This window comes from Pistacia vera, unplaced genomic scaffold (genome assembly GCF_008641045.1).
Source record: "Pistacia vera cultivar Batoury unplaced genomic scaffold, PisVer_v2 Contig117, whole genome shotgun sequence".
NCBI lineage: Eukaryota > Viridiplantae > Streptophyta > Magnoliopsida > Sapindales > Anacardiaceae > Pistacia > Pistacia vera.
In genome coordinates, this window is record NW_022195215.1 from 945866 (window position 1) to 1017954 (window position 72089).

The window sequence follows — 72089 nt, forward strand, 5'->3', positions numbered from 1 at the left end:
TATGCTTAATAAGAAACAGCAAGTGAAGATGAATCAGAGAGTTTACAGTCTTGTATACAGATGCAACTTATCATTATTTTTGCTACAACATTATATCAAATGCACTGCGTTTAAGATCTCATTTACCATATGGTCTGCAACAGCTTACTCAAACACTACTTTTCTGCAATCTAATAATCTTTTTTCTCAAGGAACTAAAGCTTTCAAGGATCAGATAGATTATAGTCTAGAAAACTCTTCAGAACTCTTTCTTTATACAGCCAAAATCAAATGAACTGTTAGGACAATTTTTCTGTGGGATACAATTTCCAGTATAGCATTAATTATCAGTCACTTTCTTTTTATACGCAAATCATCAACGGCAGCAGACTGTGTATTGTGTAAGTGGCGGCAGATGAGCCATGGCTCTTACATCTGTATCCCTATCTCCACCACCATTAATCTCAAACGCAAAACATATCATACCATATACAAATACCAGAAATACAATACCCAAAAAAAGGTTAACTACCCAGTAAAGGAAACACCAAATAGAAAAAGTTCAGTCAGAAAATAACAGAAATATCAACACCAATACTCCTCAACAAGAGAACCATGTTTCAACAAATCCACAATCCATTACCATAACAAATCCATCAATCCACCAAAGAGAAGAGAACAAGTGTTAAGTGTGTACCTTGAAGTCCCAAACTTGAGTTGAACTTGGAAAGAGAACAAGAGATAAGAAAAGCTGAAACGTGAAGATTTGAGGAAGAAGAGCTGGCAGAGCTGAAGCAAGGAAGAACAAAGAAGAAAGACTGAAGACCAAGATCTGATCTGCTTTAATTTTTAGTAAAAAACACCCACAAAACGACGTCGTTTTGGGGGTGACCTTTTTTGTTTTTTTTTTTCAATAATTCGCGAATAATTCGGGAGGGCTTAAAATACGTGTATAATTCGGCAGATTTTGTAAAATACGTATACGGGCGTTTTATACGCGAATTATACGGCTGTCCGTACAATTCGCGTATAAAACGCGTTTTAACTAACTAGGCTTAAGACAATCAACCTTCATGTGACCCTCTTTCTTGCAGAAATAACACTTGTCCTTCATATCTGCTTTCTTCTGAGGCTGATCAGAATCCTGTTTCTTAAAACTCTAATCATTTTTCGGGTCATGAGATTTAAACTTCTTATTCTTCCATTTTCCCTTACTGTGGGTCTTAGACTATGTGTAATAGCTACTTTCTACTAAAATACTCATAAAACTATACATAAATAAAAATACATGTATATTAACAAAAGTAATTGGGCCCAAATTTTTCTTTTATTAAATATATACATTCTTTACATAATACAAAATATCATGTACAAAAAACATCAAAATATGGTGGACAGTGTAACTATTCTCTTCGCTTGCCGACGTCCATACGACCGCGTCCTCACCTATTTCCTGCAAAAGCATAGAAAAACAACGGGGTGAGCACAAACCATGCTCAGTAAGTAAACCCTCTACTCCTCTATCCCCGTAACTCTCCCTCTCTTCAATTCTTTCTTTACAATTGCTCTATTCTCATTTACTCTTTTTTTTTACAACTCTCTCTATTTTCTCTTTCTGTTTCTCTTTCTTATAACTCTTTTCTACTAACTCTCTCTTGTATGTCACGGCCCCATCTTACCGGAGGCACGGCCGGGACTCGCTCCCGCTCTCTATGACTTCTACTCATTCTCAGCCGATCGGACTCGGTTATACATGGATTCAGAACCCTTGGCCATGTGAGTGTATATTCTCTCTCTCTCGGGTACTCTCGGTATAGCCCTCATCCGCATGCACTCTCACGGGCCATACCACTTTTCTCTCTTATATTCATGCCGCTCTCTCATTGCGGCGTACATGCGGAAATATTCTACCCATTACTCACGGGTTCCCCATCGCACAACCTACTCTATTCTATTCTTTAGCACTTTTCTCTCTTTGTTCTCTAGTGCTTAATCTCTCTTTCTTTTTACTCTTAGAGTAGTTGCTTCTCAAAATTCTCTACTCTTTCTCAAGCTACTTCTCCAATGCACAATTAATGCATATGAATGACTCATGCTCATTAATGCACTAATGAAATGCAATTATGCCATGTAGCAATAGTTAAGGTTCTCTACTCTTACTCATGCCTCTCATAAGCATTTCATCAAACAACTCATGTGCATATAAAAACTCCACTTTAACTATAACTCTTCTCCTCTCTTTCATCATCCAAAATGGGAGAAAACTCCCTCATATACTCTACGGTCATTTGACCAATGGTCAACAGCCAACAATCATGGGGGAAGGGGGAATTTTTTTTTTCTTTCACTTCCCCCCCCCCCAAACCTAAACTATAAATAACACCATTTTCCTCCATTTTCTTCACAACTCTCAATCTCTCATTCTCTCTACTCCAATTCTCAAACTCTCTTCAATTTATATTTATATTTATTCATTTATTATTCATATTATTATTTATATTATTCAATTTCTTCCATTTTTCAATTTCATATATTATTTATATTATTCAATTTCTTCCATTTTAGTTATTTATTATTTTATCATAAATTCATAATGGATTCCCAAATTATGCAATTAGAGGATCATCCTCAAATGAGTTTTATGTGCCATCCATCGAAGAAATGGAAGGGTTCGATCCATTTTCACCATTTCCAGAGGCAGCAATTCCACAACCAAAACAGCCAAGACTGCGTGCAGCCAAACACAAGCGAGTTGCGACACCACGGGCATGGTAAGAACGTCAAAGAGGGTCGTGTTTGGGGTATGACAATACTTTACCAAATCAAAACAGGCAAAGCCAAAGGAAGGGGGAGAAACGTGCAGGGCATGTAATTTTTGTGTAGCCATGATCGACATTGAGCATGGGACTTCGATGATGCAGGGACACCAAGAGAAGAAGCACCCCCAATATATGTAGCCCGGACCGTCTAGTTCAACTTCAACCGCACCCGGTAGGAAAATTCAATCTCAACTTAATTTTAATCCACGATCTTCAACTCTCTCAGCCTGACAATATAATGCACTCAAAGCACGAGAGGCAATAGCAAGATACATAGTTGCTAAGGACTCTCCTATTTTTTTATTTGAAAATCCTTATTTTGTTGAAATGATTAAAGATGTTTTTTGTCTAGCATATAACCCTATTAGTAAAGGTACAAGTAGAAGAGACTTACTAAAACTTTATAATAAAATAAGAGATAAACTTAAAATAGAATTTGAAAATTTTAGGAATATATCTATTGCACTTACTTTAGACATATGAGCTACTAGATTAAAAACAGATTTTTTGAGTGTCAGAATACATTACCTAGGTCATAGTTGGCATTTACAACAAAAATTCATAGGTTTTAAACCATTATATGCTAAACATAGTGTTGGGACAATTTATTTTACAATTATTGAAGTTTTGCAAGATTATTTATTAACTAAGAGAGTTGTGGCGCTAACGCTTGATAATGTAGTTGTCAATACCGCGACAATTTCTCTATTTGAAAAGAGATTGGATCCGCATGGTGACGACAAATTTTTTCACCAGAGATGTGCTTGTCACATCATCAATTTGATTGTTAAAGCAGGTTTAGAAGCTATACATTCAAGGATTGAAAGGGTGCGCACGACTATCGAATTCATCGCCAGTAGCAATACAAGATGGATTGAGTACGTAAAATATTATCGCCAAAAAGAGCCGCTTATTCGACCAAAGAAGTTATGTATGGACATGCCTATCCATTGGAACTCCATGTATATGATGTTACAAAGAGCTATGCCAACCACAAAACAAATTACAGAGTTCGTCAACCAGAAGAACTATCCAAACAAAGTCATTAATGATGATGATTGGACGATTTGCAATGTTTTTCTTTCATTTCTTAAAGTTTTTTATGATTCCACTAATACATTAAGTGGTATTTATTATCCTATTACTAATGTAGCGTTAGATATTTTACTTCAAATTTCTAAAACTTTTGCTAAACATAGATATGATGCAAATTTAAGTGACATTGTTTTAAAAATAGAAACAAAATACCGGAAATATTAGTTAGATATTCTATTCTTATATGGATTAGCTCTTATTGTAGATCCTAGGTTTAAATTACACGTATTTAAATATACGGTTACTAAGATGGGCCATCATTTATATTACGACTATAGTTCTTATTTGATATACTTTAACAGAAAATTGGAAAGTCTTTTTTCTTTATATTAGACTAGGTACAATGAAATGCCCAATGCTAGTAGAGACGACAAGGACCTTGATGAAGACATTTATCAACAAGGATCAAGCATGTGGACATATATGGAACATGGTGGAAGTAGCAGCTCCAACTCGTTCAGACATGGACCAAATGAGTTGCATCGTTACCTACAAATGGACATATCCTACAAGACGAAGAAGGAGAAACGTGAGATGGATCTACTTCAATAGCTCAAGTTATGATTAAAATATTGAAGCATGCTCATTTTGAAGAATTTCCAGGTTTTAAGTCTCATCTTTAGAGTATCATAACTTCCTCATTTCAATTTTGATTCTTGCACTGTTTGTTCCTACTCGTCACAAATTTGATCAACATCATCCTTCTTCATTCAAACATTATTTATAACCTGAAAATACTCAAAGTACACTCGTGATCCCATAAGAGGTATTTATGAAATAATTAACTCAAAATTTGCACTTTAAATTAACTTTCACACAAATACTCTAAATAAATCACTAACTAAACACGTATTTTCAAGCTCTTATTATTTTCCCGATCTGCTCGAAAAACATTTAGTTAACGAGGCGTTGGTTGGTTGCTCTAGCGTTTTTCAGATTGAAGGACATGACTTTATAGCAATACAGCCGCCGATCTGTGATGAACGAGGTGTGCTTCCTATTAGGCATGAACATCATAACCTGATTGTATCCCAAATATGCATCCATGAAGCTCAGCAGCTCGTGTCCGAAGGTGACATAAACGAGCTAGTTGATTATGGGCAAAGGGAAATTGTCCTTGAGGCAAACCTTGTTGAAATTCGTGAAATCAACACAAGTTCACCATTTACCATTGGTTTTTTTCACCAAAACATGATTGGCGACCCAACTTGGGTAATTGGCCTCCCGTATGAACCCAATTGAGAAGAGCTTGTCCACTTCACTTTTAAGAGCCGCATAGCACTTTGGGTCCATAGCTCTTCTATTTTGGCAAACTAGTTTGATCTCATTATCGATGTTAAGTGCATGACATATGATTTCAGGGTTGATCCCAATCATATCAGCATGTGTCCATGCAAAAACATCAATGTTCTGTCTGTGGAAGCTCGTTAAATTGGCTGTGAGCTGGGGGTTGAGATTACTCCTGATTCTCAGCACATGAGTTGGCTCATGCTCGTTGATAGGTACCTTAGACAAAGTTTCAACTAGCCCACTATGGGTATACTTTCTTGAACACAAGGATCAATGTTATCTTCCACTAGGCTAGGCTGTGGCTCAATCTTGCTGATCATCATTGTCTGCTCGGGCTTGCCCTCGGGCTTCCCTTTCCCTTTATATGCAATTTGGACTACTTGATTATAGTAGTCGCGAGATTCACGTTGTGATCCCCTAACTTCCCCACACCTTATCGGAGTAGGGAACTTCATTTTTTAGTGGTAGATGAAAGTGATAGCTTTGAAGTTCCGCAATAGAGGTAGTCCAAGAATACCATTGAATGTTGAAGGACAATCCACTGCTAAAAATTATGTCATTTTGGTCACTTCGTGGGGATCGCCCAAAGTGACTGGAAGAGTTATCATTCCTCGGGGAGTTAGATGGTCCCCGATAAAATCGTAAAGAGGAATAGCTACAAGCTTCAGGTCTGTCTCTTCCAGCTTCATCTGTTTAAAGGCTCGCTGAAATAGGATGTTCATGACGCTCTCATTGTCCACCAACATCTGGTGGACTTCGCACCTTCTTATCTCAGCTGCAACAACTAATATATCCTCATGAGGGTGGTGCACTCGTTTCACATCTTTCTCAGAGAAGGTTATCTCCTCTTCTCTGTTTTGCTTGTGAGGTCGCGGTTCTAGATTGAGCACATTGTAAGGCTCATACCAAGCTTATTGGGCATACCTATCTTATGCATACCGAGAGGTCTCTACAATATGAGGTCCCCTAATGATGGTCTTACCAAGTTGTGACCTCTACGCCTTTCCCCGTCGTTTTGGTATTTCTCCCTCAAGGGAGTTGGACCGTTAACATACTCCTTGAAATGACCTTTCTGGATAAGGTCTTCAATTGTTTGCTTGAGAGCTCGACATCCAGCGGTATGGTGCCCAATGTCCCTATGGTAGCGACAATATTTCTTGGCATTCCTTTTAGACAAGGGTGCCTTCATGGGTTCTGGTTCTCTGAGCAGATTAGCTTATACTAAATTAGCCAAAATGGCCAATTCAGTGGAGCAAAATTGTCACAGTCGCAACGGGGCAGTGGAGCATAAGTTTTCTTGGGCTCAAATCGTTGTTTCTTTCCCTTTCTCTGATTGTCATTAGCCTATTTACGATCATTTTTTCTACCACTCTCCCCTCAAAATTCATCCCTTCAACTGGGTGCGCTGGTCGAAGGCTTGGGGTTGTGGCGATTTAAAGCTGCCATAAAGTTTTTAATCCACAAATATTTCTCTATCAGGTTGTAGAAGCGAGTAAGGGAAGTGTTGTCTTCCGATTGTAGCTTGTTCCATAGGTCGGTTTGCGAGCGAACTTTGGCAATGATCAGAGTTTGAACTAAATCTTTAGGTTTATTAGCCACCTTATTCAATTCCCTATGGAACTTGTCAATGTAAGACTAGAGAGACTCATTCTTCTCCCATCGTATGTTGCTTAGATAGCTGAGCTGCATTGAGAACTTCTAATTTGCTTGGAAGTTTCTCGGGAATAATGAGCTCATTTGCTGCCATGAGTTGATAGATCCTGGTGGAAGTGATCTAAACCAACGTTTAGCATGGGCAGTCAAAGTCACTACCAAACAGTGACATTTCGCCAAGTTTGAAACTTGGTGAAGCTCCATGGGTTGTTAAACTCATAGAGATGATCTTAAGGATCCGAATTCTCGTCAAATGCTTTCACGTCGGGCATTCTGAATCTTGGGGGGAGAAGTGCAGTCAGAATTGTTGGAGAAAAGGGAGACGCCTCAGCGATCACTCCCTGCTCATTTTATTGAGCTCAAAGCTGATTCAAAGCTCGCTGTAACTCCTCAATCTGAGGAAGCGGAGCCTTTGGGGGTCACTCTCTGTAATATGGGTAAGTTCCCGATGATTGCGATTGATGAAAGACAGCAAGTTGGTGCTTTCTCTGCTCTGGCCGAAGCCTTCAGCATGCCTTGACACTTGCGGGCCTAAGCCCTATGAATGCGCTAAGTGGCTGGTTGGAATTTTTCCTATCTATACAATGGTTAGAACCGACGCGCTGATGGTGGGTACTTCCCTAGCGGTGATGGTCGAAACCATCATGCTAGCAATAGTGGGAACCTCCTTACTTGGGACCTTCATGGGCGTGCCCTTGCGACGTGTCGTGGGCCTGCTCTTGGTGCAAAGTACTGCCAAGTCGCTGAGCCAGAGGTTTCTTAACTTGCTTGCGACTAGTATTCGCATGCCTTTTTTGGCCTTTTTGCCCTTGATTGGCTACTTGTTTACCCTTATTCTTTTGTGTTGTAGTGTGTGTGGTACGAGGCTGCACTCGTTTCCATGCTTTAGAGCGACCTACAAGCATTTTTGGGGGTGGTACCACCTTGTCTGAATTTGCTGGCACTACCTGATCCAAACGATCCAACCTTTGGTTAATCGTTTGGAGGTTGTTATCAAATTTTTCCAGGTAATGGATCAAAGCAAGATCCACTTGGAAGGTTGAGGGGATGCTCCCCACAACATCTTGGGGAGTTGGAACTACTTCGAAAGGAGTAGTTTCCTAATTACAGAAATCTCCTCGTTGTTGGTGCTTGTGCGCTTGGTTTCAAAACCACGAGCCATGAGAGTTTGTGGTTGATCTTTGAAGATGAAATTGACGAGTCAGCTGAGATTACCAGATAGAGAGTTGATGTGAATCTGGGCCTTCCTTCTAGCGCCAAATTGTTGATGCGTGATTTTGACACCAACGACTTCGCACGTTCAAAATGCTAAGAGATTACACGTGAGATGATTATCAGAGTTGATTGTGGTACTGTTTTCATAGTAGCATGCAAGGACATAAAATAATAAATGAGACAATAGGGTTTTTATAGTGGTTCAGATGCTTAAAGCGAATCGTACATCTATTGTATTTTTTATATGAGTGTGTTCCTGGTCGTTAGCCAAGATTACAATAGGTTACGAACTACGATCTGGTGTTACAAGTGCTTGGTGTTCTAAGTGTTCTTAGAGAATATCAAGCTAGTTTCTTTCTCATAGTGTGCAATATCTCACTAGGCAAGTATTCACTGAGTATCTTATAGAGAGAATCTAGAGAATTGCTAGCTTAAAAAGGGTGTTCGTCTAAATTTTTTATCCTTATTCTAATTATAACATACTATTACACAAAGACTATTTCTCACATATATAAATACACATTAAAATTCTTCACTGAGACAGTGTGTGCAATCCTCTCGCAAGCTTGATGTCTCCCGACCACTACAATCTAATACCTGCAAAATAAAGAAAGCAACGGGGTGAGCTATAAATGCTCAGTAAGTAAACCAAATCTAACTATGTTCTTACTCTGCTATCCCCGTTTTCGCTGTACTGCTTCTAAATTTCTGCTTGCTTTCTCTTTTTATTCTCAAGCGTACTACTTAGCAGTTTTCTATTTTTCTCAAATCTTTCTAAATCCTTCTAGTGTTGTGCTATTCTTTATCATTTTATTTCTCTTCTCTACTAGATTATAACTTTCTGTTTCTTTCTCTACTCAACAAATCGCTAAGTTTCCTTGCTATTTGTTATGTTTCTAATTTCTATTCTTTTCTAGCATGTATCTAATTTCTGTTCTTTTTTTGTATATCTCTATTTTCTTTTCTATTCTCGTAGGCTTCTATTTTCTTTTCTTCTCTATTCTCATAGGTTTCTATTTTCTTTTCTTCTCTATTCTCACGGGCTTCTATTTTCTTTTCTTGGCTAGTCTCATGGGCTTCTATTTTCTTTTATTCTCTATTCTCACGAGCTTCTATTTTATTTTCTTGGCTAGTCAGACACGTAATAATAAAATAAACTCTTTAATCTATGCATAAATGCATAAGATGCAATGCACATAAAATGTCTGAGGCATATGCAAATGATCATGTTTGTATTCTTTTTGAAAATTCTTTTCTAATTCTTTTCCTTTCTTTCTGAAATTTTTTCTGTTTTCTATTTCTTATTCTATTTCTCTTTCTTTCTGAAATTCTTTCTGTTTTCTATTTCTTATTCTATTTTTCTTTCTTTCTGAAATTCTTTCTGTTTTCTATTTCTTATTCTATTTCTCTTTCTTTCTGAAATTCTTTCTGTTTTCTATTTCTTATTCTATTTTTCTTTCTTTCTGAAATTCTTTCTGTATTCTATTTTTTATTCTCTTTTTCTTTCTTTCTGAAATTCTTTCTGTATTCTGTTCTGGTTTGCTGATCGGACTAGGCTGAGGCATGGATTTGGAACCCTGGCCGTGTGAGCGTATTCTGAAATTTTTTCTGGGTACAGTCCTCATCCACATGCACTTCTAGCGGATTGTACAATTCTATTTTCTATTTTGAGGCCGCTCACTGATGGCAGCGTGCATGTGGGAATTCTGCATCTCTGTCGCCACTAGCTAACGCAGCGAATGCTCACAGGTTCCCCATCGCAACAGTCCTTTGAAAACATGCTCTGTAAATCTGCAAAATAACTAGCTAGACATTTTCCAATAATTTTAAAATTTCTGAAATATATGCTATGCTATGTCATGCATTTATATGTTGTCTATGCATGATCCCAAAATACGTGTTTGACTCTGGCATGTATTATTCTAAGGCTTTTATTTCTATACTTTTCTAGAAAGCCCAAAGTTCTATTCTACTAACACGCTTAAATTAAACATTTTCTATTTTATTCTTTATTTCTGAATTCTATGCATCGTATGTACGTACGTGATTCTATAATTTCTACATAATTATGTAATTCTTCAATTCTATCATGCTATGTAAAATGTACACGTACACAATTACATTATCTCTCACAAATTCTACTCTCTAATATTTTCTAATGTAACAAACATGTCTTGTACAACTTTCTAAATACAAATCTTAATGCCATAAATTTTTATTCTCTTAACATGACCATCAACATTGTTATACATGCCCTTCTTTCTTCTTTTCTTTTGGCTACATTCTATAAATTAATCTATATTGCCATATTAATCATTGTAAATTCAATCTAACATATGGCACAACAAATATACTTTGGATAAATTCTAATTTCTTTCTAACATTCCTAACTAAACTTTTGGCCAATACAACATATTCTCAAGATCTTCTAGCACAATTCTATAGCTTGTAATATATAATAAGGCATGAAAACTATACTCATACCAATCAATTTCTAAAATGGTCATGTATTTAATACATAAACTAAACTTCTATTTCTTTGATATTTATACTTGGGAAAGCTTTTCTATTCTTTATCCAATAAAATCACTTATTACATATTGTTTATAACTAATCTCAAAACAAGAAACAACAATATACTCATTTGGCCAAGCCATTCTTTGAATGATCTTTCTAATTTCAAGCATACAAGCTTGACAATTTATTGTGGCATATTGTAATATTATAATATAATCACCCATCTTTTACTATCATCAATACTACACTATTGCAACAATTTAATATGCAATTATTGCCATCACTTTTCTAAAGTCATAAGTTTCAAAACTCATAATTCAATGACTAAATACAATATGTCATGCAAACTAATGCTAAAAGTTCAAGCAACTTAAACCATGCACTAAAGGTCATTCATTTCATTGAACTAACATGACCAAGACATATTCTAAATTTTGGCATAACAAAATGCACTCTTGAATACTAAAACTTACACTTGGTTAAGCCTAACATAACATTTCAACTCCAATTTTTTCCTTTCTCAAACAATTTCTTCAATAAGATTTAACAAACTCATGCATGCATTTCTCTTTGAATTTTCATCAAACAATTCACATGCACATGCAAATACTTGGTTGGCCACACTTCCACATCTCTCCAAATCCACCAAAATTGGAGCAAAAACTCACCAAACTTAACTTTAAATCTGGCCAGATTCAGCAGTTTCAAATTCCAACATCAACTCATTAAAATTTCATCCAAAGTTCAACCAAAACATCACATCTACATAACTACTCATCTTGGCTGAACTTCTACACATTATTCTCCATCAAACAAGCATCTAAACAACCAATACTTCTTATCATACATCATACACAAACACTCAAGAATCAACTTACACATATACTACTCAAATTAAAGCTTAGATTGGGTTTACTTACCTTTTTCTTGCAAGAATCCTTTTCTTTGCTTCCTTTGCTCACTTTCTCCATTGATTCATGCTAAAACACATAAATTCATGAGAACTCATACTTATAAAACACAAATCACAAACTTTTGCTAAAATTCTTACCTTAGAAAGCCACAAAATGAACATATATTCACTTAGGCACGAATTCTCATGTAATTCTCTTGGAAGACTTTAAAGAAATGGAGGAGAAATGGGGGAAGAAGGTGGCGTGCCCAAGGGATGAGAATGGCTAGGGTTTTGTCAATTGAAACCTTATAACTAATATATATATACATACATTCCCATTTTGCCCTTGCATTCTTATGATAATTCCAATTATGCCATACGTGCATTTACCAATATACCCTCACTTTCAATGGATTTAACACATATTCTTGATCATTTTCACTCCCCACTTTTTCTAGTTGTGAGTGAAAAGACCATTTTACTCTTATTCTTTAATTTCTTTCTATTGCTTTACAAATACGTATTTATCTCGGCATCACATCACGTGTATTTTCCATAATCTTTCTATCACTCTATTCTCATGGCTAGCACACTTAATACATTATATTTATCATACTCACTTTTCACTTGAACACATGATTCTGTGTGAAATGACCATTTTGCCCCTATTGAAGCTTTTATGGAATTCCTCTATAAAACTAGTTAAATATATTCACTATGACTATAAAATAATTCCTACCATATTTTTGAATGTGGGTATTATATAGTGTGTCTTTTCTATTTACTTTGTTGAATTCAAGAGTGTCTAACTCGATTTTGTGAGGGGGAGCTGCCTATTTATACCCACTGTGCTCAAGGTAACAATTACATTTTTGCAAGTGGATTGGTGTCGTGCAAATCTTTCATACCTTTCCATTCGTTGAGAACTCAAAGAATATCCTTAAATTAAATAGGGCTTGGACAGGTGTGTGAACCAAATTCATTCATAGGCAAAACTTGAGTTAACTAGGTTGTTGACAGCTATATTCTTTCTGTCTTTGGAGACATGACAAATTCTGGATGGTGAGAAGCCTTTTTGAATTCTGGTTAGTGCTTGCTGACATCAGCATAGGTCAGCCCTTATTTTAGGCATAATAGATATATTTTTCTGACATTGGTATTTGGAAATGAAAAATGAAAATGCATTTGACATATTTGTCTGAAAACAATATTTTAAAATTTTATGTTTATGATTTGAAAACTTGATTGATAATAGAGGTGGGAATTTGGGACCGAGCCCAAAAAACCTACCCCAAAAAAATCAGACCCAGTACCAGACCCAGACTGGCCTAAAAGAGGAGGGATTGGTCCTTGGGTTGGTACCGCTTCTCAGTCCCGGGCCCGGGCCCAAACCCTTCACCCTTATTTCAAAAAGACCCTTGGAAAATATAAAAAACCCTCTGGTTTTTATGAAATAGTCAATAAATATAGGGACTAAAATGATATTTTACAAAAAAAATTATAAAATCAACAATTAAGCAACCAACGGTCATGGGGAGGGGGTAAGGTTTTTTTTTTTTTCACTTTCCCCCCCAAACCTCAAGTATAAATTAACCCCCAAACCTCCATTTTCTTCATTACTCTCAATCTCTCATTCTCTCTACTCCAATTCTCAAACTCTCTTCAATTTATATTTATATTTATTCATATTATTATTTATATTATTCAATTTCATATATTATTCATATTTTATTTATATTATTCAATTTCTTCCATTTTAGTTATTTATTATTTTATCATAAATTCATAATGGATTTCCAAAATTATGCATTCGGAGGATCATCCGCAAATGAGTTTTACGTTTCATCCACCAAAGAAATGAAAATTTTCACACTTTCCAGAGGCAACAATTCCACAACCAGAAACGGTCGGGATTGCGTGTAGCCAAACACAAGCGAGCTGCAACACCACAGGCACGGCAAGACTGTCAAAGAAGGTTGTGTCCTGGGTATGACAATACTTTACCAAATCAAAACGAGCAAAGCCAAATGGGGAGGGGGGAGAAACGTGCGGGGTATGTAATTTTTGTGCAACCATTATCAACACTGAGCACGAGACTTTGATGATGCGGTGGCACTTGGAGAAGAAGCACCCTCAATATATGCAGCCCGAACCGTCCGATTCAATTTCAACCGCACTAGATAGGCAAATTCAAACTCAACTTAATTTTTATCCACAATCCTCAACTCTCTCAGCCTGGCAATGCAATGCACTCAAAGCACGAGAGGCAATACCAAGATACATGGTTGCTACAGACTCTGCTTTTTCTTTATCTGAAAATCCTTATTTTGTTGAAATGATTAAAGATGTTTTTTGTCCAGCATATAACCCTATTAGTAAAGGTATAAGTAGAAGGGACATACTAAAACTTTATAATAAAATAAGAGATCAACTTAAAATAGAATTTGAAAATTTTAGGAATATATATATTGCACTTACTTCAAACATATGGGCTGTTACATCAAAAACAGATGTTTTGAGTAGGGGTGTTCAAAAGAACCGGTAGGAACCGGAACCGACGGGTACCCTGGGTTTGGTTCCGGTTCCTACCCAGAACCAGTCGTCAATGGATAGGTTTCGGTTCCAAATCTTTGGAACCGTTACTGTACGGTTCCGATTCCGGTTCTTATAGTTAGGAACTGGAACCGGAACCAGGAACTAAGACTAATATAAAATAAAATTAAAGATTAGGGGGGTTAATAAAAACTTTTATAGAAAAAGTAATGTGAATACATTTATATTTATATTTCATAACATTTAAAGTAAGTTGGTTTCACTTTTGAGAATCTACCTTTACAAAGTAATGAAGTTTGTAATTTTGAATTTATAATTTGTAATTTTATTTTTGTTAAAAAGTGCCAAGTGGGGGGGTATTTGTAAATTTTTAAGGGTTTTTTTTGCCATTTTAAAAACTTTTGGGGGTTCGTATAATTTTACAGGGTACCCAGAACCGGAACCGGAACCATTGTTACAGGTTCTGGTTCTGGGTACCTAGGAACCGAAACCATCGGTTCCGGTTCTGGTTCCAAATTTCAAGGAACCGTCGGTTTCGGTTCTGGTTCCGGTTCCTTTAAAAAGTGCAGGGTACCCGGAACCGAACACCCCTAGTTTTTAGTGTCACAATACATTACCTAGATCATAGTTGACATTTACAACAAAATTGATAGGTTTTAAACCATTATTTGCTAAACACAGTGCTGAGACAATTTATTTTACAATTATTACAGTTTTGCAAGATTATTTATTAACTGAGAGAATTATGGCGTCAATGCTTGATAATGCAGCTATCAACACCGCGACAGTTTCTTTATTTGAATATCTATTTTACCTTTCTCTCTGTCAATTTTAATGGTCAAAAGTGAAGTTGGGGGTGTTTAGGTAGTTCTTGAAGTTTGTGGCTTTGTTTTAAAAATCGAACCGATCGGTCGGACCGGGACTCGGCAGCTTCTCCGGTCTGGTTCAAGTCTTAGGGTGTTTTTTGTAATATTTCAAAATTATAAGGGTTAATTTGTAATTGTATAGGGGTGTTTTGGAGATATGTCAAAAGTTTAGGGATTAATTGGTAATTTTTAGGGTATTTTTGAAATAAATAAAAATTTTAGGGACTAATTTGAATTTTTTAGGGGAATTTTTGTAATATATTAAATTTGAGAGATTAATAGAAATTTTTAAAAAATAAAATTATTGTCGACGTCATCGGTCCAACTGTCCAACCGGCCTGTCTAACCAGTTGGACCGGTTGACCCGTGACTCAGGCAGCAAAACGGGTTGTCCTCCGGTCCGGGTTTTAAAACAATGGTTTGTGGGGGTTAGGAAGATCTTTTAATTTCAGGGGGTGTAGTTAATAATAACCCTATAATATTTGTCTAATTACCGTAACAAAATCCTGCTTTACTTTGCAATGCAAATGATATTGTAACCTCTATTAAATTTGCTATTTATCAATGTCCATTTGGGCCATTTTTTTTTGAATTGTCTGATTCAAAGGATATTTCAATTGCATCCCGTTTAATTTAGGATTAATGGTTAATTATTAATTAAAGTCCAAATCATATCCAATCCAATAAAGCTTAAAAAGGGGGATAATTTAGGGTCCGTTTGTTACACTCTTGGAATACTATTATTAGTATTCCCAATAAAGTTAAATAGTAAAATTGACTTATTCTCACAATGTTATTCTATATTATTCAATTTCTTTTAAACCCCCTAAATTTATAAATTTAACTAAATACCCCCAAATATTTTTTTTAGAAATTGCAAAAACACCTCAACAACCCATATTTACCAGATTTCGGTCACCACTGCCGAAGATCTGGTCGTACACAGCCAGATCTTTGGCCGTAGTCAGTCGTCAACGACAGCTAAGATATGGTCGTCGTTGACCATCAACGACGGCCGTATCTTTAGCCGTCGTTGACGACCAAATGCGACCAGATCCAGCCATAGATCTAGCCTTTTCTGACCAGATCTACCGTGGATCTGGACGGAAAAGGCCATATCGGCGCACGACTGACAAGATCCAGTCGGTCATGTGTTGATACGATGACTCCAGCCATCCTCCGGCGGTGGTGGTCGGCTGTCCGTATTTAATAGGTGGGTTGGAGGTGTTTTTGTTAACTTTTAATATTTTATTATATGGGTGTTTAGTAAATAAACAAACATAAGGGGTATTTTTGTTAATTTTTAAATTCTATATCGTAATACCCGCCCAATTTAACTTTTTTAAAATATTATTCTAAAAAGTATCAGAATAATGAATCAAACGTGACCCTTAGTATTTGCCCTTTTTCCAATGAAAACCTCATCTTTACACATAGTTAATGTGGGTGACTCAGAAAGCAGTTAAAACTTAAAAGTGTTACATTTTGGCAAATAGTGATGCACCTTGACTTCTTTTGGTTATTACCAAACAAACATTACATGTAATGCAACCAGGCAAAACTTTTGGTTTTCTATGGGCCATAACTTGAAGCTGTTTTTGTTTCACTCTCACAACCCAAAATCTTTTTGTTGGTTAATGGTGGATACAGGAACATCTCGAAAAGTTATTCGTAATACAGAATCTTAAAAGTTTGAAACTTAAACCAAAAATTTTAGAAATAGTGATAATAAGATGAAAGAAAGTTCTCGATTTTCTTCAAGCGATTGAATTCCATTTCAACAAGTTAATATGATTGGACTCTACAATGGCTGTGCGGCCTGGCCTTGTAAAGAGACATGTATAGAAACACGTGTATGGCTGTGCTTGTAGCATGCTAATGACCAGTCATATTGCCTTACCAATACTCTCAACCAACGGTTGATGCGTATGTTCTTCTCTGTTACACTACACATGGATTCATAATATGAATGTTTTTAGGGCATTAGATTTTGTTTCTGGATATGAATATAATCTCCTTTTTCATTTAATTTGCAGTCACAATGCTTTAGCTTTACCAATTCCATTGCATGTAGCCATGTACCACGTACCAAAACATGTATAAATCTCATGGGATCGGAAGCTCCAAAAGTACACATATTTCATTGATCATTACAAATACAAGATACATACAATATTATATATACTGGAGCATACTTACATTCATTTAAATGGAAAATTACACATCATCTGTAATCAAAGAATCATGACTAGAAATATCCTCCACAGTTCCAGAAGGCCAAAATTTAGTCTTTCCACCTTCTGGAAATGCAGGTGATGACAGTTAAATGTATGGCTCTGCTCTTACCTTTACTCATGAGAATCTCATCCGAGACGAAATCCAAGGATGACAGCAAAATGTATGAAGCGCAAGACAAAATTGTGAATACACACAATGAGATGCGGAAATACTGTATTAAATAGTAGCCGGTTAGAGTATTCGGCCAAGCCACTCTTAAGAGCTTTAGCAGAAACTAGTACTGGCTTGCAGGATTGCCTATGATTCTTGAAGAATTAAATTCAATTCTGAAGCACATTTTGCCAGCAAACCACCCCTCCTGTAGCAAAACCGGCAGAAAACAATTTTCAGATCATTGATGAAAGACAAAAAGTTTTAAACAATTCTTGCTATTTCAAAACACATAGAACACTTAATACACAAACTGCATCATTGAATACTTAATACTACAGGAGAATTCCCCAACTCATGCAGGACTTACAATTCATTAGCATACAAGTTCATTTCCGGTAAATTATTAGATTTGAATGATTTACTTAATTCTAGAAGTCATTTAGAGTTTTAATAGCTTGAGCTTCGAGCATCAACATAGTGTAATTAGGTGAAGTCAACAGACTCATAGTGATCGAACCAGTTCAGTAAGGAGCACCTTCTCTTTTATTGGTACCCTTTTCAGCCTACAACTCAAAGACAGCAAACTTACCTTACAAGATCTGGAAGAATTTTCTGGACCTTCTGAAGATGTACAAAACATTGCTTGCAGCATTCTCGCCTGAATGCAAATATTCAAAGAAGAGAATTACACAGACAATAATTCACATTAACTCAAGGTATCAAGAAATTGTAAGGTAAATAACAGAAGTAATATTAACTAAGATACCTTTGCTCTAAGTGAAGATCAACACCTACAGCGGGAGGTGCTGAAACGGTTGAGTGTATCATTGGACCAAATACTGCTACAAGCTTCAGAAGCATCTCCAATGAGATGCTTGCATGCCTGTAATTTCCAACAAAAAGGAATGGCTTTAAGGATAATTAGCCAATTTGAATTTAGTGCACCATTGGAAAAAGAACATATCCCTTCAATTCCGTAACACGTGGTCAAATAAGTGATATTTATAAGTAAAATGTTTACCCAACTAATCCAGAAAACATAAGTGAGAACAAGAACAAGATGGTCAAAATTCTATGGTATATTAGAACCCCTAGCATTACAAGTGCACAAGCTTACAAATGTACCTTTCCATCTTGCTGTCCAGTAAACCCACAAGCACAGGAAGCAAGCACAAAAATAAATCTAAGTTGAGAGTCTCCATTTTCTCCATCAGGATACTGATAGTATCAGCTTGCACCTGTTCAAGGATCAATTAAATCTTAGGAAGACCAAATAGGTGCATAATAAACCACTAGAAAACCAATTCTAACCATCAGAAACAGAATAAGCAAACTACTTGAATACTTCCACCGAATACTTACAGAATGATCTGGCAGCTTCATCATGGCACCAATAGCACCTTTAACGTCATTTCTTTCCCAAAAATGTCGAACCACCTGCAAGTAAAATTACAACTAGTATCATACCATTTCTAGCTAAGTAGAGGAACAATAATTGTCCACCTTCACTAAATAATAAACATGAGTGACCAGCAAAAATCACCTGTAATTTGGTCAAGCGAGACCGAAGAGTACTTATGAATACATCATGAGTTTGCATCAAATTTTCAATAACTTCCCCATCATTTGCAGAGGTTGTATCCCTTCCTGGAATTTGCGGTTCTCGACTCTGTTGAATATCAAACATGAAGTGAAATTGTATACACGTCAGGTATCTAAATGTCTCAAAAGACATTCGCCAAACCTTTTAAGAAACATTTTCAAGAGATTATAATGTTATCTGATTGGAAACTCTTTTTAAGCTTTCATTACAAAACTTCAAAAACACAAAAGTTTCATGAAGGCGATTATTTTTCAGAAATGGAAAACAATTTCTACAGCTGAAATAATTTTCTATAACTATGCTGGTTACAGAAACAGAAGGCATTCAGATAGTCTAAATTATCCTGTGCCTGAATTGAATAGATTGTTGGGGATTGCCCCAAGCGGCTTATCAAAAAAACCATGATGATTTGAAGATTCATACAGAAACAAGTCCTGACAGTGAAAATTTCATCAGTTTATACATAGTGTCCATATTGACTTGATGAGATGCAGACCTTAATTAAGTTGTAACTTTTAACTAGAAGCTTTAATGCCTAAGAATCTTGCGTTCAAGTTTTTACTAATGAACAAAATTATGCTAAAACTTAAATTTTAACCCAAGTAAAGAAAGAAATATTTACAGATGTGAAGAGAATAATTTTTTTTTTTTTTTTTTTTTAATTTTCAAGGAGGCCAGAAACCTACCAGAATGGTGGGTCTTTCGTCAGCTTCAACCATCCTGTGAGAGCTTAGAATAGTTGCTTGCTCTCCATTGTTCTTGTATCTCACATGAGGAGCAGCATTAGTTGCCTTCTCGTCATTGTTCTTAAATCTCATGTAAGGAGTTGTATTAGTTGGTTTTTAGTTATTTATTATTTATCATAAATTCATAATGGATTCCCAAATTATGCAATCAAAGGATCATCCCCAAATGAGTTTTATGTGTCATCCATCGAAGAAATGGAAGGGTTCGATCCATTTTCACCATTTCCAGAGGCCGCAATTCCACAACCAGAAGGTCGGGACTGCGTGCAACCAAACAAGCGAGCTGCGACACCACAGGCATGGGTAAGACCATCAAAGAGGGTCATGTTGGGGTATGGCAATACTTCACCAAATCAAAACCAGCAAAGCCAAAGGAAGGGGGAGAAACGTGCAGGGTATGTAATTTTTGTGTAGCCATGATCGACATTGAGCATGGGACTTCGACGATGCAGGGACACCAAGAGAAGAAGCACCCCCAATATATACAGCCCGGACCATCTAGTTCAACTTCAACCGCACCCAGTAGGCAAATTCAATCTCAATTAATTTTAATCACGATCTTCAATTTCTCAGCCTGAAATACAATGCACTCAAAGCACAAGAGGCAATAGCAAGATACATAGTTGCTAAGGACTCTCCTATTTTTTATTTGAAAATCCTATTTTGTTGAATGATTAAAGATGTTTTTTGTCAAGCATATAGCCCTGTTAGTAAAGGTACAAGTAGAAGAGACTTACTAACTTATAATAAAATAAGAGATAAACTTAAAATAGAATTTGAAAATTTTAGGAATATATCTATTGCACTTACTTTAGACATATGAGCTACTAGATTAAAAACAGATTTTTTGAGTGTCAATACATACCTAGGTCATAGTTGGCATTTACAACAAAAATTCATAGGTTTTAAACCATTATATGCTAAACATAGCATTGGGACAATTATTACAATTATTGAAGTTTTGCAAGATTATTTATTAACTAAGAGAGTTTTGGCGCTAACGCTTGATAATGCAGTTGCCAACACCGCGACAATTTCTCTATTTGAAAAGAGATTGGATCGCATGGTGACGACAAATTTTTTTCACCAGAGATGTGTTGTCACATCATCCATTTGATTTTTTAAGCAGGTTTAGAGCTATACATTCAAGGATTGAAAGGGTGCGCAAGGCTATCGAATTCATGCCAGTAGCAATACAAGATGGATGAGTACGTTAAATAGTACGCCAAAAGGAGCCGCTGATTCGACCAAAGAAGTTATATATGGACATGCCTATCCATTGGAACTCCATGTATATGATGTTGCAAAGAGCTAGCCAACCACAAAAAAACAATTACAGAGTTCAACCAGAAGAACATCCAAACAAAGTCATTAACGATGATGATTGGACATTTGCAATGTTTTCTTTCATTCTTAAAGTTTTTTATGATTCTATTAATACATTAGGTGGTATTTATTATCTTATTACTAATATAGCGTTAGATATTTTACTTCAAATTTCTAAAACTTTTGCTAAACATAGATATGATGCAAATAAGTGACATTGTTTTAAAAATAGAACAAAATACCGGAAATATTAGTTAGATATTCCATTATTGGATTAGCTCTTATTGTAGATCCTAGGTTTAAATTACACATATTAAATATATGGTACTAAGATGGGCCATCATTTATATTAGACTATAGTTCTTATTTGATATACTTTAACAGAAAATTAGAAAGTCTTTTTTCTTTATATTAGACTAGGTAAATGAAATGCCCAGTGCTAGCAGAGACGACAAGGACCTTGATGAAGCATTTATCAACAAGGATCGAGCATGTGGACATATATGGAACATGGTGGAAGTAGCAGCTCCAACTCGTTCAGACATGGACCAAATGAGTTGTATCGTTACCTACAAATGGACATATCCTACAAGACGAAGAAGGAGAAACGTGAGATGGATCTGCTTCAATAGCTCAAGTTATGATCAAAACATTGAAGCATGCTCATTTTGAAGAATTTCCAGGTTTTAAGTCTCATTTTCAAGTATCATAGCTTCCTCATTTCAATTCTGATTCTTGCCTTATTTGTTCTAATCGTCACAAATTTCATCAACATCCTCCTTCTTCATTCAAACATTATTTATAACTTGAAAATACTCCAAATACACTCGTGATCCCATAAGAGGTATTTATGAATAATTAACTCAAAATTTGCAATTTAAATTAACTTTCACACAAATACTCTAAATAAATCACTAACTAAACACGAATTTTCAAGCTCTTATTATTTTCCCAATCTGCTTGAAAAACACTCAGTTAACGAGGCGTGTTGGTTGCTCTAGCGTTTTTCAGATCGAAGGACATGACTTTGTAGCATACAATTGCCGATCTGTGATGAACGAGGTGTGCTTCCTGTTGGGCATGAACATCATAATCTGATTGTATCCCGAATATGCATCCATGAAGCTCAGCAGCTCGTGTCCGAAAGTGGCATCAACGAGCTTGTTGATTATGGGCAAAGGAACTGTCCTTGAGGCAAACCTTGTTGAAATTCGGGAAATCAACACAAGTTCACCATTTACCATTGGTTTTTTTTCACCAAAACATGATTGGCGACCTAATTGGGTAATAGGCCTCCCGTATGAACCCAATTGAGAGGAGCTTGTCCACCTCACTTTTAAGAGTCGCATAGCACTTTGGGTCCATGCTCTTCTATTTGGGAAAACTAGTTTATCTCATTATCGAGTTAAGTGCATGACATATGATTTCAGGGTTGATCTCAATTATATCAGCATGTGTCCATGCAAAAACATCAATGGATGTCTGTGGAAGCTCGTTTAATTGGCTGTGAGCTAAGGGTTGAGATTACTCCTGATTTTAGGCATGAGTTGGCTCATGCTCCGATAGGTACCTTAGACAAAGTTTCAACTAGCCCACTATGGGTATACTTTCCTGAACACAAGGATCAATGTTATCTTCTACTAGGTCAGGCTGTGGCTCAATCTTGTGATCATCATGTCTGCTCAGGCTTGCCCTCGGGCTTCCTTTCCCCTTACATGCAATTTGGACTACTTGATTGTAGTAGTCGCGAGATTACTTTGTGATCCCCTAACTTCCCCACACCTTATCGGAGTGGGAACTTCATCTTTTGGTGGTATATGAAAGTGATAGCTTGAAGTTCCGCAATAGAGGTCGGTCCAAGAATGCCATTGAATGTTGAAGGACAATCCACTGCTAAAAATTCTGTCATTTTGGTCACTTTGGGGGATCGCCCAAAGTGACTGGAAGAGTTATCATTCCTCGGGGAGTAGATGGGCTCCGATAAAATGTAAAGAGGAGTAGCTACAGGCTTCAGGTCTATCTCTTCCAGCTTCATCTGTTTAAGGCTCGTTGAAATAGGATGTGTAAAACTACTGAAAACTAGGACAATGCATGCATAATAACAATATAAAATTGGGCCCCAAAAATTTCTTTTCATTAGAAATCATATGTTTTTATAACAAAGATTACTGTTTACAAAAATGCATTTTAAAGACAAAACAGGGGAAAACAGTGTAGCTATTCCTCTTCGCTTGCCGACGCCCCTGACTGCGTCATCACCTAGAACCTGCATCCACAAAGGAAAATAACGGGTGAGCACAAAATAATGCTCAGTAAGTAAAACTCTGTCTGTCTGTCCCGTAAGAACAACTTTAATTCTTTCCTTACCCTATTTCTGATTCTATCTCTGTTCTACTAAACACATGGCCTCATCTTACCGGAGGTACGGCCGGATGGCGTTCACACAGCACCATCTCGCTCTCAATGGCTATCGGGTGGATTCACAAAGTACCAACCCGTTCTTAGTGACTACGAGTGAGGATCACAAAGCACCAACTCGATTCTTCCTAACTATCGGGTGGAGATCACCTAGCACCTACCCGTTCCTCATAAATTGGGTAACGTCACCAAGCATTTACCCGTCTCTAGTCACTATGGGTGATGATCACAAAGTATCACACCCTCCGCTTCTACAACGTTGGATGATGATCACAAAGCATCAACCCACTATCCAATAACTAATCGGAAGTGATCACAAAGCATCTACCCCATCTCTATTACTCATTGGGTGACGGTCACAAAGCATCGACCCATCTCTAGGGGCTATTCGGATGATGATCACAAGCATCAATCCGATTCCCATAACGGTGGGTGATGATCACAAGCATCCCACTAAACTAAACTCTTCTAATTCATTTATTGTAGCATTTTCAATGCTCTCTACCCTTAGAGTAATTGCATCCACCAAGCTCTCTATAGGGTAATTGCATACACAAGTTTCCTACCCTTTCTTAGGTCACTTTACAATGCACCATTAGTGCCTATGGATGGTTCTCTCCACTAATGCAATTTGAAATGCCACATGCAATGTTGCAAGAATTAAGGTTTACTACTTACACTCAAACCTCTATTAGGCATTTCATCAAACAACTCATGTGCACTATAAAACTCTATTATAGCAATGATTCTAAAACCTTTTCTCACCATCCAAAATGGGGAAAAACCCTTCACAAAGTCATAAAAACCTGTCAAAGAAAGCACTTCCAAATAGGGTTCCATAACACCCCTTCAATTCCATCTCAACTACCTTGCCAACCCAACAATTCATTTCTCATATTTGCAAGGTGTAAACATTACAAAGCATGAAATCCTATTTAAGCCTTCACACATGGGATTACTGTACATCACATACATACAATTTCTATCAAAACCCTAATCAGAGATTAATAATCTCAACTTGGGTTGGGTTTTACTTACCTTGTTATGGAGGACTTCACAAATTCTTCCTTTCACTTGTTTAGCTTGACTTCCCTCTAATCTTAACCAAAGAATGAAAAACCCTAAACTTCAATATGGGTTAAAACTCCAAATCACACAACTTAAGTAGAGATTCTTACCTAGGAAGCCTTAGGTTGCTTTTCTACCTCAAATCACTTCAAAAACCCCTTGGAATCCTTGATCAAAAGAGAAGAGAAGTTGAGAGGAAGAAGAATGAAGAGTTGCGTTTGAGAAGAAGAAATGAGGGGTTTGTTAATTCTAATTCCTTTAGTGAAATTTTAACCAAAGCATTCCCATTTTGCCCTTATCTTCTTTGGGAATTCCATTATATCCTTTGATTCATTTCAAACTCACCCCCATATCAACACATTCTCCATGAAAATCCTTACAATTAACTCCCCACTTTTCCTGCTAATTAGGGGTAGAATGGTCAATTGCCTTAGGGAAGAAAATATCTAAAACTCAATCAACATTTTATTCGGGCTGTCGCTGTGGCGAAGAAACTTCTGTCACTGCGGCGAAACCGTCCAGAGAGTTTCCGGTGGTTTCAACACATCTCCGCCGCGGCGAAGATTCTTCTTCGCCTCGGCGAAACTCGGTATACTACACTTCTTCTAATTTTAACCATTTCAAGGCAATTAATCCACACAACACTCATACTAATAACTATCAAACAATATCACCAAAAACAAATCAAATGAGGGCGAGAAGAGGAAACAATAACTACGTACCTCAAGTGGGGCGTTACAGGATGTTCACGACGCTCCCATTGTCTACCCACATCTTTTGTGGACTTTGCACTTCTTATCTCAGCAACAACTAATGCATTCTCATGAGAGTGGTGAACTCGTTTCACATCTCTTAGAGAAGGTTATCTCCTCATTCTACGTTGCTTGTGAGGTCGCTTCTAGATTGAGCACATTGTAAGGCTCATACCGAGCTTATTGGGCATACCTATCTTGTGCATGCCGAGAGGTCCCTACAATATGAGGTCCCCTAATGATGGTCCTACCAAGGTCGACTTCTATGCCTTTCCCGTCGTTTTGGTATTTCTCCCTCAAGGGAGTTGGTCCACTAACATACTCCTTGAAATGATCTTTCTGGATAAGGTCTTCAATTGTCTGTTGAGAGCTCGACATCTAGCAGTATGGTGCCCAATGTCCCTATGATAGCGACACATATTTTCTTGGCACTCCTTTTAGACAGGGGTGCCTTCATGGGCTCTGGTTCTCTGAGCAAATTAGCTCTACTGAATTAGCCAAAATGGCCAATTCAGTGGAGCAAAATTGTCACAGTCGCGACGGGGTAGTGGAGCATAAGGTTTCTTGGGCTCAAACCGTTGTTTCTTTCCTTTTCTTTGATATCATAGCCCATACGATCATTTTTTCTACTACTCTCCCCTCAGAATTCATCCCTCGACTGGGAGCGCTGGTCGAAGGCTTGGGTCGTGTCGATTTAAAGCTGTCACAGAGTTTTTAATCCACATATATTCTCTATTAGGTTATAGAAGCGAGTAAGGGAAATGTTGTCTTCCAATTGTAGCTTGTTCCCTATGTCGGTTTGCGAGCGAACTCTGGCAATGATCAGAGTTTGAACTAAATCTTTAGGTGTATTAGCCAACTTATTCAATTCCCTATGGAACTTGTCAATGTAAGACTAGAGAGACTCATTCTTCTCACCGTATGTTGCTTAAATAGTTGACCTGCATTGAGAACTTCTAATTTGCTTGGAAGTTTCTCGGGAAAATGAGCTCATTTGTGCCATGAGTTGATAGATCCTGGTGGAAGTGATCTAAACCAACGTTTGCAGGGCAGTCAAAGTCATACCAAGCAGTGAAATTTCGCCAAGTTTGAAACTTGGTGAAGCTCCGTGGGTTGTTAAACTCATAGAGATGATCTTAAGGATCCAAATTCTCATCAAATGCTTTCATGTTGGGCATTCTGAATCTTGGGGGGAGAGGTGCAGTCAGAATTGTTGGAGAAAAGGGAGGCTCAGCGATCACTCCCTGTCATTTTGTTGAGCTCAAAGCTGATTCAAAGCTCGCTGTAACTCCTCAATTTGAGGAAGCGAAGCCTTTGGGGGATCAACTCTGCAATATGGGAAGTTCCCGATGATTGTGATTGATCAAAGACAGCAAGTTAGTGCTTCTCTCGCTCTGGCCGGAGCCTTCAGCATGCCGGACACTTACGGGCCTAAGCCCTATGAAGGCGCTAAGTGGCTGTTTAGAGTTTTCCCTATCTTTACAATGGTCAGAACCGACGCGTTGATGGTGGGTACTTCCCTCGCGGTGATGGTCGAAACCATCATGCTAGCGACAGTGGGAACCTCCTTGCCTGGCACTTTCATGGGCGTGCCCCTGCGACGTGTCGTGGGTCTGCTCTTGGGCGAAGCACTGCCAAGTCGCTGAGCCAGAGGTTTCTTTCCTTGCGACTAGTATTCGCATGCCTTTTTAGCCTTTTTGCCCTTGATTGGCTACTCCTTACTTATCTTTTGCATTGTAGTGTGTGTGGTACGAGGCTGCACTCGTTTCCACGCTTTAGAGTGACCTACAAGCATTTTTGGGGGTGGTACCACCTTGTCTGAATTTGCTGCACTACCTGGTCCAAACGATCCAACCTTTGGTCATCGTTTGGAGGCTGTTATCAAATTTTTCCAGGTAATAGATCAGCAAGATCCACTTGGAAGGTTGAGGGGATACTCCCACAACATCTTGGGGGTTGGAACTACTTCGAGAGAAGTAGTTTCCTGATTACGAAAATCTCCTGTGTTTGGTGTGTGCGCTTGGTTTCAAAACCACGAGCCATGAGAGTTTGTGGTTGATCTTTGAAGATGAAATTGACGAGTCAGTTGAGTTACACAGATAGAGAGTTGATGTGAATGGGCCCTTCTTTTATGCCAAATTGTTGATGCGTGATTTTGACACCAACGACTTTGTACGTGCAAAATGCTAAGAGATTACACGTGAGATGATTATAGAGTTGATTGTGTACTAATTAGTAGCATGCAAGGACTAAAATAATAAATGAGACAATAGGGTTTTTATATGGTTCAGATGCTTAAAGCGAATCTTACATCTATTGTATTTTAATGAGTGTGTTCCTGGTCGTTAGCCAAGATTACAATAGGGTCGAACTACGATCTGGTGTTACAAGGTTTTGTGTTCTAAGTGTTCTTGAGAGTATCAAGGTAGTTTCTTTCTCATAGTGTGCAATATCTCACTAGGCAAGTATTCACTGAGTATCTATAGAGAGAATCTAGAGAATCGCTAGCTTTAAAAGGTGTTATCTAAATTTTTTATCCTTATTCCAATTAAACATACTATTACACAAAGACTATTCTCACATAAATAATACACAAAATTCTTCACTGAGAAGTGTGTGCAATCCTCTCGCAAGCTTGACGTCCTAACCACTACCATCTAATACCTGCAAAATAAAGAAAGCAACAGGGTGAGCTATAAATGCCAGTAAGTAAACCAAATCTAACTATGTTCTGACTCGCTATCCCGTTTTCGCGTACTGCTTCTAAATTTCTGCTTGCTTTTCTTTTTTATTCTCAGGCGTACTACTTAGCTGTTTTCTATTTTTCTCAATATTTTAAATCCTTCTAGTGTTGTCCTATTTTTTATCATTTTATTTCTCTTACTCATCAAAATCGCTAAGTTTCCTTGCTATTATCATGTTTCTAATTTCTGTTCTTTTTTGTAATCTCTAATTTCTTTTCATTCTGTAGGCTTCTATTTTCTTTTCTTCTTTATTCTCATAGGTTTCTATTTTCTTTTTTCTCTATTCTCACGGGTTCATTTTCTTTTCTTGGCCAATCTCATGGGCTTCTATTTTCTTTTTTCCTATTCTCACGGGCTTCTATTTCTTTTCTTGGCTAGTCAGACACGTAATAATAAATAAACTCTTAATCTATGCATAAATGCATAAGATGCAATGCACATAAAATGTCTGATGCATATGAAAATGATCATGCTTGTATTTTTCTGAAAATTCTTTCTAATTCTTTTCCTTTCTTTCTGTGTTTCTATTTCTTATTCTATTTCTCTTTCTTTCTGAAATTCTTTATTTTCTATTTTTCTGTCTTTCTGAATTCTTTCTGAATTCTATTTTTATTCTATTTTTCTTCTTTCTGAAATTCTTTCTATATTCTGTTCTAATTTGCTGATCAGACTAGCTAGGCATGGATTTGGAACCCTGGCTGTGTGAGCGTATTCAAAAATTCTTTTTGGGTACAGTCCTCATCACACGTGCACTTCTAGCGGATTGTACAATTATGTTTTTATTTTGAGGCCGCTCATTGATGGCAGTGTGCATGTGGGAAAAATTCTGCATCTCTGTCGCCACTAGCTAATGCAGCGAATGCTCACAGGTTCCCCATCGCAACAGCCCTTTGAAAACAGCTCTGTAAATTTGCAAAATAAATAGCTAGACATTTTCCAATCATTTTAAAATTTCTGAAATATATGCTATGCTATGTCATGCATTTATATGTTGTATGCATGATCCCAAAAACGTGTGACTCTGGCATGTATTCTATAATTCTAAGGCTTTATTTTTATACTTTTCTAGAAAGCCCAAAGTTCTATTCTACTAACACGCTTAAATAAACTTTTCTATTTTATTCTTTATTTCTGAATTCTATGCATTGTGTGTACGTACGTGATTCTATAATTTTACATAATTATGTAATTCTTCAATTCTATAATATGTAAAATGTACACGTACACAATTACATTATCTCTCACAAATTCTACTCTCTATATTTCTAATGTCAAAACATGCCTTGTACAACTTTCTAAATACAAATCTTAATGCCATAAATTTTCATTCTCTTAACATGACCATCAACATTGGTATACATGCCTTCTTTCTTCTTCTTTTGGCTCATTCGATAATTAATCTATTGCTATATTAATCATTGTAAATTCAATCTAACATATGGCACAACAATATACTTCGGATAAATTCTAATTTCTTTCTAACATTCCTAACTAAACTTTGGCCAGACAACATATTATCGAGATCTTCTAGCACCATTCTATAGCTGTAATATAATAAAGGCATGAAAACTATACTCATACCAATCAATTTCTAAAATGGTCATGTATTTAATACATAAACTAAAATTCTATTTCTTTGATGTTTCTTTGATATTTATACTTGGGAAAGCTTTTCTATTCTTTATACCATAAAATCACTTATACATATTGTTTATAACTAATCTCAAAACAAGAAAACACAATATACATTTGGCCAAGCCATTCTTTGAATGATCTTTCTAATTTCAAGCATACAAGCTTGACAATTTATTGTGGCATATTGTAATATTATAATATAATCACCATCTTTACTATCATCAATACTACACTATTGCAACAATTTAATATGTTATTGCAATCACTTTTCTAAAGTCATAAGTTTCAAAACTCATAATTCAATGACTAAATACAATATGTCATGCAAACTAATGCTAAAGTTCAAGCAACTTAAACCATGCACTAAAGGTCATTCATTTCATTGAACTAACATGACCAAGACATATTCAAATTTTGGCATAACAAAATGCACTCTTGAATACTAAAACTTACACTTGGTTAAGCCTAACATAACATTTCAACTCCAATTTTTCCTTTCTCAAACAATTTCTTCAATAAGATTTAACAAACTCATGCATGCATTTCTTTGAATTTCATCAAACAATTCAAATGCACATGCAAATACTTGGTTGGCCACACTTCCACATCTCTCCAAATCCACCAAAATTGGAGCAAAAACTCACCAAACTTAACTTTAAATCTGGCCAGATTCAGCAGTTTCAAATTCCAAAATCAACTCATTAAAATTTCATCCAAAGTTCAACAAAACATCAATCTACATAACTACTCATCTTGGCTGAACTTCTACACATTATTCTCCATCAAACAAGCATCTAAACAACCAATACTTCTATCATACATCATACACAAACACTCAAGAATCAACTACACATATACTACTCAAATTAAAGCTTAGATTGAGTTTACTTACCTTTTTCTTGCAAAAATCCTTTTCTTTGCTCACTTTCTCCATTGATTCATGCTAAAACACATAAATTCATGAGAAATCATACTTATAAAACACAAAATCAAACTTTTGCTAAAATTCTTACCTTAGAAAGCCACAAAATGAACATATATTCATTAGGCACGAATTCTCATGTAATTCTCTTGGAAGACTTAAAGAAATGGAGGAGAAATGGGGGAAAGAGTGGCGTGCCCAAGGGATGAGAATGGCTAGGGTTTTGTCAATTGAAACTTATAACTAATAATATATACATACATTCCCATTTTGCCCTTGCATCTTATGATAATTCCAATTATGCCATACGTGCATTTCCAATATACCCTCACTTTCAATGGATTTAACACATATCTTGATCATTTTCACTCCCCACTTTTCTAGTTGTGAGTGAAAAAGACCATTTTCTTATTCTTAATTTCTTTCTATTGCTTTACAAATACGTATTTATCTCGGCATCACATCACGTGTATTTCCATAATCTTTCTATCACTCTATTCTCGGCTAGCACACTTAATACATTATATTTATCATACTCACTTTTCACTTGAACACATGATTCGGGTGAAAACCATTTTGCCCCTATTGAAGCTTTTAGGAATTCTCTATAAAAACTAGTTAAATATATTCACTATGACTATAAAATAATTCCTACCATATTTTGAATGTGGGTATTATATAGTGTGTCTTTTCTATTACTTTGTTGAATTCAAGAGTGTCTAACTCGATTTTGTGAGGGGGAGCTGCCTATATACCACTGTGGCTCAAGGTAACAATTACATTTTTGCAAGTGGATGGTGTCGTGCAAATCTTTCATACCTTTCCATTCGTTGAGAACTCAAAGAAATACCTTAAATTAAATAGGGGTGGACAGGTGTGGAACCAAATTCATTCATAGGCAAAACTTGAGTAACTAGGTTGTTGACAGCTATATTCTTTCTGTCTTTGGAGACATGACAAATTTGGATGGTGAGAAGCCTTTTTGAATTCTGGTTAGTGCTGCTGACATCAGCATAGGTCAGCCCTATTTTAGGCTAATAGATATATTTTTCTGACATTGGTATTTGGAAATGAAAAATGAAAATGCATTTGACATTTTGTCTGAAACAAATATTTAAAATTTTATGTTATGATTTGAAAACTTGATTGATAATAGAGGTGGGAATTTGGGACCGAGCCCAAAAAACCTACCCCAAAAAAATCAAGACCAGTACCAGACCCAGACTGGCCTAAAAGAGGAGGGATTGGTCCTTGGGTTGGTACCGCTTCTCAGTCCGGGCCCGGGCCCAAACCCTTCACCCTTATTTCAAAAAGACCCTTGGAAATATAAAAACCCTCTGGTTTTATGAAATAGTCAATAAATATAGGGACTAAAATGATATTTTACAAAAAAAATTATAAAATCAACAATAAGCAACCACGGTCATGGGGAGGGGGTAAGGTTTTTTTTTTTTTCACTTTCCCCCCCAAACCCAAGTATAAATAAACCCCAAACTCATTTTCTTCATAACTTCAATCTCTCATTCTCTCACTCCATTCTCAAAATCTCTTCAATTTATATTTATATTTATTTCTATTATTATTTATATTATCAATTCTTCCAGTTATTTTATATTTTATCCATAAATTCATAATGGATTTCCAAAATTATGCATTCGGAGGATCGTCCGCAAATGAGTTTTATGTTTCATCCACCAAAGAAATGAAAAATTTCACCCTTTCCAGAGGCAACAATTCCACAACAGAAAAGTAGAGACTGCGTGAGCCACACAAGCGAGCTGCAACACCACAGGCACGGCAGCCTGTCAAAGAGGTCATGTCAGGGTATGACAATGCTTCACCAAATCAAAACGAGCAAAGCCAATGGGGAGGGGGGAGAAACGTGCGGGGTTGTAATTTTTGTGCAACCATTATCAACACTGAGCGCGAGACTTTGATGATGCAGCGACACTTGGAGAAGAAGCACCCTCAAATATGCAGCCCGGACCGTCCGGTCAACTTCAACCGCACTACATAGGCAAATTCAAACTCAACTTAATTTTTATCCACAATCCTCAAATCTCTCAGCCTGGCAATGCAATGCACTCAAAGTAAGAGAGGCAATACCAAGATACATGGTTGCTACAGACTCTTCTCTTTCTTTATCTGAAAATCCTTATTTTGTTGAAATGATTAAAGTGTTTTTGTCCAGATATAACCCTGTTAGTAAAGGTATAAGTAGAAGGACATACTAAAATTTATAATAAAATAAGAGATCAACTTAAAATAGAAATTGAAAATTTTAGGAATATATCTATTGCACTTACTTCAAACATATGGGCTGCTACATCAAAAACAGATGTTTTGAGTGTCGCAATACATTATCTAGATCATAGTTGACATTTACAACAAAATTGATAGGTTTTAAACCATTATTTGCTAAACACGTGTTGAGACAAATTATTTTACAATTTACAGTTTTGCAAGTTATTTATTAACTGAGAGAGTTTGACGTCAACGCTTGATAATGCAGCTATCAACACCGCGACAATTTCTTATTTGAATAATTTACCTTTCTCTTGTCAATTTTAACAGTCAAAAGTGAAGTAGGGGGTGGTTAGGTAGTGCTTGAAGTTCGTGGCTTGTTTTAAAAATCGGACCGACCGATCGGACCGAGAGCGATCGGACCGAGAGCCCACAGCTTCTCGGTTTGGTACAGGTCTTAGGGGGTTTTTTATAATTTTTAAAATTTAAGGGTTAATTTGTAATTTTATAGGGGTGGTGTTTTGGAGATATGTCAAAAGGTTAGGGAGTAATTGGTAATTTTTGGGGTATTTTTGAAATAAATAAAAATTTAGGGACATTTAAATTTTTAGGGGATTTTTGTAATATATTAAAATTGAGAGATTAATAGTAATTTAAAAAAAAATTATCGCCGACATCATGGTCAACCGGCTTGTCCACACAGTTGGACCGGTTGACCCGTGACTGGACAGCAAAACGGGTTGCCCTCGGTTCGGGTTTAAAACAATGTATTGTGGGGGTTAGGAAGATCTTTTAATTCACGGGGTGTAGTTAATAATAACCCTATAATATTTGTCTAATTACCGTAACAAAATTCTGCTTTACTTTGCAATGCAAATGATATTGTAACCTCTATAAATTTGCTATGTATCAATGCATTTGGCCATTTTCTTTTGAATTGTGATTCAAAGGTATTTCAATTGCATCCCGTTAATTTAGGATTAATGGTTAATATTAATTAAAGTCCAAATCATATCCAATCCAATAAAGCTTAAAAAAGGGATAATTTAGGATCCGTTTGTTACAACTCTTGGGAATTACTTATTGTATTCCCAATAAGTTAAACAATAAAATGACTTATTTCACAATGTTATTCTATATTTTCGATTCTTTTCAAACCCCCTAAATTGTAAATTTAACTAAATACCCCCAAATATTTTTTTTATAAATTGCAAAAACACCCAGCAAACTCATATTACTAGATTCCGACCACCACTGTTGAAGATCTGGGCCGTAGACAGCCCGATCTTGGCCGTAGCCAGTCGTCAACGATGGCCAAGATATGGTCTCGTTGACCATCAACAACGGCTGTATTTTGGCCATCGTTGAGACCAAATGCAGCCAGATTGGCCATCAATGGCCAGATCTAGCCGTAGATCTGGTATTTTCCGGCCAGATCCCACCGTGGATCTAGTAAGAAAAGGTCATATGACTCACGATCGACAAGATCAGCCGGTCATGCATTGATACGGAGACTCCAGCCATCCTCCAACGGTGGTAGTCGATGTCCGTATTTAATAGGTGGGTTGGGGGGTTTTGTTAACTTTTAATATTTATTATAGGGGTGTTTAGTAATAAACAAACATATGAGGTATTTTTGTTAATTTCTAAATTTACATCGTAATACTCGTCCATTTAACTTTTTCAAAAATATTTATTAAAAAGTATCAGAATAAGAATCGAACGTGAACCTTAGTATTTGCCCTTTTCCCAAATGATAAAAGCTCATCTTACACATAGTTAATGTGGGGTGACTCAAAAGCAGTTAAAACTTAAAATTGTTACATTTTGGCAAATAGTAATGCACCTTTGTTCTTTTGGTTATTACCAAAAAACATTACATGTAATACAACCAGGCAAAACTTTTGGTTTTCTATGGGCCATAACTTGAAGCTGTTTTTGTTTCACTTCACAACCCAAAATCTTTTGTTGGTTAATGGAGGATACAGGAACATCTCGAAAAGTTATTCGTAATACAGAATCTTAAAGTTTGAAACTTAAACCAAAATTTTAGAAATAGTGATAATAAGATGAAAGAAAGTTCTCGATTTTCCTCAAGCGATTGAATTCCGTTTCAACAAGTTAATATGATTGGATTCTACAATGGCTATGCGGCCTGGCCTTGTAAAGAGACATGTATAGAAACACGAGGATGGCTGTGCTGTGAGCATGCTAAAGACCAGTCATATTGCCTTACCAATACTCTCAACCAACGGTTGATGCGTAGTTCTCTCTGTTACACTACACATGGCTTCATAATATGAATGTTTTAGGGCATTAGATTTTGTTTCTGGATATGAATATAATCTCCTTTTTCATTAATTGCAGTCACACTGCTTTAGCTTACCCAATTCCATTGCATGTAGCCATGTACCACGTACCAAAAGTCCAAACATGTATAAATCTCATGGGACAGGAAGCTCCAAAAGTACACGTATTTCATTGATCATTACAAATAACAAGATACATACAATATTATATATACTGGAGCATACTTACATTCATTTAATGGAAAATTACACATCATCTGTAATCAAAGAATCATGACTAGAAATATCCTCCACAGTTCCAGAAGGCCAAAATTTAGCTTTCCACCTTCGGAAATGCAGGGGATGACAGTTAATGTATGTGCCTGCTCGACTTTGATTGCAATATGTATTGATATATGTCCTTAGAATGGTAGAACCATGACGAGGGTATCAAGTGTTTCAAATCTTGATAGTGAGAACCCTATGAGCACATATGGTGGCCATTCTAGAAACGTCCGTAGCCCCAATATTATTCTGAAGTAAGGGCACAGATAATACGGTAAGGCTATCATAGTGTTGAACGACCTTGTCGAAAGGCAGTGACTGATCTCACTTGTCAAGGTTGTTTGGTGACATTCTAACAACCCACCAGAATTATTCGAATGATACTAAAACATATATTGCCTAAATTAAGATTTCATGAGATACACACTTTATTATCTCTAACAATCTTAATTTAATATTGTTGCATTTTATGCCAGTGAACAATTATTTGTTTCCTAAAATTTATACACTCCATGCGCCATCGCAAGCGCCTGTAAGACACTTCACGAGCCGCCACGCTCCTTGTACGTGCTTCCATGCGCCTTCACACACCTGCACATGCTTCCACGCGCCTTGTACATGCACTCACACACCTTGGGTCCACTAATATCTGTGTGGATGATCTCAAGAAGACCTTGGCTCTGAGTTGAACCTTTCTTCTTAGACTTGGTCAACTTACCTTTGATACAGTCAACATAAGTTCCAAGATCTTCACCCACTTGCACACGCTTCCACGCACCTCGTACGTGCACTCACGCCCTTGTATGCACCTCCGTGTGCCAACACGATTCCACACGCACGATCAACGACCCGGTTGATTGGGTTGGGTCGATCTGGTTTGACTAGATCGGGTCAACCCGATTTGATTGGGTCAGGTTGACTTGGTTTTATTGGGACAAGTCGACCTAGTTTGACTAAGTCACGTGTCTCTATGACCTGATATATAGAGTAATATCAGTTTGCCCCTGAAAGGTTTATTAAATTTCATTTAGCCCTAAAAGTTTTATAAAATTGCATTTCACCCCTGTAATCTGGAAAAAAACATATCACAGTATTGACACTCTAGAGGCCAAAATTCACCCCTTTATCACCTTTAATGGCCGGAAAAACCCATTATGGGTTCAAATTATAGAAACCCCGAATTGGGATTATCTTAAAATTAAAAGAAAACCTAATTTGTACATGAACCCTAATTACACAAAATTGAATAATAACTTGATTTCAATTTTAAAAATTCAGATCCTATAATCTAAAGTGTTTGGCTCTGATACCCAATGTTATAATAATTAAAACATGAGTTCTAATCCATTCAAATCTCAATGTAAATAGAATTAAATTAAAAACAATATCCCAAACAGATCAATACTTAAATTATAGAATACTGAATTAATAGTAAAGGGTTATAGATAAACCTGTTTGTGCCATGATTCTTGATCCTTGGATTTCATAGAAGAAGAGTGACAATTTTTTTCCCAAAAGGCAGAAAGCGTAAGTCTTCTTTTCCAATAACGCAAATTGATGATAACTTCCAAAATGGGTTTCAGTTATCTTATAGCATTTGGAAAGAGAACTTAGCCAATTTAATAATAGTTTATTGGGCCCTCCCATTAAAGGCCCAATAAACCCAAGGGCCCACACTTTGTTGTCAGTCTAAATTAATCAAATGAAATGTAATGGGCTAAACTTTAATATGATCGCATTAAACCTATTAGTATATCAATGAACTATTAATTTACCCGGTTTTAATCAAAACTAACATATAATTAATGTTAGCCCATAATTAGGAAATTTTTCTAACAAACGATGGTTCATATGGGGTTTTAGTTGTACTTTTTTTCTTTCTTTCTTTTTTTTTTTTTTGGATAATTCCAGAAATTTTATAAAAGAAAGAATCAAGAAACATCTGAGGAGAAAAAAGCTCCTACAAACAAAGCGAGCAACTTGGAACTTCCCAAGAGCTCAACAAAAGCAAAAGAAACCCAGCAATGTAGAGGTGGGAATTTGGGTCCAGGCACAATGGGACTGCCCCAAAAACAGGACCCAAGATCGGTGCTATAGGGCTTGGGCCAAAAGCCGGACCTGGGCCCAATAGGATGGACAAGTCCTTGGGTTGGTCCCTTCTCTAGGGCTCAGGCCCAAACCCTCCCCCCTTAATTTTTTATATACCCCGAGAAAATATAAAAAAAAACCCCAGTTAAATATAAAATTAACAATAAATATAGGGAGTAAACTAAAATTATGAAAAAAAATGTAAAATTCGACTGCTGGCTCAACGGTCATTTGACCAATGGTCAACAGCCAACAATCATGGGGAGGGGGGAAGTTTTTTTTTCTTTCACTTCCCCCCCAAACCTAAACTATAAATAACACCATTTTCCTCCATTTTCTTCACAACTCTCAATCTCTCATTCTCTCTACTCCAATTCCCAAACTCTCTTCAATTTATATTTATATTTATATTTATTCATTTATTATTCATATTATTATTTATATAATTCAATTTCTTCCATTTTTCAATTTCATATATTATTCATAATATTATTTATATTATTCAATTTCTTCCATTTTAGTTATTTATTATTTTATCATAAATTCATAATGGATTCCCAAATTATGCAATCAAAGGATCATCCCCAAATGAGTTTTATGTGTCATCCATCGAAGAAATGGAAGGGTTCGATCCATTTTCACCATTTCCAGAGGCAGCAATTCCACAACCAGAATGGTCGGGACTGCGTGCAACCAAACACAAGCGAGCTGCGACACCACAGGCATGGTAAGACCATCAAAGAGGGTCATGTCTGGGGTATGGCAATACTTCACCAAATCAAAACCAGCAAAGCCAAAGGAAGGGGGAGAAACGTGCAGGGTATGTAATTTTTGTGTAGCCATGATCGACATTGAGCATGGGACTTCGACGATGCAGGGACACCAAGAGAAGAAGCACCCCCAATATATACAGCCCGGACCATCTAGTTCAACTTCAACCGCACCCAGTAGGCAAATTCAATCTCAACTTAATTTTAATCCACGATCTTCAATTCTCTCAGCCTGACAATACAATGCACTCAAAGCACAAGAGGCAATAGCAAGATACATAGTTGCTAAGGACTCTCCTATTTTTTATTTGAAAATCCTTATTTTGTTGAAATGATTAAAGATGTTTTTTGTCAAGCATATAGCCCTGTTAGTAAAGGTACAAGTAGAAGAGACTTACTAAAACTTTATAATAAAATAAGAGATAAACTTAAAATAGAATTTGAAAATTTTAGGAATATATCTATTGCACTTACTTTAGACATATGAGCTACTAGATTAAAAACAGATTTTTTGAGTGTCAGAATACATTACCTAGGTCATAGTTGGCATTTACAACAAAAATTCATAGGTTTTAAACCATTATATGCTAAACATAGCATTGGGACAATTTATTTTACAATTATTGAAGTTTTGCAAGATTATTTATTAACTAAGAGAGTTTTGGCGCTAACGCTTGATAATGCAGTTGCCAACACCGCGACAATTTCTCTATTTGAAAAGAGATTGGATCCGCATGGTGACGACAAATTTTTTTCACCAGAGATGTGCTTGTCACATCATCAATTTGATTTTTAAAGCAGGTTTAGAAGCTATACATTCAAGGATTGAAAGGGTGCGCACGGCTATCGAATTCATTGCCAGTAGCAATACAAGATGGATTGAGTACGTAAAATAGTATCGCCAAAAGGAGCCGCTGATTCGACCAAAGAAGTTATATATGGACATGCCTATCCATTGGAACTCCATGTATATGATGTTGCAAAGAGCTATGCCAACCACAAAACAAATTACAGAGTTCAACCAGAAGAACTATCCAAACAAAGTCATTAACGATGATGATTGGACATTTGCAATGTTTTTCTTTCATTTCTTAAAGTTTTTTATGATTCTATTAATACATTAGGTGGTATTTATTATCTTATTACTAATATAGCGTTAGATATTTTACTTCAAATTTCTAAAACTTTTGCTAAACATAGATATGATGCAAATTTAAGTGACATTGTTTTAAAAATAGAAACAAAATACCGGAAATATTAGTTAGATATTCCATTCTTATATGGATTAGCTCTTATTGTAGATCCTAGGTTTAAATTACACATATTTAAATATATGGTTACTAAGATGGGCCATCATTTATATTATGACTATAGTTCTTATTTGATATACTTTAACAGAAAATTAGAAAGTCTTTTTTCTTTATATTAGACTAGGTACAATGAAATGCCCAGTGCTAGCAGAGACGACAAGGACCTTGATGAAGACATTTATCAACAAGGATCGAGCATGTGGACATATATGGAACATGGTGGAAGTAGCAGCTCCAACTCGTTCAGACATGGACCAAATGAGTTGTATCGTTACCTACAAATGGACATATCCTACAAGACGAAGAAGGAGAAACGTGAGATGGATCTGCTTCAATAGCTCAAGTTATGATCAAAACATTGAAGCATGCTCATTTTGAAGAATTTCCAGGTTTTAAGTCTCATTTTCAGAGTATCATAGCTTCCTCATTTCAATTCTGATTCTTGCATTATTTGTTCCTAATCGTCACAAATTTCATCAACATCATCCTTCTTCATTCAAACATTATTTATAACTTGAAAATACTCAAAATACACTCGTGATCCCATAAGAGGTATTTATGAAATAATTAACTCAAAATTTGCAATTTAAATTAACTTTCACACAAATACTCTAAATAAATCACTAACTAAACACGAATTTTCAAGCTCTTATTATTTTCCCAATCTGCTTGAAAAACACTCAGTTAACGAGGCGTTGGTTGGTTGCTCTAGCGTTTTTCAGATCGAAGGACATGACTTTGTAGCAATACAATTGCCGATCTGTGATGAACGAGGTGTGCTTCCTGTTGGGCATGAACATCATAATCTGATTGTATCCCGAATATGCATCCATGAAGCTCAGCAGCTCGTGTCCGAAAGTGGCATCAACGAGCTTGTTGATTATGGGCAAAAGGAAACTGTCCTTGAGGCAAACCTTGTTGAAATTCGTGAAATCAACACAAGTTCACCATTTACCATTGGTTTTTTTTCACCAAAACATGATTGGCGACCTAACTTGGGTAATAGGCCTCCCGTATGAACCCAATTGAGAGGAGCTTGTCCACCTCACTTTTAAGAGTCGCATAGCACTTTGGGTCCATAGCTCTTCTATTTGGGAAAACTAGTTTGATCTCATTATCGATGTTAAGTGCATGACATATGATTTCAGGGTTGATCTCAATTATATCAGCATGTGTCCATGCAAAAACATCAATGTTATGTCTGTGGAAGCTCGTTAAATTGGCTGTGAGCTAAGGGTTGAGATTACTCCTGATTCTTAGCGCATGAGTTGGCTCATGCTCGTCGATAGGTACCTTAGACAAAGTTTCAACTAGCCCACTATGGGTATACTTTCCTGAACACAAGGATCAATGTTATCTTCTACTAGGTCAGGCTGTGGCTCAATCTTGCTGATCATCATTGTCTGCTCAGGCTTGCCCTCGGGCTTCCCTTTCCCCTTACATGCAATTTGGACTACTTGATTGTAGTAGTCGCGAGATTCACTTTGTGATCCCCTAACTTCCCCACACCTTATCGGAGTAGGGAACTTCATCTTTTGGTGGTATATGAAAGTGATAGCTTTGAAGTTCCGCAATAGAGGTCGTCCAAGAATGCCATTGAATGTTGAAGGACAATCCACTGCTAAAAATTCTGTCATTTTGGTCACTTTGTGGGGATCGCCCAAAGTGACTGGAAGAGTTATCATTCCTCGGGGAGTTAGATGGTCTCCGATAAAATCGTAAAGAGGAGTAGCTACAGGCTTCAGGTCTATCTCTTCCAGCTTCATCTGTTTAAAGGCTCGTTGAAATAGGATGTGTAACAACTACTGAAAACTAGGACAATGCATGCATAATAACAATATAAAATTGGGCCCCAAAAATTTCTTTTCATTAGAAATCATATGTCTTTTATACACAAAGATTACTGTTTACAAAAATGCATTTTAAAAGACAAAACAGGGGAAAACAGTGTAGCTATTCCTCTTCGCTTGCCGACGCCCCTCCGACTGCGTCATCACCTAGAACCTGCATCCACAAAGGAAAATAACGGGGTGAGCACAAAATAATGCTCAGTAAGTAAAACTCTCTATCTGTCTGTCCCCGTAAGAATAACTCTTAATTCTTTCCTTATACTATTTCTGATTCTATCTCTGTTTCTACTAAACATCATGGCCTCATCTTACCGGAGGTACGGCCGGATGGCGTTCACACAGCACCATCTCGCTCTCTATGGCTATCGGGTGGAATTCACAAAGTACCAACCCGTTCTTAGTGACTACCGAGTGAGGATCACAAAGCACCAACTCGATTCTTCCTAACTATCGGGTGGAGATCACCTAGCACCTACCCGTTCCTCATGAATTTTGGGTAACGTTCACCAAGCATTTACCCGTCTCTAGTCACTATCGGGTGATGATCACAAAGCATCAACCCGCTTCTACTAACCGTTGGATGATGATCACAAAGCATCAACCCACTTATCTAATAACTAATCGGATAGTGATCACAAAGCATCTACCCCATTTCTATTACTCATTGGGTGACGGTCACAAAGCATCGACCCATCTCTAAGGGCTATTCGGGTGATGATCACAAAGCATCAATCCGATTCTCATAACGGTCGGGTGATGATCACAAAGCATCATCCCAACTTTACTACTCTTCTAAATCATTCTATTGTAGCATTTTTCAATGCTCTCTACCCTTAGAGTAATTGTACACACTAAGCTCTCTACTCATAGAGTATTTGTACACAAAGTTTCCTACTCTTTCTTAGGTCACTTTTCTATGTACAAGTAGTGCCTATGGATGGTTCAACTTCACCAATACACTTATGAGATGCCAACATGCAATGTGGCAGGAATTAAGGTTCACTACTCACACTCAAACCTCTATTAGGCATTTCATCAAACAACTCATGTGCACGATAAAACTCTATTATAGCCATGATTCTAAAACTTTTCTTAACCATCCAAAATGGGGAAAAACCCCTTCACAAAGCCATAAAAACCTGTCAAACAAAACACTTCCAAAAAGGGTTCCATAACACCCCTTCAAATCCATCTCAACTACCTTGCCAATCCAACAACCCATTTCTCATATTTGCAATGAATAAACAATCACAAGGCATAGAAATCTCTATTTAATCCTTCATACATGACATATTACATGCACATCACATACATACATCAAGTCTATCAAAACCCTAATCAAGAAATTTCATAAATCTCAACTTGGGTTGGGTTTTACTTACTTGCTATGGAGAGACTTCACCAAATCTTCTTTCCACTTGGTTTCTTGGCTATTCTCTCTACTCTTAACCAAAAGAATGAAAACCCTCAAAAACCAAAATGAACTAAAATCTACATATCACACAACTTAAGGAGAAATCCTTACCTTAGGAAGCCTTAGGTTGCTTTCTATACCCCCAAATCACTTCAAAACCCTTGAAATTCCTTGAACCAAAAGAAAAGAGAAATTGAGAGGAGAAGAAATGAAGAGTCACGTTTGAGAAGAAGAAATGAGGGGTTCTTTGATTCTAATTCCTTTTAATGAAATATTAACACACTCATTCCCATTTTGCCCTTGTTCTATTTTGGGAATTCCATCCATATCCTTTGATTCATTACAAACTCACCCCCATATCAACACATTCTCCATGAAAAATCCTTACAATTAACTCCCCACTTTTCCTGCTAATTAGGGGTAGAATGGTCAAATTGCCCTTAGGGAAGAAAATATCTAAAACTCAATCAACATTTTATTCGGGCTGTCGCTGTGGCGAAGAAACTTCTGTCACTGCGGCGAAACCGTCCAGAGAGTTTCCGGTGGTTTCAACACATCTCCGCCGCGGCGAAGATTCTTCTTCGCCTCGGCGAAACTCGGTATACTACACTTCTTCTAATTTTAACCCATTTCAAGGCAATTAATCCACACAACACTCATACTAATAACTATCAAACAATATCACCAAAAACAACTCAAATGAGGGCGAAAGAGGAAACAATAACTACGTACCTCAAGTGGGGCGTTACAGGATGTTCACGACGCTCCCATTGTCTACCCACATCTTTTGTGGACTTTGCACCTTCTTATCTCAGTTGCAACAACTAATGCATTCTCATGAGAGTGGTGAACTCGTTTCACATCTTTCTTAGAGAAGGTTATCTCCTATTCTCTACGTTGCTTGTGAGGTCGCAGTTCTAGATTGAGCACATTGTAAGGCTCATACCGAGCTTATTGGGCATACCTATCTTGTGCATGCCGAGAGGTCCCTACAATATGAGGTCCCCTAATGATGGTCCTACCAAGTTGCGACTTCTATGCCTTTCCCCGTCGTTTTGGTATTTCTCCCTCAAGGGAGTTGGTCCACTAACATACTCCTTGAAATGATCTTTCTGGATAAGGTCTTCAATTGTCTGTTTGAGAGCTCGACATCTAGCAGTATGGTGCCCAATGTCCCTATGATAGCGACAATATTTCTTGGCACTCCTTTTAGACAGGGGTGCCTTCATGGGCTCTGGTTCTCTGAGCAAATTAGCTCTACTGAATTAGCCAAAATGGCCAATTCAGTGGAGCAAAATTGTCACAGTCGCGACGGGGTAGTGGAGCATAAGGTTTCTTGGGCTCAAACCGTTGTTTCTTTCCTTTTCTTTGATCATCATTAGCCCATTTACGATCATTTTTTCTACTACTCTCCCCTCAGAATTCATCCCTTCGACTGGGAGCGCTGGTCGAAGGCTTGGGGTCGTGTCGATTTAAAGCTGTCACAGAGTTTTTAATCCACATATATTTCTCTATTAGGTTATAGAAGCGAGTAAGGGAAATGTTGTCTTCCAATTGTAGCTTGTTCCATATGTCGGTTTGCGAGCGAACTCTGGCAATGATCAGAGTTTGAACTAAATCTTTAGGTGTATTAGCCAACTTATTCAATTCCCTATGGAACTTGTCAATGTAAGACTAGAGAGACTCATTCTTCTCCCACCGTATGTTGCTTAAATAGTTGACCTGCATTGAGAACTTCTAATTTGCTTGGAAGTTTCTCGGGAACAATGAGCTCATTTGCTGCCATGAGTTGATAGATCCTGGTGGAAGTGATCTAAACCAACGTTTAGCATGGGCAGTCAAAGTCATTACCAAGCAGTGAAATTTCGCCAAGTTTGAAACTTGGTGAAGCTCCGTGGGTTGTTAAACTCATAGAGATGATCTTAAGGATCCAAATTCTCATCAAATGCTTTCATGTTGGGCATTCTGAATCTTGGGGGGAGAGGTGCAGTCAGAATTGTTGGAGAAAAGGGAGGCCTCAGCGATCACTCCCTGCTCATTTTGTTGAGCTCAAAGCTGATTCAAAGCTCGCTGTAACTCCTCAATTTGAGGAAGCGAAGCCTTTGGGGGATCACTCTCTGCAATATGGGTAAGTTCCCGATGATTGTGATTGATCAAAGACAGCAAGTTAGTGCTTTCTCTGCTCTGGCCGGAGCCTTCAGCATGCCTGGACACTTACGGGCCTAAGCCCTATGAAGGCGCTAAGTGGCTGTTTAGAGTTTTCCCTATCTTTACAATGGTCAGAACCGACGCGTTGATGGTGGGTACTTCCCTCGCGGTGATGGTCGAAACCATCATGCTAGCGACAGTGGGAACCTCCTTGCCTGGCACTTTCATGGGCGTGCCCCTGCGACGTGTCGTGGGTCTGCTCTTGGTGCGAAGCACTGCCAAGTCGCTGAGCCAGAGGTTTCTTTCCTTGCGACTAGTATTCGCATGCCTTTTTTAGCCTTTTTGCCCTTGATTGGCTACTCGTTTACCTTTATTCTTTTGCATTGTAGTGTGTGTGGTACGAGGCTGCACTCGTTTCCACGCTTTAGAGTGACCTACAAGCATTTTTGGGGGTGGTACCACCTTGTCTGAATTTGCTGGCACTACCTGGTCCAAACGATCCAACCTTTGGTTCATCGTTTGGAGGCTGTTATCAAATTTTTCCAGGTAATAGATCAAAGCAAGATCCACTTGGAAGGTTGAGGGGATACTCCCCACAACATCTTGGGGAGTTGGAACTACTTCGAGAGAAGTAGTTTCCTGATTACGAAAATCTCCTCGTTGTTGGTGCTTGTGCGCTTGGTTTCAAAACCACGAGCCATGAGAGTTTGTGGTTGATCTTTGAAGATGAAATTGACGAGTCAGTTGAGATTACCAGATAGAGAGTTGATGTGAATTTGGGCCCTTCTTCTAATGCCAAATTGTTGATGCGTGATTTTGACACCAACGACTTTGTACGTGCAAAATGCTAAGAGATTACACGTGAGATGATTATTAGAGTTGATTGTGGTACTATTTTCATAGTAGCATGCAAGGACATAAAATAATAAATGAGACAATAGGGTTTTTATAATGGTTCAGATGCTTAAAGCGAATCTTACATCTATTGTATTTTTTATATGAGTGTGTTCCTGGTCGTTAGCCAAGATTACAATAGGTTACGAACTACGATCTGGTGTTACAAGTGTTTGGTGTTCTAAGTGTTCTTAGAGAGTATCAAGGTAGTTTCTTTCTCATAGTGTGCAATATCTCACTAGGCAAGTATTCACTGAGTATCTTATAGAGAGAATCTAGAGAATCGCTAGCTTTAAAAGGGTGTTCATCTAAATTTTTTATCCTTATTCCAATTATAACATACTATTACACAAAGACTATTTCTCACATAAATAAATACACATTAAAATTCTTCACTGAGACAGTGTGTGCAATCCTCTCGCAAGCTTGACGTCTCCTAACCACTACAATCTAATACCTGCAAAATAAAGAAAGCAACAGGGTGAGCTATAAATGCTCAGTAAGTAAACCAAATCTAACTATGTTCTGACTCCGCTATCCCCGTTTTCGCTGTACTGCTTCTAAATTTCTGCTTGCTTTCTCTTTTTATTCTCAGGCGTACTACTTAGCTGTTTTCTATTTTTCTCAAATCTTTCTAAATCCTTCTAGTGTTGTCCTATTTTTTATCATTTTATTTCTCTTCTCTACTCATCAAATCGCTAAGTTTCCTTGCTATTTATCATGTTTCTAATTTCTGTTCTTTTTTTGTATATCTCTAATTTCTTTTCTATTCTCGTAGGCTTCTATTTTCTTTTCTTCTTTATTCTCATAGGTTTCTATTTTCTTTTCTTCTCTATTCTCACGGGCTTCTATTTTCTTTTCTTGGCCAATCTCATGGGCTTCTATTTTCTTTTCTTCTCTATTCTCACGGGCTTCTATTTTCTTTTCTTGGCTAGTCAGACACGTAATAATAAAATAAACTCTTTAATCTATGCATAAATGCATAAGATGCAATGCACATAAAATGTCTGATGCATATGAAAATGATCATGCTTGTATTCTTTCTGAAAATTCTTTTCTAATTCTTTTCCTTTCTTTCTGTTTTCTATTTCTTATTCTATTTCTCTTTCTTTCTGAAATTCTTTCTATTTTCTATTTTTCTGTCTTTCTGAATTCTTTCTGAATTCTATTTTTATTCTATTTTTCTTTCTTTCTGAAATTCTTTCTATATTCTGTTCTAATTTGCTGATCAGACTAGGCTGAGGCATGGATTTGGAACCCTGGCTGTGTGAGCGTATTCAAAAATTCTTTCTGGGTACAGTCCTCATCCACGTGCACTTCTAGCGGATTGTACAATTATGTTTTCTATTTTGAGGCCGCTCATTGATGGCAGTGTGCATGTGGGAAACTTCTGCATCTCTGTCGCCACTAGCTAATGCAGCGAATGCTCACAGGTTCCCCATCGCAACAGCCCTTTGAAAACATGCTCTGTAAATTTGCAAAATAACTAGCTAGACATTTTCCAATCATTTTAAAATTTCTGAAATATATGCTATGCTATGTCATGCATTTATATGTTGTCTATGCATGATCCCAAAATACGTGTTTGACTCTGGCATGTATTCTATTAATTCTAAGGCTTTTATTTCTATACTTTTCTAGAAAGCCCAAAGTTCTATTCTACTAACACGCTTAAATTAAACATTTTCTATTTTATTCTTTATTTCTGAATTCTATGCATTGTGTGTACGTACGTGATTCTATAATTTCTACATAATTATGTAATTCTTCAATTCTATATACTATGTAAAATGTACACGTACACAATTACATTATCTCTCACAAATTCTACTCTCTAATATTTTCTAATGTCACAAACATGCCTTGTACAACTTTCTAAATACAAATCTTAATGCCATAAATTTTCATTCTCTTAACATGACCATCAACATTGTTATACATGCCCTTCTTTCTTCTTTTCTTTTGGCTACATTCGATACATTAATCTATATTGCTATATTAATCATTGTAAATTCAATCTAACATATGGCACAACAAATATACTTCGGATAAATTCTAATTTCTTTCTAACATTCCTAACTAAACTTTTGGCCAGTACAACATATTATCGAGATCTTCTAGCACAATTCTATAGCTTGTAATATATAATAAGGCATGAAAACTATACTCATACCAATCAATTTCTAAAATGGTCATGTATTTAATACATAAACTAAAATTCTATTTCTTTGATGTTTCTTTGATATTTATACTTGGGAAAGCTTTTCTATTCTTTATACAATAAAATCACTTATTACATATTGTTTATAACTAATCTCAAAACAAGAAACAACAATATACTCATTTGGCCAAGCCATTCTTTGAATGATCTTTCTAATTTCAAGCATACAAGCTTGACAATTTATTGTGGCATATTGTAATATTATAATATAATCACCCATCTTTTACTATCATCAATACTACACTATTGCAACAATTTAATATGCAATTATTGCAATCACTTTTCTAAAGTCATAAGTTTCAAAACTCATAATTCAATGACTAAATACAATATGTCATGCAAACTAATGCTAAAAGTTCAAGCAACTTAAACCATGCACTAAAGGTCATTCATTTCATTGAACTAACATGACCAAGACATATTCTAAATTTTGGCATAACAAAATGCACTCTTGAATACTAAAACTTACACTTGGTTAAGCCTAACATAACATTTCAACTCCAATTTTTTCCTTTCTCAAACAATTTCTTCAATAAGATTTAACAAACTCATGCATGCATTTCTCTTTGAATTTTCATCAAACAATTCACATGCACATGCAAATACTTGGTTGGCCACACTTCCACATCTCTCCAAATCCACCAAAATTGGAGCAAAAACTCACCAAACTTAACTTTAAATCTGGCCAGATTCAGCAGTTTCAAATTCCAACATCAACTCATTAAAATTTCATCCAAAGTTCAACCAAAACATCACATCTACATAACTACTCATCTTGGCTGAACTTCTACACATTATTCTCCATCAAACAAGCATCTAAACAACCAATACTTCTTATCATACATCATACACAAACACTCAAGAATCAACTTACACATATACTACTCAAATTAAAGCTTAGATTGAGTTTACTTACCTTTTTCTTGCAAAAATCCTTTTCTTTGCTCACTTTCTCCATTGATTCATGCTAAAACACATAAATTCATGAGAACTCATACTTATAAAACACAAATCACAAACTTTTGCTAAAATTCTTACCTTAGAAAGCCACAAAATGAACATATATTCACTTAGGCACGAATTCTCATGTAATTCTCTTGGAAGACTTTAAAGAAATGGAGGAGAAATGGGGGAAGAAGGTGGCGTGCCCAAGGGATGAGAATGGCTAGGGTTTTGTCAATTGAAACCTTATAACTAATATATATATACATACATTCCCATTTTGCCCTTGCATTCTTATGATAATTCCAATTATGCCATACGTGCATTTACCAATATACCCTCACTTTCAATGGATTTAACACATATTCTTGATCATTTTCACTCCCCACTTTTTCTAGTTGTGAGTGAAAAGACCATTTTACTCTTATTCTTTAATTTCTTTCTATTGCTTTACAAATACGTATTTATCTCGGCATCACATCACGTGTATTTTCCATAGTCTTTCTATCACTCTATTCTCATGGCTAGCACACTTAATACATTATATTTATCATACTCACTTTTCACTTGAACACATGATTCTGTGTGAAATGACCATTTTGCCCCTATTGAAGCTTTTATGGAATTCCTCTATAAAACTAGTTAAATATATTCACTATGACTATAAAATAATCCCTACCATATTTTTGAATGTGGGTATTATATAGTGTGTCTTTGCTATTTACTTTGTTGAATTCAAGAATGTCTAACTCGATTTTGTGAGGGGGAGCTGCCTATTTATACCCACTGTGCTCAAGGTAACAATTACATTTTTGCAAGTGGATTGGTGTCGTGCAAATCTTTCATACCTTTCCATTCGTTGAGAACTCAAAGAATATCCTTAAATTAAATAGGGCTTGGACAGGTGTGTGAACCAAATTCATTCATAGGCAAAACTTGAGTTAACTAGGTTGTTGACAGCTATATTCTTTCTGTCTTTGGAGACATGACAAATTCTGGATGGTGAGAAGCCTTTTTGAATTCTGGTTAGTGCTTGCTGACATCAGCATAGGTCAGCCCTTATTTTAGGCATAATAGATATATTTTTCTGACATTGGTATTTGGAAATGAAAAATGAAAATGCATTTGACATATTTGTCTGAAAACAATATTTTAAAATTTTATGTTTATGATTTGAAAACTTGATTGATAATAGAGGTGGGAATTTGGGACTAGGCCCAAAAAACCTACCCAAAAAAAATCAGACCCAGTACCAGAAACAGACTGGCGTAAAGGAGGAGGGATTGGTCCTTGGGTTGGTATCGCCTTTAAGGCCCGGGCCTAGGACTGATCCCTGGCCCGGGCCCAAACCCTTCACCCTTATTTCAAAAAGACCCTTGGAAAATATAAAAAACCCTCTGGTTTTTATGAAATAGTCAATAAATATAGGGACTAAAATGATATTTTACAAAAAAAATTATAAAATCAACAATTAAGCAACCAACGGTCATGGGGAGGGGGTAAGGTTTTTTTTTTTTTCACTTTCCCCCCCAAACCTCAAGTATAAATTAAACCCCAAACCTCCATTTTCTTCATAACTTTCAATCTCTCATTCTCTCTACTCCAATTCTCAAACTCTCTTCAATTTATATTTATATTTATTCATATTATTATTTATATTATTCAATTTCTTCCATTTTAGTTATTTATTATTTTATCATAAATTCATAATGGATTTCCAAAATTATGCATTCGGAGGATCGTCCGCAAATGAGTTTTATGTTTCATCCACCAAAGAAATGAAAAATTTCACCCTTTCCAGAGGCAACAATTCCACAACCAGAAACAGTAGAGACTGCGTGAGCCAAACACAAGCGAGCTGCAACACCACAGGCACGGCAAGCCTGTCAAAGAGGGTCATGTCCAGGGTATGACAATGCTTCACCAAATCAAAACGAGCAAAGCCAAATGGGGAGGGGGGAGAAACGTGCGGGGTATGTAATTTTTGTGCAACCATTATCAACACTGAGCGCGAGACTTTGATGATGCAGCGACACTTGGAGAAGAAGCACCCTCAATATATGCAGCCCGGACCGTCCGGTTCAACTTCAACCGCACTACATAGGCAAATTCAAACTCAACTTAATTTTTATCCACAATCCTCAACTCTCTCAGCCTGGCAATGCAATGCACTCAAAGTACGAGAGGCAATACCAAGATACATGGTTGCTACAGACTCTTCTCTTTCTTTATCTGAAAATCCTTATTTTGTTGAAATGATTAAAGATGTTTTTTGTCCAGCATATAACCCTGTTAGTAAAGGTATAAGTAGAAGGGACATACTAAAAATTTATAATAAAATAAGAGATCAACTTAAAATAGAATTTGAAAATTTTAGGAATATATCTATTGCACTTACTTCAAACATATGGGCTGCTACATCAAAAACAGATGTTTTGAGTGTCGCAATACATTATCTAGATCATAGTTGACATTTACAACAAAATTGATAGGTTTTAAACCATTATTTGCTAAACACAGTGTTGAGACAATTTATTTTACAATTATTACAGTTTTGCAAGATTATTTATTAACTGAGAGAGTTATGACGTCAACGCTTGATAATGCAGCTATCAACACCGCGACAATTTCTTTATTTGAATATCTATTTTACCTTTCTCTCTGTCAATTTTAACAGTCAAAAGTGAAGTAGGGGGTGTTTAGGTAGTGCTTGAAGTTCGTGGCTTTGTTTTAAAAATCGGACCGACCGATCGGACCGAGAGCGATCGGACCGAGAGCCCACAGCTTCTCCGGTTTGGTACAGGTCTTAGGGGGTTTTTTATAATATTTTAAAATTATAAGGGTTAATTTGTAATTTTATAGGGGTGTTTTGGAGATATGTCAAAAGGTTAGGGATTAATTGGTAATTTTTGGGGTATTTTTGAAATAAATAAAAATTTTAGGGACTAATTTAAAATTTTTAGGGGAATTTTTGTAATATATTAAAATTTGAGAGATTAATAGTAATTTAAAAAAAAAATTATCGCCGACATCATCGGTCCAACCGGCTTGTCCAACCAGTTGGACCGGTTGACCCGTGACCTGGACAGCAAAACGGGTTGCCCTCCGGTTCGGGTTTTAAAACAATGATTTGTGGGGGTTAGGAAGATCTTTTAATTTCACGGGGTGTAGTTAATAATAACCCTATAATATTTGTCTAATTACCGTAACAAAATCCTGCTTTACTTTGCAATGCAAATGATATTGTAACCTCTATTAAATTTGCTATGTATCAATGTCCATTTGGGCCATTTTCTTTTGAATTGTCTGATTCAAAGGATATTTCAATTGCATCCCGTTTAATTTAGGATTAATGGTTAATTATTAATTAAAGTCCAAATCATATCCAATCCAATAAAGCTTAAAAAATGGGATAATTTAGGATCCGTTTGTTACACTCTTGGGAATACTATTATTAGTATTCCCAATAAAGTTAAACAATAAAATTGACTTATTCTCACAATGTTATTCTATATTATTCGATTTCTTTCAAACCCCCTAAATTTGTAAATTTAACTAAATACCCCCAAATATTTTTTTTATAAATTGCAAAAACACCCCAGCAACTCATATTTACTAGATTCCGACCACCACTGTTGAAGATCTGGCCGTAGACAGCCAGATCTTTGGCCGTAGCCAGTCGTCAACGATGGCCAAGATATGGTCATCGTTGACCATCAACAACGGCTGTATTTTTGGCCATCGTTGATGACCAAATGCAGCCAGATCTGGCCATCAATGGCCAGATCTAGCCGTAGATCTGGTATTTTCCGGCCAGATCCACCGTGGATCTAGTAAGAAAAGGTCATATCGACTCACGATCGACAAGATCCAGCCGGTCATGCATTGATACGGAGACTCCAGCCATCCTCCAACGGTGGTAGTCGACTGTCCGTATTTAATAGGTGGGTTGGGGGTGTTTTTGTTAACTTTTAATATTTTATTATAGGGGTGTTTAGTAAATAAACAAACATATGAGGTATTTTTGTTAATTTCTAAATTCTACATCGTAATACTCGTCCAATTTAACTTTTTCAAAATATTATTCTAAAAAGTATCAGAATAATGAATCGAACGTGAACCTTAGTATTTGCCCTTTTTCCCAAATGATAAAAGCCTCATCTTTACACATAGTTAATGTGGGTGACTCATAAAGCAGTTAAAACTTAAAATTGTTACATTTTGGCAAATAGTAATGCACCTTTGCTTCTTTTGGTTATTACCAAACAAACATTACATGTAATACAACCAGGCAAAACTTTTGGTTTTCTATGGGCCATAACTTGAAGCTGTTTTTGTTTCACTCTCACAACCCAAAATCTTTTTGTTGGTTAATGGAGGATACAGGAACATCTCGAAAAGTTATTCGTAATACAGAATCTTAAAAGTTTGAAACTTAAACCAAAAATTTTAGAAATAGTGATAATAAGATGAAAGAAAGTTCTCGATTTTCCTCAAGCGATTGAATTCCGTTTCAACAAGTTAATATGATTGGATTCTACAATGGCTATGCGGCCTGGCCTTGTAAAGAGACATGTATAGAAACACGAGTATGGCTGTGCTTGTAGCATGCTAAAGACCAGTCATATTGCCTTACCAATACTCTCAACCAACGGTTGATGCGTATGTTCTTCTCTGTTACACTACACATGGCTTCATAATATGAATGTTTTTAGGGCATTAGATTTTGTTTCTGGATATGAATATAATCTCCTTTTTCATTTAATTTGCAGTCACAATGCTTTAGCTTTACCAATTCCATTGCATGTAGCCATGTACCACGTACCAAAACATGTATAAATCTCATGGGATCGGAAGCTCCAAAAGTACACATATTTCATTGATCATTACAAATACAAGATACATACAATATTATATATACTGGAGCATACTTACATTCATTTAAATGGAAAATTACACATCATCTGTAATCAAAGAATCATGACTAGAAATATCCTCCACAGTTCCAGAAGGCCAAAATTTAGTCTTTCCACCTTCTGGAAATGCAGGTGATGACAGTTAAATGTATGGCTCTGCTCTTACCTTTACTCATGAGAATCTCATCCGAGACGAAATCCAAGGATGACAGCAAAATGTATGAAGCGCAAGACAAAATTGTGAATACACACAATGAGATGCGGAAATACTGTATTAAATAGTAGCCGGTTAGAGTATTCGGCCAAGCCACTCTTAAGAGCTTTAGCAGAAACTAGTACTGGCTTGCAGGATTGCCTATGATTCTTGAAGAATTAAATTCAATTCTGAAGCACATTTTGCCAGCAAACCACCCCTCCTGTAGCAAAACCGGCAGAAAACAATTTTCAGATCATTGATGAAAGACAAAAAGTTTTAAACAATTCTTGCTATTTCAAAACACATAGAACACTTAATACACAAACTGCATCATTGAATACTTAATACTACAGGAGAATTCCCCAACTCATGCAGGACTTACAATTCATTAGCATACAAGTTCATTTCCGGTAAATTATTAGATTTGAATGATTTACTTAATTCTAGAAGTCATTTAGAGTTTTAATAGCTTGAGCTTCGAGCATCAACATAGTGTAATTAGGTGAAGTCAACAGACTCATAGTGATCGAACCAGTTCAGTAAGGAGCACCTTCTCTTTTATTGGTACCCTTTTCAGCCTACAACTCAAAGACAGCAAACTTACCTTACAAGATCTGGAAGAATTTTCTGGACCTTCTGAAGATGTACAAAACATTGCTTGCAGCATTCTCGCCTGAATGCAAATATTCAAAGAAGAGAATTACACAGACAATAATTCACATTAACTCAAGGTATCAAGAAATTGTAAGGTAAATAACAGAAGTAATATTAACTAAGATACCTTTGCTCTAAGTGAAGATCAACACCTACAGCGGGAGGTGCTGAAACGGTTGAGTGTATCATTGGACCAAATACTGCTACAAGCTTCAGAAGCATCTCCAATGAGATGCTTGCATGCCTGTAATTTCCAACAAAAAGGAATGGCTTTAAGGATAATTAGCCAATTTGAATTTAGTGCACCATTGGAAAAAGAACATATCCCTTCAATTCCGTAACACGTGGTCAAATAAGTGATATTTATAAGTAAAATGTTTACCCAACTAATCCAGAAAACATAAGTGAGAACAAGAACAAGATGGTCAAAATTCTATGGTATATTAGAACCCCTAGCATTACAAGTGCACAAGCTTACAAATGTACCTTTCCATCTTGCTGTCCAGTAAACCCACAAGCACAGGAAGCAAGCACAAAAATAAATCTAAGTTGAGAGTCTCCATTTTCTCCATCAGGATACTGATAGTATCAGCTTGCACCTGTTCAAGGATCAATTAAATCTTAGGAAGACCAAATAGGTGCATAATAAACCACTAGAAAACCAATTCTAACCATCAGAAACAGAATAAGCAAACTACTTGAATACTTCCACCGAATACTTACAGAATGATCTGGCAGCTTCATCATGGCACCAATAGCACCTTTAACGTCATTTCTTTCCCAAAAATGTCGAACCACCTGCAAGTAAAATTACAACTAGTATCATACCATTTCTAGCTAAGTAGAGGAACAATAATTGTCCACCTTCACTAAATAATAAACATGAGTGACCAGCAAAAATCACCTGTAATTTGGTCAAGCGAGACCGAAGAGTACTTATGAATACATCATGAGTTTGCATCAAATTTTCAATAACTTCCCCATCATTTGCAGAGGTTGTATCCCTTCCTGGAATTTGCGGTTCTCGACTCTGTTGAATATCAAACATGAAGTGAAATTGTATACACGTCAGGTATCTAAATGTCTCAAAAGACATTCGCCAAACCTTTTAAGAAACATTTTCAAGAGATTATAATGTTATCTGATTGGAAACTCTTTTTAAGCTTTCATTACAAAACTTCAAAAACACAAAAGTTTCATGAAGGCGATTATTTTTCAGAAATGGAAAACAATTTCTACAGCTGAAATAATTTTCTATAACTATGCTGGTTACAGAAACAGAAGGCATTCAGATAGTCTAAATTATCCTGTGCCTGAATTGAATAGATTGTTGGGGATTGCCCCAAGCGGCTTATCAAAAAAACCATGATGATTTGAAGATTCATACAGAAACAAGTCCTGACAGTGAAAATTTCATCAGTTTATACATAGTGTCCATATTGACTTGATGAGATGCAGACCTTAATTAAGTTGTAACTTTTAACTAGAAGCTTTAATGCCTAAGAATCTTGCGTTCAAGTTTTTACTAATGAACAAAATTATGCTAAAACTTAAATTTTAACCCAAGTAAAGAAAGAAATATTTACAGATGTGAAGAGAATAATTTTTTTTTTTTTTTTTTTTTAATTTTCAAGGAGGCCAGAAACCTACCAGAATGGTGGGTCTTTCGTCAGCTTCAACCATCCTGTGAGAGCTTAGAATAGTTGCTTGCTCTCCATTGTTCTTGTATCTCACATGAGGAGCAGCATTAGTTGCCTTCTCGTCATTGTTCTTAAATCTCATGTAAGGAGTTGTATTAGTTGGTTGATCTACATTGTTCTTAAATCTCATACGAGGGATAGCCTTAGTTGGTTGATCTTCACTTTTCTTAAATCTCACAGGAGGGGTAGTATTAGTTGCTTGATTTTCACTTTTCTTGAATCTCGCAGGGGGGGTAGTACCAGCCACTTGAACTTCACTGTTCTTAAATCTCCCAGGTGGGGTAGTACGAGCCACTTGATCTTCACTGTTCTTAAATCTCCCAGGAGGAGTAGTATTAGTCGTTCGATCTTCACTGTTCATAAATCTCCCAGGAGGGGTAGCATTAGTCACTCGATCTTCACTGTCCATAAATCTCCCAGGAGGGGTAGTATTAGTTGTTCGATCTTCACTGCTCTTCAATCTCGCTGGAGGGGCAGCATTAGTCGTTCGATCTTCACTGTTCGTAAATCTCACTGGAGGGGTAGTACTAGTGGCTTGATCTTCACTGTTCTTAAATCTCACAGGAGAGGTAGTATTATTTGCTTGACCTTCATTGTTTTGAAATTTCACATGAGTGATAGTGTTAGTTGTTTGATCTGCATTGCTATCAATTCTCATTTGAGGGGTAACCTTAGTTGCTTGATCTTCATTGCTACTGAGTCTCGTGCTAGGTGTGATAATTGTTGATTGGTCTTCATTGCTACTAACTGTCCTCTGAGGATTGCTATTAATTGCTTGATTGTCATTAGTATTAAATCCCTTTCTTTTTTCAAACCTCTCTACCAGAGAGCGTGTCCTTCCCCGTACAACTGCAACTGCCAATATGGTAATTTTAAAATGAATTAGATATCAATCAATTATATATTCCTGAAAACTACAGTACAAGACAATGACAAACCTCCATTGACATATTTAACAGCGTGAGTTTCTTTGCTGTGATTAAGGGACTCATCACCTGAATGAAACAAGAACATTTATAAATACCTGTTATAGCATAGATTTCTTATAACAAAGATAATATTCCAGATAAAGAAAACTGTGAATTTAAAAAAAAAAAAAACCCTGGTTTTACCTCATACTAACGAGTGGGGAGAAAGAAAGGATGAAATTTTAGAGTGACAACTAAATACACGTAATGCTTGAGACATTCCAAGCCATTGACTTTATAAGAAAAAAGTAAGAATCAAAGACATGATTTATAGTCTCATGGAAGAAGCTACTCCCAGATGGGGTAGCCCATGTGTTCACAGGGCGCATATGATAAACAACTACCATGAAACTCCAGTTTTCAAAAAAAAAAAAAAAATTAGAGAGAGACATATATTATAAATATTGTAGCAAATATTGTCAAGGGTAAAGTAAATATCAACATGGATACTGGCAAACTATCTTGTCAAATATTTTCTAGAAAAAAATAACTTTAAATCAAGTATAGAGGCATGCTTTAGGGTGGAGGATAATAAACAGTCCAGAAACATCATCTTGAATATATGCGACCGAAAAGCAGGTAATGAGATGAAGCTAGAGAACAAGATGTAAATCGATATGAACCAATAACTTACGGTTTTCTTGATTCAAAGGTCCTTGCAGAGAGACAGCTTTTTGAATCTTCTCTGTACAGTTCTTGATATCAGAGTCATTTTCAAAGGATTTTCTACCTCCATCTGATAATACAAGCTGAGTTTGGAAGTTTGGATCCTTTGCACTGTCCATATCACCCTTCATGCTTCTGAAACTTCCAGATTCAACAGGTGTAGACGCCTTTTCAGCTTCAATCTTGCTAACTGATGGCCTTCGTACATGAGCTGGCCGGAGCAGCATACCAGGTTTTGTCTTACAAAAGGTAATAGATTCTCTGCCAGAATTGGAAGAGTCTTTCCCAGCAGGACCCTCACGAGGTACAATACTAGGAACAACAAAAGATTTAATAAGTGCTTGCGCATTAGATTTTGCCAGCGAATCTATTGCAGGATTCTGCTTCTCTGTTTTGAGATCAGTGATTTCCTTGGTATCCACAGGGAGTACAATTTTTGGAGAGTCCAAAGACCCCACTTTCTGAGAAGTTACAGGTTTTCCACCAGTAGCTTTTACATGGAAAATGAGAAAGCACATTAGGAGAAAAAATGTAAACATTATAAGAGAAGATAACTAAACAAAACAAAACAATGTCTGTCATATGCCCAAGTGATCAATGAGTGTTTATATGTAAAACCAGAAATTTAAATCAACTGTATGTCTACCATAAATTTAACACAGTCCATAGCCCTAGTTGGCCATTTCCTATCCATGCACATAGACATAGACCAGAAACCAGGACATACATCTTAGAAGTTGGCAAGTAACCAAATCAATAACTTTCCATTAAGCATAATAGAACTTCAAAGCAGACATGACATGGATAAGAAGAATTTTTTATAGCTCGTTTGATAAGTTTTTTTTTTTGGCATTGAGCTCATTTGACAAGTTTTCTTGTGGTGGTATAAGAGATTTTATGATCTAATCTCGCTCAAGATAAAGTTCTGGAGGGATGGATCTGGTTCAAATTTAAGGATCGATGGCTGAAATGTTAAAGAGAGAACAGCAAGTGATTCATTGGTCATAAAACAAATTTAATGTTCATTTATTCTGCTTGAATTAGTATTTTACAGAAAGATCACTTTCTCAAGTCACAATTTGATAAAATAAGAACTTTGACATAGACCACATGAACAGCTGATGCATTTGTATTCTCAAAAAAAATATATATTTAAAAGGAGTGGGAGCTATGTTAAAGAGAGGGAGCGGATCTGCTGCAGGTGTGATTCGTTGGTCAAAAATCTATTTTTAATGTTTATTTATTTTCTTTGAATAGAATTTTTAGGGGAGGATAGGACCAGACAAAAATCAAAGAAAGGTTGCTTTCTCAAGTCATAATGCAATAAAATAAGAACCCAACAGGAAGTTTCCCTTTGACATGGACCATATGGAGAGTTGACAGATTTGCAATTTAAAAAAAAAAAAAAATTACAGTATTCAAGAAGAAGAATATCAAAGAAAAACTTACAGTCCACATATATGGTCTTTATCCCCTTTGTGTCATAATCAGGAGACCTGCAGCGCAAACTGGAAGTGGATCTAATGCCACTCCCTACTTTCTCCGAAGAATGAGTTCCTGGGGAATTAATTTTCTTCTCTGTGCAGTCATTTTGCTCAGGTACACCAGGTCCATATGGCTCAATATGCTGACACCAGAAAAAGAAAAAAAAATGACTGATGTTATAGCAAGTTTTGACTCAACAATAAGGAAAATGTAACAATTGTGTAATGACACAAAGAAATGAAACAAGTGAATACCGAAACATCTGCTACCCAAACTCCAACAGAATTTTGATAGAAGGAACATCCCAAAAGCTTTCCATCATTAATGCAGAGATCACCAAGTGTTGACCATCCCATATCAACAGCATCGTGACATAAAACTGGCTCCCATGAATAGACCTAAAATTTATGAGCATCAAATCAGATTTTTATGCTGTATTAAAAGTTAAACATTCTGATAAAGATTAATGATTGAAAAAATCCGAACCTTCAAACTATCATCCAAACCACAAAACAGGGTCCTCCCATCAGGATGAAAGGTAATTGAGCGAACTCCAGTAGTCTGTAAACACATGTAGAACCAAAGTATTATCCAACTCCTAAATCACAACTTTCAAAGAAAAAAACTATGAAGTTGAAGAATTCAGAAAAATGAAACTACCAGACGGACATGAACCCCAAACTTAGAAGAGATTGATGATGGAGTACAAATTATACAAAATGCCAAATTGTTAACATCATAAGTAAATAGGTGTAAACTTTATACCAATAAATCAGTGAAAATTTCCACAGCCATTTCCATCTCCGCAGCTATAGTGCAAGAGATGCAAATTCTACACCTTGGCAGCAAAGGATATACTTTGATTCTTTGTCTTTTGGGAAACACGGGTTTCCAACTAAGATTTAAAGATAAAATACTAAGATGCTGATCAGGAAGATTACTGAACCTATCCATGTAAAATAGGGCTTAACATAGGCCCAAGTTAAGTGTACCATGAACAAAGGAAAGCACCAGAAAGGCACTTGCTCAGTGGACAAGGGGAACCGGCAAGAAGTTGATAAGCCAAATACTAAGATAAAGATGGTCGAAGAAAACTCCCAGAAACATGCACGGTATGGAAGGACTCCAACTGTATGGTTATAAAATTTTCTTTTTGTTAAAATAAAGACTATGTCCATATCAGCCTAAAAGCAGCTAGCTCACAAGAGAATTTGTAACTATGCATGTCAAGTAAAGTGCACTGAAAGCATTTTTAAAATTGTGACAAATAAATAAATATGGCAACTCTGAGATACAAAGAAGGCATTTGGAAGTCTTATCTTGAAAATTCACTCGTATATTTCAGTGTTTCTGAATTATAGACAAGTTTAGCAATCACAGCCATTTTATAATTGAAGAAATTAATACAATGAAATGCATGAAGATAAATGTATTGAACATCAATAAATGGGCAGAAGAGTTTGTACAAATGATGATGATATTACTAATTGCACTTCATTGCATTTTATGCTACAATTTTGTGATAATTCAATCAATATCTTTTTTTTCTTTTTTTTTTTTTTTTTGTTGGGGGGGGGGGGGGCGGCACGCGAAATACCCAGAGAGGGGGGACGGAGAACGGTATATGGTTGCAGGGAAGCCTAAATAATAAATAAATTTCTACCATATCACATTATGAAGTGTTATTAGTTCAGAAAAAGATAAGCTCGGATACCTCAGGTCTGGAAGATCCAATCAGTTCAAAGGTTTCCAAATCCCAGAATTTCACAGTTCTGTCTGCTGAACCTGAAAATTTATGAGTATATTACACAATATTTTAAGAAAAGGAACTGATTAAACATGCCATTCAAGTGGCATAAGGAGCAAGGAATCTGAAACACAAGCATCAACACATATGTACAAGTAACTTGTGAATTTAGAAGGAATAAAACTATGAGGCTGTGAACTTGCCATGCATTTATATACAAAGAAATTGCACCGAATGTGACTTAGAAAAGGCCAAAACAGCTTTTATTTATGTAAATTTCTTTTTGTAGCTATCAACAATCAACGTACTTCTAATTCAATGAAGCCAAAACAGAGGCTAGTAATCAGGCTGCTCAAACACAATAAATCCTGAATTTAAACAACTTTAGAATTCCAACAGTGAAAAGTTCATTAAGTCTAGGATTGAAAACATCACTTTAAGACAACTATATAGAGCATCCAAGGAACTGTAGGTACATATACAAGCAAGGAGAACTCATTAAACTTCTACAGAAATGATATACTCACCTGTTGCCAGGAGAAACTCAAGAGGATGGAAGTCTATAGATCTAATTTGCCCTTCATGAAACTTAAAGTCATGCAAGAGTTTTCCAGCAGTAAGATCCCACACCTGTTCAATACCAACAAGGATACGTGGATCAAAAAAATAAAAAGCAAACTTACTGCAAGCAACACAGCTGATAGTGTGGCGTTATTTTCACCTTTACTACATTATCAAATCCACCAGACACTACCCAGCGACCATCAGGAGTGAATCTGATAGTACTAATGCCTCGAGTATGACCCTTGTATGTGTGAATACATCCTTTCTTCCTGATATCCCAAATCCTTAAATTTGTGTCCATGGACCCAGAAGCAAAGAATTCCCCAAATGGATGAAATTGAACAGAAGAGCAATTGGATCTATGTCCAGCAAGAGTGCGCACCACTACACTTCAAGAAGAATAATAAATGGATTAGAAGTTCAATAACAAATTAGTCCAAAACTACCTGATATAAAAAATGTGAAAAGCCAAGGGGTCTCAATCCTTAAAAGGTGAAGGCTAGGAACGAAACATGAACTTTTAGATTGTGATATCAACCAAAACCATTAAAATGGTGACCTGATCCTTATAATGCATAAACTAAATGCAACGTTTCAAAGTTAATGTGTAACAGGTTCTACTCCTCAGGTGCTATTAAGTGGCACATTGACACAAACAAAGACTCCAACTTAGATCACAGAAGATAACCGATTCAACTTACTCTTTGCTTCTTCCAAATCCCACAGCTTTATCACACCAGCAGAAGCTCCAGCAAGCACCAACACTTCGGCTGAATCAAAAGCTAAAGATTCAACTGGACTTGTATGACCACACAGGCTCTGAATATTAACAAAAAAAATAAAAGACAATCTTAATCTCCCATACACATTAAAAATGCCACAATGAAAAATTTCAAAAACTATATAAAAACATATGTAAGCTCAAATGATTACTGAAACTTGAGCAAATAACAAGTGCAATAATCTCGCTCACTTATTTGATTATTCTTTGAACAATGATAAATCAACAAAACAAAAACAAAATGAACAATTCACCATTTTCCATTTAGTCATTAATTAACTACAATAAGTAACACTTCTTTTAAACACAATAACGCAGCTTAGAACAATATACAACATAAACACTTCCCAAATCCAGAAGAATCAAAATTGGCAATGATTTGATTATGAGTGGACTAGTAAATATATACAATGAAACTGACCATTAAAGAGGTGGGTTTCCCAATCGCCCAAAGATTGACATTGTGATCATCCCCACCAGTTATAAGAAGCCGACATGCTTTCTTCCCGATACTTAGACAATTCACGTTCGCTGAATGTGCCACAAATTCCTCTACATTCATTTAAGTCAAGAAAATGCAAACAAACAAGTAACATTGTCACTATACCCTTTGATCTTAAAATAATGGAATTTAAGATTTCAAATTTCCCTTCCAAGTCCAACCCAACTTTGATAAAACTAACACTAGACAAATATCACAAAAAAATAAAAAAATAAATAATAATAATAATACTTAAACTTTCTTTCACTTTTCCCCATTTTCTCAGCTGCCAAACAGATCCTCGGCTAATTTTTAACAAGAAGCAAACAAAGAACAAAACAATCAAACAAAAACTAAAACAAGTGCCGCTAGAGTTAAACGCCATGACTAAATTCAACAGTAAATTAAAAAAAAAATCAAACCACAAAATTCCAGCAGAACTTTCAAAGAGACAAAAGGATACGCAGCTTATATCCACGCTTGGCCATTTATTTCCGAAAATCCTAAAAAAAAAATAATTAAAATGATAATAGAATTTGACAGTCGTGTTGGAGCAGCTGAAGAGAACAGAGAGTTGAATTCAGTTTCACGCCAACAAGCTGGAACTTTATCGAGATTCGAATAGAAAAAACATATTTAAAAAACAAACTGTTTGTTCAGTAAGAAATCCAGCTTCAAAGATAGGAATTGGATTCGGTTCCGATGATTGAGATTCAACTGTTTAAAACAAAAACAAAATTACAAAAATAAAAAGTGCTGTAAAAAAGAAGCTCTTTTTTTTTATTTCTGTTTTTGTTTTTGGTATTTTCGGTCCGAGACGCGTAGTGATGAGTTGTGTTGTGTCGTGTTTCCGAGAAACGACTTCAGAAGGAGAGAAAAACGACAGTGAGATTTCAGATTTCAGACCACGAGATGATTGATTATGCCAGTTTTTTTTATTTGACTAAAATGTCCTTTTCTCTTTTCTTATTAAATATTAGTCTAAAGTTTCATTCATCTTGCAGTAGACGGTTAATAATAAAAATAATAAATTCTACATGGAAAAACACACCTAAAGTATTTTGAAACCATTAAAAAAAATTCTTAGGAAGATTTTTAATAATTTTTGAAAATCTTTAGCAGTATATTTCATATAAAACAATCTCACAAGAGTTTATGAAATAAATCCAGTTAAAAATTAATAAAAAATATTTTTTGTAATTATAGTTGACGCAGTTTCTAAAAAAATAAAATACTGGATTTTTAAATTAAAAAAATACGTATTCAATTTGATTTTGGAAATATTTTGTCTTTTTAAATCAGCTATCAAATATATATTTCATCTATTTTCAATAATATTAAAAAAGAAGTATAAAATAAATAAACGTGGGCTTATAATAGTCTAGTGATAGAGGTTTTGAATTAATTTATAAGATTTGAATTGTAATAAAATTGGTGGAGCAGAAAATTACAAAATATGGAAATAGTAACTTATGGATAATAATTAATGCTAAGAATTTTCATGTGTTGATAAAAGTGACAGGTAAAGACAATGAGATTCCTTCAAAAACAAAACAAATTTTATTTATTTGAATTCATTATCATCTGGGTGATTGCAATGTCTTAATTTGAAGTGATGAAGACATTAACTTGTAAATTCGGTAACCACTTAAACTGCTACACATCATTAATTAGTAACAAACCCACAATTTTGATTTGTTTGTGTAATAGATTTCAAGTCTTGTTTATAATTGGTGTGATTGATGGGAAGATTATTAAAACGTATAAATTAATGGATGTTGGGACGACATGATTTAGGAACATGTTTGGCACTAATTTGTTGTGACCAAACTTTGGGATCTAATAATCAAAAGCAACAATTAACAAAACATATGCTTAAATAAATGTATAACAAACATATAATGATTGAAGTTCTGTCGAATTGTATAATATTTGCAGTCGAAAAATAATAATGTTTTTAATCGTGTAACTGGTCATAAAAATGGAAGAGCAAACCATATACAATAAAACCTCTCTATAGTGATACTCTATAAAGGAATAAACTCTACATAATCATAAAAAATTCTAATCCTAATTTAGGATAGTTATAAATAAGAATAAACTCTACATTGTAATAAATTATAATTTTTTTAATTTCCGGTTTAAGGAAAGTTGCATCTACATAGTAATAATTATCTGTATATTACAAAAAAATATATGTTATGTAAAATTAAATGTTTAAAATGAAATAAAATATTTATTTAAAATTGTTTGGGACAATGATTTATGCTTTAGAGTTGTCATCACATCTTTTACCTTACGAGTACATAATAACTCGTTAGTATGGATACCTTCTTGTTAAACCCAAAATATTTTTAGTTTCTTAAGCATGTTTAGAGCTTCATGACACAAGACTTTTTATATTTCCGTACTATTATTCTCAGGATTATTTCCTTTCTTTTCTTGTCCAATTACAACAATGATTTCTCCTTTGGTTAAAGCATACGCGATTTGTTGCTCATTTGGATAATCGAAAAAGACATTAATATCTATTCGATTAGTGTAGTGAAGTTGTTAAATCTGATCACTCAATTCTATAGTGACTCTTTTATTCTCCTCATCCACCTTATTTGTAACTTACAATTCATTGACATTAGTGGTCCTAATTTTGCAGCGCTTAAAACCATTGACAATTGTCTGTGACTTTACATCAATTGACCATGCAACAATTGCATTTACAGTTCCATCAATGACACTTATTTTTCCTGGTTCTAAGAAATGATCTTTTATCTGTTTCAAAAGTAGGCAATTGAAGCGTTGAATTGAAATCCTAATATTACTAAAATATGAATTGAAATCCTAATACTGTACTACTAAAACATGAATTATAAAATAAGAAATCAAAACTATAATTTTTGTAACTATACATTCATTAAGTTATAACCTCCTTATAGTAATAAAATTAGTTAGTCCTACCATTATGACTATAGAGAGGTTTTACTGTATTTGATTATCAGGCTAACGAGCAAACCACGTATTTGATCATTAATCTCTCATAATTGTTTACATAAGATTAAAAAAGAAAAAAAAAAAAAAAATAGGAATCTCCTAGCTAGGTCTTATATATATAGTCACCTAATGTAAACTTTAGCCAAGAAAAGGTTTATCAATTTAAATAAGCTAACACATAGCATTGAATGACCATGTTCTATGCAATTAAGTGTATTTAAGATACACCAAACTCAAATAAACTTATTTTGATCACACCCAATATTGGTTAAACAGGTCAGTCCTCTATTTAATTAAACATTTAATCCCAATAATAGGCCACCCTGTTCACTTTTAATGATAAAGAAGTTTTACAAGTCGAAGAACATATGTTATTTCCTTTTTGTTATTATTATTATTAGACTAGTTTATATACACTTCAATTAATCCTTCAGAACTTTAGAACTATTAGTTAGGTAAGAGCTTTAGTGGCTACCTTTATTAGCAATTAATGAGAAATTTAAATTTAAGACATTTTGAATAATACACCTAAAAGTTCCTATTGAACCACTCGGTCAGCTAGGGGTTGGTTAGGTTATTTCTTTTTCTTTTATTTTAATAATGAAGTAAAAAAAAAACACTCAAATTTGCTTGTATTTTGATGTAGCATATCTGAAATTACTTGGAAGTCAAACATAAATTATATGTGTGATTCAGGCATAAAATGTTTGGATTTACAACTCATTCTCAGTTGTCAATCTCTTTATTTGGTACTTTTGTTAGGCCAAAAATAGAAGAGGGTGGCTTTGGTCAAAAGATGTTTTCGCGGAAGTGGGGGCTCTTGGGAGAATTGGATTGTGAGGCAAGAGGGAATGTCTCAACAAAACACGTGAATTTTTAAGATTATTTGGCCACACACCCTGTCCCGTTTTTTCCAATCACAATGGGACTTTAGATCAAGACCCCACATCCATTATACCTGTAATTTTCTTTCTTTCATATTACCCTCTGAAATATTTTAATCAAGAATAAAAAATTAATCCAGATAATATTGTTTCACTTTCTGAATTGAGCATTAAATTCCAAGATATTGTTTCAAAGTTAAACCATTTTTTTTAAACTTGACCCGTTGTGAGACCTAGTAAGGTGATCGGGTCACCAATCGATCGGTTTAACCAGTTGGACCAATGACATTAACAACAAATTTATTTTTAAAAAATTGTAAAGTAATCCTTTAAATCTTAATATATTACAAAAATATCCCTAAAAAATTTTAATTAGTCCTTAAATTTTCTATTTATTTAAAGTGTCCAAAAATTCAATTAATCCCTAAAATTTTGAATTATTTCAAAAGCACCCCTATAAAATTACAAGGGAGTCCCCATAAATTTGAAATACAATAAAACCCTCCTAAAACCTGAACCGGACCAGAGAGGCTGCCGGCCCGGTCCAGGTTTTAAAACAGTGAGTTAAACTTAAACCAACTTGATAGGTGTTGATTAATATTGGTCATGGATGTCCATATCAAATAATATATCTATTTGAAAAGCAAAAGCAACATGTCTTGCAAAAATTCGTTTTTCAGCTAACAAACAAAAACCTTTGTGTTAAAATTTCCCATCATGCCAAACAGATTGTAAAGCAAGTAACTTAAGTTGAAATCTTGAGGACAAGAGTCATTTGGGAATCTATGAACAAGCTACAATTTATGATGGGATTGTATTTTTAATTTTTATAATAGTTGTTTGCTTACTCATGTGGGTAGCAGCCTAGCAGGCATAAGTTGCTCTTTGTCCACAAACCAAATGAATAAATAAATAGCAAAAACAACTGAAAAGCATTTGATTGTCCGGGATCCATCCGACATTTCATACGAGCAATGTAGCAGCACCCTTAAACCCCCAAGAATTTCTGTCCCTACCTTTTCAACTATTACATTTTCCATTTTACTGTTTTCTTCCATTTCTTTATTACAAGACATTAACTTCTGACTGATATTAACAGATTCAGTGTTTATCTGGATTCGACTAGATGTCGAACAAGGAAAAAGAAAAAGTCAACATGGGTGCGGCGCACTTCCTTGAATCAAGCTGTACAAGTTCATGAATTAATAAAGTAATTTCAGGATATGAAAACGACACTAGTTGGATCTAATTTAACTAATGACAGGATGTTAACAGAAATAAAGAATGGAAAAAAACAAAAAAACAAGAGGATAGATTCCAATCGAAGAGATCAGATCTGTGCCATAACCAAGTCACATAGTTGTATTGAAATTGTACACCAATTTGTAGCATCATCATTTAAACAATAAATGGTTGCATTGGCTAGAGATATTCACAGGAAAAATAAATTAAATAATTGTGTTATCACTTCCCACAGAGAAGAATAGCCAAATCAAGTGATGCCTACGAAAATATTTGGCTAAGTTACCTTTGATTCGTAGACGATATGGTTGAAAGCCACTTCAGGTGAGCAGCTGCATTAAAAAAAAATTTCCTCTCCAGGGAGTTACCAATCAAGAACCAAACTAACATCTTCTGTCTCATTTCCTAATTATGTTACACTTCTCAAACGAAAACTTGCTTGGGGTTCCATTCTAAATCATTTGTAAGAGGTCCTGGACAATTTCAGACATCGGTGGTCTGAATCCTGGCTCCCACTACAAAAGGATTGGAACAAGATGAGTTATATCTCTATATAAACACAAAATTGTTGGGACAAACAAGGTTTCTGATTCACATCTTTTTTAAGAAATATGCAATTGCAATTTGATTTTTCGCACCAAGAGACAACCTAAGCTTTTTGTCTCAGATGCAATTTTTGTTTACCCCCATAAGGATGCCCTCAATGATTCAAAGGGGCAGCAAATGTTGCTAAAAAAAAAATGCCCCAAAATTTATGTTTCAGAAACAGAAATTATAAATGAGATGCCAAAATACAATTGAAAGATTGAAGAGGGGTTAAAAATATCACCTGTACACATCGGGATATTATATCGGCAAAACGAGATAATGACTTGACTGGATATGCTCCATTTAGAGAAGGGTCAACCATTTTTGATAGTGCATCAATATCATGAAGCTGAGGAATTGCCCATCTAACCAAAGAATGCTCCCCTCGGGGCCGTGACCTAAACATGTTTTATAATGAGAAAAAAATATCTTTGCTGAACCCAAAATGTAAATAAGCAATAGATTGATTCAGATGAAATTGTCATACAAAGCTCTGAAATGGATTGCACATGCACTTAAAAAGCATTACTCTTAATGGGATTGCTAACCTGTCATAGGATTTCCGCCCTGTGAGAAGTTCTAACATTACAACTCCAAGGCTATAAACATCACTCTGACATGTATAACTTCCAGACTCCAATTCAGGAGCACCATAACCATTAGCATAGCGTCCTGAAAACTGACATTATGTGCACCAATGTCAGCCACAAGTATTCCATGAACAGAACCATTGAACTTTCTAGTTCATACTAGAGAAATAATCTGTCATATAAGTCATCTAATGAGTTTGTTCTAAAATTCATCAGTTTGCACTAAATCCAGAATAATCACTTGGCCCAAAAAAAAGGTTTCCAGAGGTTGAGTTGCACTCCATTAATGTTTAATCAAAACAGCTAGAGAGCACAGTTTGAGCGATGGGCTCATTTCCAATGAAAATTTTAAATCATTAGAAATAAATTACCTCAGTTGTGGAGCCAGATAATAGCAAATCTAAACCACAGTCTGATACATGCACGGCAAGCTTCTCATCAAGGAGAATATTGGCAGACTTGAAATTCCGATGCACAATGGGTGGCTGACATCCTTCATGTAGATACCTTAATTACAATAGAGAATAGATAAGTCAATTTATCAGTAAGAAAAGATGAGGCAAAGGACATTTGTAAGAACATGCTAAAACAGGAGATATTGGTTGTTCTTTGGGATCTTCAAGGTCTCTAATGATTGATAAAACAAACACAAGCAATTCCATTTGCAATATCTTAATCAAGGGATTCTCCATTTATATCTAAGCCAAGGAATTCTTATATACGCCAATTTGGTTTTGCTACTTACTGTAGGGCTCTAGCAGCTCCCAGTGCCATCCGGATGCGCATATTCCATGAAAGTTTTTTATGGTTCTCTTCATCCACATGCAGTAAATCATGAAGTGTTCCATTTCCACAATACTCGTACACAAGCAGATGTTGTCTATGCTCGTTACAGTAACCAACAAGATTCACAATATTAGGATGTTGAAGTTTAGAGATCCTAGACACTAAACCAAGAAATTCATCATCACTCTGCTGACGAGAAGCTGTAATTCCTACTTTCTTGACTGCAACTAGCTATAAAAGAACCAAGAAGTAGAGATCAGATGCCAGGAGCTGAAATAATATGCAGGAAAGCTTGGAAGAATAATGTGAACCGTGTTCTTTAAATAACTTAGAAAGAATGATAACAAACAGAAATGTACTTAAACACAGAGTTAGAGACAGAACAGGTCTAAGGCAAGGGCACAACCAAGCATGAGAACCAAATCAAGTAAACTGTTAAAAATTGATATTCCTAGAAATAATGACAAAGTGGATCAAATGAACCTCTACCTTCCCATCTGGAAGCTCAGCTATATATACACTGCCAAGCATGCCTTCTCCTATAAAATTTTCTTCAGAGAAACTATTTGTACACTGCTGAAGTGTTGCAATGGTGAAAGGAATAGTTGAACCAGAGTTCAGGCTTGTAGAAGGATGATCACTTCTTGTTACTTCTGCAGGTGCAAGTGGTTTTACAGTAACCTTCTCAACAAGAGGTAATGGAAAAGGAGGTGGTGGCAGCTGCAACACAGAAAATTTACATCAAATGAGATGATGATAATATCATGTGATGATGGCTTAAACTTGCAGCAAATCTCATCATATCTATGACCTGTTCATCCTGTGGCTTTGGATTTATTCCTGTTCTTCTATTGTCCACTCCATATCCATCTTGAGGTTTCATGATTGGCTCTTTAGAGACTGGTTGAATTGAGACTTCTCCAAGGAAAAAAGGGAAGAAAAAAGGAAAAAGGAATAAGAAAAAAGGAAAAAAGAACAGGGGCTTGAGACCAACAATAGTATAGCTACCTTTCTCCACAGTATAGCTACCTTTCTCCACTGGAAGACTTGGCTGTAATGAAGATTTACTGTTGTTAGGGTTCTCCCCAGGGGCTTTATATGCACCCACATCATTCCTCTCAGAATCTTTCTTCACTTTCCTATCTCTGCAGTATCTGCAGACAAAGAGACAAGCTCCTAACACAAAAAGTATTGCAGCCCCTGTAATGGAAATCCCAATGACTCCCTTTGTTGTCCAAAATTTTCTTGAACTTCTGAACTTCGGTGCTATAGAAATAGAAGGTACATCTGCCAGATTCCCAGGTGCATAACCAGGAGATGGTGCCCAAGCTATAGATGGAGATAGTGCAGTCGAGGGTGATGGAATAATAGTTGTATTAAAGGGATTTCCACCTTTTCTGTATAGCATATGCACCATATGATCAATAGAACCAAGAAAAAAAATACCAGATATACCTAAAGGATCAAAAAATATAGACCATCTGGCAGAAGAACTGACCAATAACAACATACAGATGCCACAAACATTTCTCATCATATTAGTACAAGGGATCAAAATCTCCGAGCATATTATTATGTTTTCTAGATTTGAGAAATGGGAGCATTACATGTTCTCTTTTTTCCCCATACTTTTTTGATGCAAACATTGGATGCTCTTATTACAAATTAACCATGGTAATGTTTCTTTAAATACCAATGATAGGGGTTAGCTCATGTCCTACTCCTATTATCTAAATAGAAAAAAAACATCCGTGGCAACTTTACAAGGCACCATCATGGTATAAAATCATCGTTAAGGCTACTATAATCTTCTTTAAAGAAACATTGAATAATATCAACAATTCTACAAGTATGGCCAACAAGGGAAGCATCAATGTCACAGGATTTGAGAATTTAAAGAATGAGACAGAGA

General features: G+C 36.0%; 3 protein-coding genes across 8 annotated transcripts in view; all 3 read right to left on the bottom strand.

The window, feature by feature from the left end:
* Positions 1-16999: 16999 nt before the first annotated feature.
* On the bottom strand, positions 17000-19710 carry LOC116107493 (katanin p80 WD40 repeat-containing subunit B1 homolog). Its single transcript, XM_031393760.1, has 7 exons — positions 19563-19710; positions 18817-18942; positions 18636-18710; positions 18399-18511; positions 18040-18156; positions 17863-17931; positions 17000-17478 (listed from the first exon to the last, which is right to left on the bottom strand). Exons 1-7 carry the CDS (start codon positions 19692-19694, stop codon positions 17418-17420), a joined length of 693 nt encoding a protein of 230 aa, XP_031249620.1. The 5' UTR covers positions 19695-19710; the 3' UTR covers positions 17000-17417.
* A 34084-nt stretch (positions 19711-53794) lies between these two features.
* Positions 53795-63969, bottom strand: LOC116106033 (katanin p80 WD40 repeat-containing subunit B1-like). Of its 4 annotated transcripts, none has more exons than XM_031392398.1 (18): positions 63563-63969; positions 63040-63170; positions 62539-62656; positions 61995-62221; positions 61801-61903; positions 61241-61311; positions 60013-60087; positions 59796-59924; positions 59491-59668; positions 58010-58531; positions 57346-57402; positions 56358-57262; positions 55612-55737; positions 55431-55505; positions 55194-55306; positions 54835-54951; positions 54658-54726; positions 53795-54273 (listed from the first exon to the last, which is right to left on the bottom strand). In XM_031392398.1, exons 1-18 carry the CDS (start codon positions 63585-63587, stop codon positions 54213-54215), a joined length of 3102 nt encoding a protein of 1033 aa, XP_031248258.1. In that variant the 5' UTR covers positions 63588-63969; the 3' UTR covers positions 53795-54212. The 4 variants fall into 4 exon arrangements, with proteins under 4 accessions (XP_031248258.1, XP_031248254.1, XP_031248266.1 ...); XM_031392394.1 differs by having other exon boundaries at positions 59781-59924; XM_031392406.1 differs by lacking the exon at positions 63563-63969 and having other exon boundaries at positions 59781-59924; positions 62539-62607; positions 63040-63057.
* A 4313-nt stretch (positions 63970-68282) lies between these two features.
* The window catches only part of LOC116107063 (protein STRUBBELIG-RECEPTOR FAMILY 3-like), a 6214-nt gene continuing 2407 nt past the window's right edge, over positions 68283-72089 (bottom strand). The window contains exons 10-17 of one of the 3 annotated variants that reach the window (XM_031393366.1): positions 71207-71574; positions 70989-71092; positions 70667-70897; positions 70137-70408; positions 69763-69898; positions 69350-69480; positions 69043-69199; positions 68283-68728 (exon numbers count right to left, since the gene is read on the bottom strand). In XM_031393366.1, coding sequence (XP_031249226.1) covers positions 68666-68728; positions 69043-69199; positions 69350-69480; positions 69763-69898; positions 70137-70408; positions 70667-70897; positions 70989-71092; positions 71207-71574 — 1462 coding nt within the window. In that variant the 3' untranslated portion in view covers positions 68283-68665. Of the gene's footprint in view, positions 68729-69042; positions 69200-69349; positions 69481-69762; positions 69899-70136; positions 70409-70666; positions 70898-70988; positions 71093-71185; positions 71575-72089 lie in introns of all 3 variants that reach the window. The other 2 variants (XM_031393356.1, XM_031393370.1) reach the window with 2 other exon arrangements.

Bases quoted from the DNA above. Each gene is read 5' to 3' on its own strand.
- LOC116107493 (XM_031393760.1), bottom strand. From the start codon at position 19,694: ATGAGATTTAAGAACAATGACGAGAAGGCAACTAATGCTGCTCCTCAT. The intron at 18,711-18,816 runs GTGATTTTTGCT...TTTTACTTGCAG, and splicing joins CTCGCTTGACCAAATTACAG to GTGGTTCGACATTTTTGGGA. The intron at 17,479-17,862 runs GTAAGTTTGCTG...GTTTTGCTACAG, and splicing joins ATTCTTCCAGATCTTGTAAG to GAGGGGTGGTTTGCTGGCAA.
- LOC116106033 (XM_031392394.1), bottom strand. From the start codon at position 63,587: ATGGCCAAGCGTGGATATAAGCTGC. The intron at 58,532-59,490 runs GTAAGTTTTTCT...TCCATGTAAAAG, and splicing joins AAAGACCATATATGTGGACT to CTACTGGTGGAAAACCTGTA. The intron at 57,403-58,009 runs GTAAGTTATTGG...TGTTTCATTCAG, and splicing joins ACCTTTGAATCAAGAAAACC to GTGATGAGTCCCTTAATCAC.